This window comes from Nyctereutes procyonoides, unplaced genomic scaffold (genome assembly GCF_905146905.1).
Source record: "Nyctereutes procyonoides isolate TBG_1078 unplaced genomic scaffold, NYPRO_anot_genome, whole genome shotgun sequence".
Lineage (NCBI taxonomy): Eukaryota > Metazoa > Chordata > Mammalia > Carnivora > Canidae > Nyctereutes > Nyctereutes procyonoides.
In genome coordinates, this window is record NW_026575049.1 from 36,458,408 (window position 1) to 36,530,496 (window position 72,089).

The 72,089-nt window shown below is 38.3% G+C and overlaps 1 protein-coding gene and 1 pseudogene across 1 annotated transcript; both read right to left on the reverse strand.

Annotated features, from left to right (window-relative positions):
- Positions 1-24,624: 24,624 nt before the first annotated feature.
- LOC129511323 (sulfotransferase 1C4) lies at positions 24,625-32,872 on the reverse strand. The gene is made up of 7 exons (XM_055327884.1): positions 32,477-32,872; positions 31,413-31,538; positions 30,518-30,615; positions 29,467-29,593; positions 29,158-29,252; positions 25,748-25,928; positions 24,625-24,819 (listed from the first exon to the last, which is right to left on the reverse strand). Exons 1-7 carry the CDS (start codon positions 32,628-32,630, stop codon positions 24,704-24,706), a joined length of 897 nt encoding a protein of 298 aa, XP_055183859.1. The 5' UTR covers positions 32,631-32,872; the 3' UTR covers positions 24,625-24,703.
- On the reverse strand, positions 25,935-29,151 carry LOC129511321 (heterogeneous nuclear ribonucleoprotein A1-like; annotated as a pseudogene).
- Positions 32,873-72,089: the final 39,217 nt, after the last annotated feature.

Sequence of the window (72,089 nt, forward strand, 5' to 3'; positions counted from 1 at the left end):
TAGCAATATAGGTGGAGAGTGTTCATGCTGGTTCCTGCAAATTTCTTGCTGTTGTGGTTGTTGGAGGGGAAGAGAAATGGTACCTGCCAACACTTTTGCTTTTGGAGAAGTCTCCTGAAGAAACCTGTTTCTCCAGTGTACATTCTGAGATTAGTATATGAATTTCCTTCACATATACCCCAGGCACTTTTCAAACTACTGCTTTTATGTTGTGTTTCTGCAGAATTATTTATTATGCTGGCTCTTTAAGGGCAAGGACTGTTTCCTATCACCCTCCAACTCTCTTGGTACTAAACTGATGATACTTAAAGTGCCTGGAGTTAAGCCCCACTATTTTTAAAAGCTTTTGAAGTTAAGCTAAATGTTATGGGGACTCATCTTCTTGGTGTGGGTCCATGTATCTGGGTTGCCTGGTGTGGGGTCTGATCATCTTCCTTCTCCATGTTCATTTGTGGTTAGTCTCATTTGGGGTTTGATTCCCAACTGCCACTCTGCCTCTCCTACCCTTTTTGATGTGGCCTCCTTTCTACAATGAACTGTTGAAGGTCTGTCCTGCCAGTTTTGGGGTCATTTGCAGAGTTAGTTGCACAAATGTACCTATTATCTTGGAGTGTCTGTGGGACGAGTTGAGCTCAGCATCCTCCTACTCTCAATCTTCCTCTGAACTCTATTTAGGTGCTTGTTAAAGTGCTGTTTTTTCTTTATTTTTTTCTTTTTAAAGATTTTATTTATTTATTCATAAGAGACACACAGAGAGGCAGAGACATAGGCCGAGGGAGAAGCAGGCTCCCTGTGGACAGACCAATGCAGGACTCGATCGGGATCATGATCTGAGCCAAAGGCAGACACTCAACCACTGAGCCCCCCAAGTGCCCAAAAGTGCTGTTTTTTTCATTGGGTTTCAGGGCCAGTGAGTCTGCATGTGAGCCCTTTGAAAGAAGAATCTCCATTTCCTATAGCATGTTGGTCACTTGGACATCAGCCCCATTAGTTTTCTAACTCAGAAATTTTTGGTTACTTGGACATCAGCCCCATTAGTTTTCCAACTCAGAAATTTTTGAGGCTTTTATCTTTGGTGCAGATCCCAGAGGTTGGGGAATACCAACTCCTTGCTTTTCTGGGACAAGTTCCAGACTAGTGAGATGCCTCCCTATTGTTGTTGCTTCACTGGAGGTGGGGTTTAAGGCCAGACCATGTCTCTCTCTCTTCTACCAATCTCAGTGTGGGCTTTTTGTCCTTTGCAGTTCACCTAGTTTGCAGATTTTTTTTTTTTTTTCAGAGAGAATATGTAGCTGTAGATTTGGTAATTTGTTTGAGAAGGGGAGTTCAGGATCTTCCTACACTGCCATCTTGTGGAAGTCTCTTTCTAGTTTTTTTTTTTTTTTAATTTTATTTATTCATGAGAGACACAGAGAGAAGCAGAGACACAGGCAGAGACACAGGCAGAGGCAGAAGCAGGCTCCATGCAGGGAGCCCGACGTGGGACTCGATGCCGGGTCTCCAGGATCACCCCCTGGGCTGAAGGCGGCGCTAAACCGCTGAGCCACTGGCGCTGCCCTCTTTCTAGTTTTTAAATGTACTCATCAATGGCATTTTAAGTGGCTGTCAACCACCGTAGTAGAAAGTGTACCTGTACCTCAGGCAGCAGTCGGTCATATGGAATTAAGCACAGCTATATTTTCTCTTCCTTATCACTATCTTTGTGATTGGTATAATAATGCCAAATAAGTTGTGTGCTGAACCTCATTGATCTGGCAACATGCTCAAAATCAACAAATTACTACTATGGTTCAGTTTTTTTTGTTTTTTTAAGATTTTATTTATTTATTCATGAGACACACACACACACACACACACACACACACAGAGGCAGAGACACAGGCGGAGGGAGAAGCAGGCTCCACGCAGGGAGCCCGACATGGGACTTGATCCCCAGTCTCCAGGATCAGGCCTTGGATTGAAGACCACCAATCCTGAGCCACCTGGGCTGAGCCACCTGGGCTGCCCCTATGGTTCGGTTCTTTTTTTGCATGTATATCCACATGATACCATAAATCTCATTGAATTATATTTGTTCACCTAGACGTTTCTAAGTCTTTATCTGATGCTTCAAAGACATTCAAACATCTGAACACTGAATTAACTAATACTTTTACCTTACAAGCATAAAAAACAAATTGCTTTCTATGATGAATATATTAGGATTTAATTTATAACATCTGATATGTCTTTGTATAATTCCTCAAATAAATGTATTTCTAGATGAAGAATTTGGTGGAATTGTTCTTACTAAAAGATTTGTATTATGACGGGCAGCCCGGGTGGCTCAGCGGTTTAGCGCTGCCTTCAGCCCAGGGTGTAATCCTGGGCCCCAGGATCTAGTCCCACAACAGGCTTCTGGCATTGAGCCTGCTTCTCCCTCTGCCTCTCTCTATATGTTTCTCAAATACATAAATAAAATCTTAAAAAAATTTTTGTTTTATGGGACTAAGTATAAGATGAAAATGTGAACTGAGTGGTTTATATAGTCTCTTATAGTTGTATCCAGTCTATGATTCTAAACATAGATATATTATATGAATAATTTAAAAATTTCACGATTTTGCTAGGAATTATAAACAAGTCTTACTTATTTTGCAAAATAATTGGGCATTATATAATTTGTATTGGATGTGATTTCATATTTTGGTAGCAATATAATCTTATGCTAATCAAATGAGCTGAGTAATTGTTAATGTACCATAAATTAAAAAATTGAGAGTGCTTTTCTAAATTCTATATACTCTGAATTTTATAAGCCTTAAAATCTTAGTTAATACAGCTTACAAATTATTTCCAATATAAAATTGGGTGTTTGATGAGCACAACTCTAATATAGAAGTAGCAGGTATATTTGTGATAACTCTTTCCCAATTTTGGGACATTGTGATCTCTTTGAAACATCTCCTTTATCAGTTACTGATTCTGGGACTCATCCATTTGGGCTTTGGCCCATCTGCCCTAAGGACCCTTTGTTATGAGTAGTTACTGAATTTAGGACAATAAAAGGGGCAGTTACCACATAACAACTATTCCGAGAAGTCAGTTGAGTCAACTCTCATAGACTGCAGTACTGTTTTGTAAATGGGCTGAAGGGCAGAGTAAAAATGTTCTTAAAGAATTTGCCATTTTCATCACTTCCGGAATCCTTAAAATTTTTTTTCCCACAATCATTTTATAGAATGATTAATTCATGTGCACAGATGTGGTCGCTGACAAGGAAGATCTTCTATCCAAGACCATGGAAAACAGTACAAGAAAATGTTTCTAAAAGGGCAGAATTGAGTTTAATGGAGGAACTGTGCCCAATGTGAGAGCAGAAATCTCCTAAACCCTGCCCTGTAAGGATTTCACCAACTACTGTATCAGTGACTGCTGTGCTGTTCTTTTACCTTTCTAAATAGAAGTATCCTGTGCCTTCTACATCACTGTAAATTGTATGGATATGATGCCAAAAAAGTTATCATTTGGTTCATAAGTTGGACTATATTCAAACTTATTGGAGATGACTGCATTTCATCCAGATATTCTCATCTTAGAGTTGGAAGCTGTAACTATTTGGGATTTTTTGGCACTTACCTGTTGAGAGAGGGGAAGACTGTATTCCATGAGTGGAAAGGTAAAATAGTTATTTGGTAACAAGAAGGGTGAATTTGAATGAGACTGCTAGCTAATCACCACACTCATTTGTTCTTCCTGAGTCTACAGTGAGACATATCTCAACTTCACTTATAGTTAGATTTTTCAGTCCAAAGGAATAGGAGTCACTCTCTGGTTTGGCCTATAAAAATATCTTCAAAAAATCCTTTATTCTTTTTTCTTCCATCTTCTGGCTAGACATCACCAGGACAAACATGGGAACCACTGGGAAAAGATAGCAATCAACAGCTATAAACTAGTGGGGTCAGGATTCAAATTTAACTTTCACTGATTCCAAAGTTTGTTAGGTGGTCTTAAGTCAGTTGCAAAATTAGCACATCTACTTGAATATCTAGTAGACAACTCAAATTCGTCCAATATTTGAAACAAACTGTAAATCTCCCATCTCATTTTAAATATGTTTCTCCCTGAATCTTCTACCATCTTGATTAACAGTCTCATTATTCACAGTTACTCTGACTAAAAACCTAAGAGTCTTCCTTGATTCTTCTCTTTCCTTCATGTTCCACATGAATTCATCAAAAATTGCAAGTTATTCCTTGAAATTGGTACTATCTTCAATTTTTATCCTAAATCGCCTTCTCTATAATCACCTTCATCCATGGGACTATTATTTCTTGCCTGAACCACTATAACACCTCTGAACTTGTCCCTTTGCTTCCACTTTCCTACACACAGTCCCGATAACTATTTTAAACAAAAAGGCTAGAAGGATATCTTGAAACATAATTTGGATAAATGTCTCCTTTGGTTAAAACCATCCAGTATCTTTCTATTTCACAAAAATACCATAGTCAAAACTCCTTAACACAACCTTCAAAGCCATCATGATCTGGCCCCATCTTCTCCAACTGCATTTCTTTTTTTAAAAAAAAATATTTTATTTATTTATTCATGAGAGACACAGAGAGAGGCAGAGACATAGAGGGAGGAGAAGCAGTCTTCCATGCAGGACTCGATTCCGGAATTCCAGAGGCAAAGGCAGATGCTCAACTGTTGAGCCACTCAGGCATTCCTCCAACTGCATTTCTTATCTCCTCACTAGTTACTACTCTCCACTCATCCTGGCCATCTTGCTCTTCCTCAAACATACCAAGGTCATGTCCACCTGTAAGTAATTGTCAGGATCACAATGGGAGAATTCAAAAGGTTCTCCAGTCTAGGAATAGCTGGAAGCTAGCCCTGGAAGGGGGTGGGGGGGAGAGCTATAGCTGCTGGTGAAAAAAAAAACCAAACTGCTGTCCAATGTCCCTGATGAATATAGATTTAAAACTTCTCAACAAAATACTACCAAACTGAATTCAACAGCACATAAAAAGATAATACACCATAATCAAGTAGGGTTCATCCCTGAGATTTAACATATGCCAATCTATGACTGTGATATGTCCCATTAATAGAATGAAAGATAAAAATTTTATGATCATCTTAACAGATGCAGAAAAAAGCATTTGGTAAAATTCAACATCCTTTCATGATAAAAATTCGAATATTCGGTATAGAGGGAACATACCTCAACATAATAAGGGGCATATATTATAAACCTGTGGCTAACATACTCAGTGGTGAAAGGCTAAAGGCTTTTCCCCTAAGATTAGGAACAAGATAAGGGTGTTCACTCCTATCACTCCTGTTCAACATAGTACTGGAAGCAGTAGACAGAGTAGTCAGGCAAGAAAGAAATAAAAACTATCCAAATAGGAAAGGAAGAAGTATAGCCATGTCTGTTTGCAGATTATAAAATCTTTTATATAGAAAACACTAAAGACTACCAAAAAAACTGTTAGAGATGTACAAAATTCAGTAAAATTTCAGGATGCAAAATGTGCACATAAAGATCAATTTTGTTCCTACATACTAACAATGAACTGCCTGGAAAAGAAATAAATACAATATAAATAGAATAAATATAATAGCATTAAAAACAGTGAAATACAAATAAGCTTAACCAAAGAGGTGAAATATTTGTATAACAAAAGCATTCATGAAAGGAATTGAAGAGAAAATAAATTGAAGCATATCCCATGTCCATGAATTAGAAGAGTTAATACTGTTGAAATCTTCACTTAGTGAAAATGATATACAGATTCAGTACAATCTCTATCAAAATTTTAATGGAATTTTTCATGGAAGTAAGAAAAGCAACCCTAAAATTTGTGTGGAACCACAAAAGACCACAAATACCCAAAGCAATCTTAAGAGAACATTTCCTGATTTCAAACTGTTACAAAACTATAATAATTAAAACAGTATTATATTGGCATAAAAACAGACACATAGATAGAACAGAATGAGAGCCTGGAAATTAACTCATGTATACAGGGTTAACTAACATTTGACAAGGAAGCCAAGAATACTCAATAGGGAAAGTATATTCATTTCAGTAAATGGCTTAAGGAAAATTGGATAGCCACATGCAAAAGAATAAAGCTGGACCCGTCTTACACTATTCACAAAAATTACCTTAAAATGGAGTAAGGGCTTACACATCAGATCTGAAACCATAAAATTCCTCCTAAGAAAACATAGAGGAAAAGCTACTTAACATTGGCCTTGGCAATGGTATTTAAGATATGGCACCTAAAGCATAAGCAACAAAGGTGCAAATCAAAAAATGGGACTACATCAAATTAAAAAACTCTTTACAACAAAAGAAACAATTACCAAATGCAAAGGCAACCTATGAAATAGAAGAAAATATTTGCAAACCATGGATTTGATAAGGGGTTAATATTCAAAATATATAAGGAACCTCTTTAACTCAAAAAAAAAAAAAAACAAACAAACCACCAAACAAAACCAAACAAAAAATATAACCCAAGTAATCCACAATTGAACAATAGGAAAAGGACTTGAATAGATATTTTTCTAAAGAAGACATACAAATGCAAACAAGTACATGAAAAGGAGCTAAACTTCATTAATCATTAGGGAAATGCAAATCAAAACCACAATGATTACTTGGATGCCTGGGTGGCTCAGTGGTTGAGTGTCTGCCTTTGACTCAGGTCGTGATCCTGGGGTCCTGGGATCCAGTCCTGCATCGGGCTCCCTGCAGGGAGCCTGCTTCTCCCTCTGCCTGCGTCTCTGCCTTTCTCTCTGTCCCTCTCATGAATAAATAAATAAATTCTAAAAAAAAATATTTATTTTAGTGGGGATGAGCAGAAGGAGAAGGAAAGGGAGGGAGAGAGGAAAAGAGAATCTCTTTTACAGATTCCCCACTGAGCACAGAGCCCAGCTGGGGCTCAATCCCACATCCTGAGACCATAACCCCAGCCCAACCAAGAGTTGAATGCTCAACGGACTGAACCACTCAGATGCCCCTCAGATCTTGCTTTTAAAGACCGTATTCAGAGGTGTCACTACAAGGCTTTGGGATAGCTTGTTGACCAGGAAGGATTTAGAAGTATCAGTCCATTGCACCCATAGTTTCCAGCAGATGGATCCACGAGCCTGCAACATTTTGTCTGTGAGAACTTGGCTGGTCTGACAGGAGGAGTGGCTGAAGAGAGAGGGAAGAATGCCTTGGATTTAACTTTGTTATCATTTGGTCCCTTTATATAAGCTCTATAAAAGCCTCAGTTGTAAAAGCCTCGATGTCAAAGTTACTTAAGGGACCTCATTCTATTTCAGGAGACTATGGGAAATGTAAATGAATGACATATTTTCTTCATCTTTGTTGTATCCATTCCGAGAACAAGTACGTTTAAGATAATACAAGCTCAGGGCATTGAATTGAGATACTACTGTTTTCTAGTTTCTTCCCTATTTATGTCACCTTGGGGTCCAACAAGAGAGGGCAAGCATTTTCAAAGTTTTTCAAGATCTTTAACACCTCTCCTAGGTCACTTTTCTCATTTCTTAAAAATACAGCCATAAAGGGGATCCCTGGGTGGCGCAGCGGTTTGGCGCCTGCCTTTGGCCCAGGGCGTGATCCTGGAGACCCGGGATCGAGTCCCACGTCGGGCTCTCGGTGCATGGAGCCTGCTTCTCCCTCTGCCTGTGTCTCTGCCTCTCTCTCTCTCTCTCACTGTGTGCCTATCATAAATAAATAAAAAAAAAATTATAAAAAAAAAAAAAAAAAATACAGCCATAAATAGCTCTTTTAATACTATAAATCCTACCTCCTCCTGCTAACTTCCTGCTTTTACTCAGGAAAATAAAGCATTCTCTTCCTTACAATATAAAATCCTTAGTACTTCAATCCACTATTTCCATTTGAGATTTCCAACTAAAATACTTCCTTCTGCACTGAAAGACCTCTGAAGTATATCCATCCCTTCAATACTTTGACAATTTTACTTCCCTATTATATGTTTTCCTTTATTTCACTTTTTTCTCGAAGTAAAATTTATGTAAAATAGAACTAACCATTTTATTAATTTATTTTTTAAAAATAAATTTATTTTTTTATTGGTGTTCAATTTGCCAACATACAGAATAACACCCAGTGCTCATCCCGTTAAGTGCCACCCTCAGTGCCCGCCACCCAGTCACCCTCACCCCCCGCCCTTCTCCCCTTCCACCACCCCTAGTTCGTTTCCCAGAGTTAGGAGTCTTCATGTTCTGTCTCCCTCCCTGATATTTCCCACTCATTTTTTCTCCTTTCCCCTTTATTCCCTTTCACTATTTTTTATATTCCCCAAATGAATGAGACCATATAATGTTTGTCCTTCTCCGATTGACTTATTTCACTCAGCATAATACCCTCCGGTTCCATCCACGTTGAAGCAAATGGCGGGTATTTGTCATTTCTAATGGCTGAGGAATATTCCATTGTATACATAGACCACATCTTCTTTATCCATTCATCTTTCGATGGACACCGAGGCTCCTTCCACAGTTTGGCTATTGTGGACATTGCTGCTATAAACATCGGGGTGCAGGTGTCCCGGCATTCCATTGCCTCTGTATCTTTGGGGTAAATCCCCAGCAGTGCAATTGCTGGGTCATAGGGCAGATCTATTTTTAACCCTTTGAGGAACCTCCACACAGTTTTCCAGAGTGGCTGCACCATTTCATATTCCCACCAACAGTGCAAGAGGGTTCCCTTTTCTCTGCATCCTCTCCAACATTTGTGGTTTCCTGCCAGAACTAACCATTTTAAAGTGTACAATTCAGTGGTCTTTAGTACATTCATAATGATGTGCAACCATTACCTCTAGTTATGAAACATTTTCATTACCCCAAAAGGAAACTCTGAGCCCATTAAACAGTCACTCTCTATTCCCTGCTTCCCCACAACTCCTGGTAACCACTAATATGTTTTCTGTCTCTATAGATCCACCTATTCTGTGTATTTCATATAAATTTTTTAAATTTAATTTTTAAAAATTTTATTGTTATTTTTTAGAAAAAGTTTTTAGTCATGTGGCTTATTTTTTTGTATATTTTTTAAATTGGAGTTCTATATGCCAACATATAGCATAACACCCAGTGCTCATCCTGTCAAGTGCCCCCCTCAGTGCCTGTCACCCCGTCACCCCATCCCCCCGCCCAACTCCCGTTCCACTACCCAGAGTTAGGACTCTCTCATGTTCTGTCAGCCTCTCTGATATTTCCCACTCATTTTCTTTCCTTTCCCCAATAATCCTTTCACTATTTTTTTTATATTCCCCAAACGAATGAAGCCATATAATATTTGTCCTTTTCCAATTGACTTACTTCACTCAGCAGAATACCCTCCAGTTCCATCCACGTTGAAGCAAATGGTGGGTATTCGTCATTTCTAATGGTTAATATCCCATTGTATATATAGACCACATCTTTATCCATTCATCTTTCGATGGACACCAAGTCTTCTTCCACAGTTTAGCTATTGTGGACATTGCTGCTATAAACATTGGGGGTGCAGGTGTGCTGCATTTCACTGCATCTGTGTCTTTGGGATAAATCCCCAGCAGTGCAATTGCTGGGTCATGGGGCAGTTCTATTTTTAACTCTTTGAGGAACCTCCACACAGTTTTCCAGAGTGGCTGCACCAGTTCATAGTCCCACCAACAGTGCAAGAGGGTTCCCCTTTCTCCACATCCTTGTTTCCCGTCTTAATTTTCCCCATTCTCACTGGTGTGAGGTGGTATCTCATTGTGGTTTTGATTTGTATTTCCCTGATGGCAAGTGATGCAGAGCATTTTCTGTGAAATTTCTGTTCATGTCCTTTGCCCATTTCATGATTGGATTGTTTGTTTCTTTGCTGTTGAGTTTAATAAGTTCTTTATGGATCTTGGATACTAGCCCTTTATCTGATATGTCATTGCAAATATCTTCTCCTATTCTGTAGGTTGTCTTTTAGTTTTGTTGACTGTTTCTTTTGCTGTGCCGAAGCTTTTTTGATCCCGAGTGCCAGGATTGAGTCTTCCATCGGGCTCCCTGCAGGGAGCCCACCTCTCCCTCTGTCTGTGTCTGTGCCTCTCTCTGTCTCTCTGTGTCTCTCATGAATAAATAAATAAAATCCTTTTTAAAAAAATATTTAGCTCTTCTATTTAGGTCTTTGATGTATTTTGAGTATATTTTTATATGTGGTGTCAGGTAAGGTTTTTAAATTTATTATGTCATGATAAATTTGAAATCTTTACTGTTAACAAATAATGACAGGAAAGGATGATTATTGATATTGCAATTAATTTTTGTGAAAAGTTTAGACTTTAAAAGTAGTTTAGGAGTTTTACCAGGAGAATTTTATGTATATAAAGCAATCTTATAATACACAAATCTGGAATTTTAGCACTATAATTTTATTAATTAATTTATTTTGGAGAAAAAGAGAAAGTATGTGTGCACATGTGGGGGTGTTGGGGGAGGGACAGGGACAAGCAGACTCTAAGCATTGAACATGGAGCCTGAGATAGGGCTAGATCTCATGACCCTGAGATGACAACCCCTGAGATCAGGACCCTGAGATGACTTGAGTCAAAATCAAGAGTTGGATGTTTACCTGACTGTGCCACCCAGGCTTTCCTATTTTGATAGTTTTTTGAAGTGACTGCTTAAATACCCCCATTCACCAGGAAGAACTTTCAAAGTATATATTTAAGAACAGATAATATATAATTTTCTAAGATCTTTATGTTCAGAGGTCTTGAATATTAAATGTATTGAATGAATGATGATAATAATAATAGCTAAATTTATAGCACAGTAGACTTAAAGAACTTTTTATAATTTTAATCTCACTGTACCATTTTATAAACATATACTTAGTATGAATTATTGTCTATGTCTTATGTAAGGGGAGGTAGGTTTCAGATATTGACCAACTTGACCAAAATGTCATAATTAATAGGGGATGAAGCCAAGGACTTATACTTGAAATTTTTGGCTCTAAACTTTAAGCTATTGGAACTACCCTACCCTTTGCCATGGAATGTTAGATATCCTCAACATATTAATAGGTGTTGTTTGGGAAAAAAAATTCAAAGCTATAAACAATTTTGCTTCTAAAATTACATATATATGTATATATGAAAAACTGAGCAGCATGTATATAGTTACTTTCATGCAACAAGTTCCCATTATGTAATGGTTTGCCTCAGAGCAGCAAGATGTTGAATGAGTGATGTATGAGTGAAACAAGTTATGTCCTTTGTGTAAAACAAAGATATATTCAACAGTAAGTGTTAAACTTCCGTATGTGTTCTGTCAAGTAAGTTGGAAGAAGACTGAACCACGGGATGCCGCCTGTCACCTCCTTCACATCCTCCAAAAGGTAGAGAATGTGGTGCTGGTCTTGGGCCTCCTAACATCTGTTCATGAGAGACACAGAAGAGAAACAGGGCCATGAGTTTCATCAAGAATCACAGTGAAAGTAGAATTCACAAGGAAGTGGAAAACGTACTACCCTAATTGTTTATGTTTTTGTTTTTTTTCATTCAAGAATGTAGAATTCCTTTATAGTTTTTAGGGAAGAATTCTACATTGTTAAGATATTTGATGGCATGTGTGAGAATTGACTTACAGTAGAAGGCAGATACATTCCCTTTCTTTTCCCAGAAAAAACTTTCAAAACATTCCTCCCAGGTGATGCTTTATTCTTTTTTCTGGAATGATTAATAAGGCATTGAAATATCCTTGGAATTTCTTGCCGTATGTATTACCTGGGAATGATGAAAAGAGGGAAACCAAAACAAGATGAAAATCATATGGAAGGGAAAATGCTAGCAATTTTAGCATTTGTTTGGCAATTGTTTAGATATATAGGTGGATCAAATTTTTTTTTAAAGATTTATTTATTCATGAGAAACACACAGAAAGAGAGAGAGAGGCAGAGGGAGAAGCAGGCTCCATTCAGGGAGCCCAACGCGGGACTCAATCCCGGGACTCCAGGATCAAGCCCTGAGCCAAAGGCAGATGCTCAATCCCTGAGCCACCCAGGCGTCCCTAGGTGGATTGAATGTTATAGCTTATAATGGGCTGAAATGATTTTTAGAGATAATTTTCCTGTGATCATGGCTTTGTGAAAGGCGAAAAGGATTTAACACAGTAAGGTAGATTCAGTGTATTTGCTAGACAAACTCAAGTATAGCATTCTATGGAAAATGTCTCCAACATTATGTCCTTAGTTTGTGGATGGTAATATTTCAGAGGAAAAGATGATATAGTTTTTTCCATAAGCATTTATTTTACCAAATGGGAGTAAGATTATGATTTTCATTGAAAATCCAATATTTTCTTTATAAGTTTTACATTCTTAAAGAGTTAAAGGGGTTGAAATTGGCCTCTTTAGGGTTTGGGTGGTTGGGCAGGCCTTAAGGTGGCTGCAGTCCCTGGACTGGTCACCTCTAGTTGGGCAATTATATCAGTGCTCTGGCGGCCAGAGTGGAATTCAGGCTGACAATGTGCTCTAGAAATGGTTGAATAGTAAACCTGAGTCTCTGACAATTTTGTGGTGTATTATTACTGGCTCTGTATTGACTCCTCTACAAATGTCTTTTACATGAATGGGAAATAAACTTTTAGCATGTTTATTTCACTATTTTATTGGGGGACACTCTGATACCAGCTGAATTTAATTCTAATGAATGCAGATGATAACATTTACATTTGTTCTGTAAACATAATTAAGTCTGCTTTGTCAATGGCAGCGGTTCTCAAACTGCTGCATTGAAGAAATTTTTTATTACTGAAACGAGTAGGGAAAGTAATGATATCCTAACTTATTGATAGGATCTATTTTGAGCAATATTTAGACAGTAATAATTTTTTAAAAAGATTTTATTTATTTATTCATGAGAGACACAGAAAGAGGCAGAGACAGAGACAGAGGAAGAAGCAGGGTCCCTTCAAGGAGCCCAAAGTCCGACTCGATCCCAGATGTCGGGATCACGCTGTGAGTCGAAGGCAGAAGCTCAACTGCTGAGCCACCCAGTTGTCCCTACACAGTAATAATTTTGTAAATATTGGATCTCCTCCACCCTCCCAACCAGTGTTTAAATGTATAGACTGGTAGTTTTCAACTCTGGCTGTCCATTAGAATTAGCTGGAGAGCTTTTCATAATTTTTCATAATTTTTTCATCTTAATGCCCAGGCTGTCCCCCAGAGCATTGTCCGGATCTCCGAGGGAAGTCTTTTGACTTTTTGTTTTATCTTAAACTGATTATTTTCTAAGCTTGTTGATCTTCTTGTGTTTTCTTCTCACAAAACTTCTGAGTTAGTTTCATTATTTCTTGGATATTATGACTTTATTTTTCTTTTAACTTCTTTGTTTCTTCTTAATTTCTTTTTAAATTTTTTTAGCCTACATACTTAAATAATTTTCCACAAAGACAGTGTAGAAATAGGAATGCTTGTTCCCTCAAAAACGTCTTTAGGTTACTTTCACAAAGAATTCTAGGTTCAAAATAATTATCACTCATAATTTTATTATTATTATTATTTTTAAAAAATTTATTTATTTATTTATGATAGACATAGAGAGAGAGAGAAAGAGGCAGAGACACAGGAGGGGGGAGAAGCAGGCTCCATACTGGGAGCCCAACGCGGGACTCGATCTCGGGAACTCCAGGATCGCGCCCTGGGCCAAAGGCAGGCGCTAAACAGCTGAGCCACCCAGGGATCCCATCACTCATAATTTTAAAGGCATTGATCTGGATCCTTCTCTAACATTGTCTGATAATGAATTTTAAGGTCATTCAATTTCTATCCCTTTGTTAGTAACCTGTTCTTTTCCTTGTCCCACCACCTTGGGGAGCTTTTAGGCTATTCTTTATATTTTTAATATTCTTAAATTTCAGTAAAACATATGTAGATATTTATTTTTTCCTATTTTCCCCACTTCATAATTATAAATCCTGTCAGTCTGAATACTGATGTCTTTTTTCACCTCTTTCAATTTTTCTTCCGTTTTTGTTTATTTTCCTACTTGCATATTTTGGATTAATTTTTGGAACTGTTATTTATTTATTCATAGACACAGAGAGAGAGAGAGGCAGAGATACAGGCAGAGGGAGGAGCCCGCATCATACAGAGAGCCTGACGTGGGACTCGATCCCAGGTCTTCAGGATCACACCCCAGGCTGCAGGCGGTGCCAAACCGCTGCACCACCGGGGCTGCCCATTTTTGGAACTATTATTGCATGGACTTTGGGTATCTTTAATTTATCCTTTATATCTTTCTTTCATACTTTTTATCTCTATGACTTCTTGCCCTATATTACCTGGAAGATTTTTGTCTTCAAGCCCTTTATTACATTTTCAAATGTTGCTCATCCTATTTATTAATTTAACTTTCTTGTTCTCTGATTGTTCCATTTCAAAGCAGCCTTTTCTTATTTTCTTAATGTTCTATCTTCTCAAGTTTTGATGAGCACACTAACTCTTTCTTGTTTCTTCTGTCAGTTTGATTCATTCATCTTAGTTATTTTATGCTGTGGGATTTGCTCCAATATCTGAGATCATATGTGTTTTCTCAGATTCTTTGGTGCTCTGGTGACCAGCCCTCTTCTTCTTCTCCTTCTCGTTTTCCTTCTTCTTCTTCTTCTTCCTCTTCTTCTTCAAGGATTGTTACTTATTTATTCATGAGAGACGCAGAGAGAGGCAGAGACATAGGAAGAGGGAGGAGAAGCAGCCTCAATGCAGGGAGCTCGATGTGAGACTCGATCCAGGAACTCTAGGATCATGCCCTGAGCCAAAGGCAGATGCACTCAACCACTAAGCCACCCAGGCATCCCTTTATTTCTAATTTTTGAAGAACTGCCATACTATCTTAATAGCAGCTATATCATTTTACATTCACACCAATACTTTACAAGTTTACAATTTTTTCACATCATCACCAATATTTATTTTTTAAAATAATAACCATCCTAATGAAAATAGTGATATCTCATTTAGGTTTTGATTTGCATTTATGTATTTATTTGTGTGCTAATTGTCCATTTGTAGAAACACCTATTCAAGTCCTTTACTCATGTTAAAAATCAGGTCATTTTCTTTTTTGTTTTTGAGTTTTAGGAGTTTTCCATGAATTCCAAGTATCAATTTCTTGTGATAGATGATTTTCAAATATTTTCACCTATTCCAGAAGTTGTCTTTTCACTCTGTTGATAGTGTTCTTTGACGAGCAGAAATTTCTAAGTTTGTTGTAGTTCCATTTGCCTATTTTCCTTTTATTGCTCCAGTTTTGGTACATAATGAGGAAATCATTCCTAATTCAATTTCATGAAGCTTTTCCTCTCTGTTCTCTTCTGAGAATTTTATAGATATTTTTTGTCTCACATTTAGGTCCTTTATTCATTTTTTAAAAGCAATGTAAAGAGTGTCCTTTTTTTAAATTTTAAGATTTTATTATTTATTAGAGAGAGAGAGAGAGAAAGAGACAGTGAGAGACAGAGAGAAGGGGCAGGGAGAGGGGCAGAGGAAAGGGAGAAGCAAAGTCCCCACTAAGCAGGGAGGTAGACATGAGGCTCGATCTCATGACCCGAGGATCATGACCTGAGCCAAAGGCAGATGCTTAATGGACCGAATCACCCAGGTGGTCCAGATGCTTCAGTTTTTATTTAAGTTTTAGTTACTTAATGTATAGTATAATACTATGCTATACTATAGTACTATACTATAATACTATACTATAGTATAATACTAGTTTCAGGGACAGAATTTAGTGATTCATCACTTACATATAACACCCAGTGCTTATCACAAGTGCACTCCTTAATACTCATTACCTATTTAGTCCATCCCTCCTCTCCTCCAGCAACCCTCAGTTTCTTTTCTATAGTTAAGAGTCTCTTATGGTTTACCTCCCTCTCATTCCCCCATCTTTCCCTATGCTCATCTGTTTTATTTCTTAAATTTTACATAAGATGGAAATCATGATATTTGTCTTTCTCTGATTTATTTTGCTTAGCAAGATAAACTCTAGCTCCATCCATGTCATTGCAAATGGCAAGATTTCATTCTTCTTGATGACTGAGTAATATTCTCTCTCTTTATCTATTTATCTGTTGATGGACATTTGGGCTCCTTCCATAATTTAGCTATTGTTGATAATGCTGCTATAAACATCAGGGTACACATACCCCTTTGAGTCAGTATTTTTGTATCCTTTGGGTAAATACCTAGTAGTGCAATTGCTGGGTTGTAAGGTACCTCTATTGCTAACTTTTTGAGGAACCTCTGTACTGTTTTTCAGAGTGGCTTCATCAGTTTGCATTCCCACCAACAATGCAAGAGAATTCCTTTTTATTCACATCCTTGCCAGCATCTTTTGTTTCCTGTGTTGTTAATTTTGGCTATCCTGACTGGAGGTGATATCTCACTGTGGTTTGGTTGGTATTTCCCTGTGGATGAGTGACGTTGAGCATCTTTTCATGTGTTTGTTGGTCATTTGTATGTCTTCTTTGGAAAAATGTCTATTCATGTCTTCTGTCCATTTCTCGATTGAATTATTTGTTTTAAGGGTGTTGAGTTGGTAAGTTCTTTTTTTTTTAAAGGATTTTATTTATTTATTCATGAGAGACACAGAGAGAAGGCAGAGACACAGGCAGAGGAAGAAGCAGGCTCCTTGCAGGGAGCCCAATGTGGGACTCAATCCTGGAACTCCAGGATCACGCCGTTAGCCAAAGTCAGACGTTTAACTGCTGAACCATCTTGGCATCTACATTCAACCGCTGAACCACCCAGGCATCCCTGGTAAGTTCTTTATAGATTTTGGATATTAAACCTTTATCAGATATGTCATTTGTAAATATCTTCTCCCATTCTGTCAGTTGCCTTTTAGTTTTGTTGATTGTTTCCTTTGCTATACAGAAATTTTTTTTTTAATCTTCATGAAGTCTCAATAGTTCAGTAATGCTTTGTTTCCCTTGTCTCTGGAGACATGTATAGTGAGAAGTTTCTATGGCTGAGGTCTCCTCTGGGATTTTGATGGATTCCTGTCTGACATTTAGGTCTTTCATTCATTTTGAATTTATGTATGGTGTAAGAAAGTGGTCCAGTTTCATTCTTTTGCATATTGTTGTCCAGTTTCCCAACATCATTTATTGAAGAGGCTGTCTTTTTTACATTGGAGTCTTTCCTGCTTTGTCGAAGATTAATTGACCAAATAGTTTTGGGTCCATTTCTGGTCATTCTGTTCTGTTCCATTGATATATGTATCTGTTTTTGTTCATACAGTCTTGATGACTACAACTTCATAAGTATCTTGAAGTCCAGAATGTGATGTCTCCAGCTTTCCTTTTCTTTTTCAAGATTGCTTTGGCTATTCAGGGTCTTTCATGGTTACATACAAATTTTAGGATTGTTTGTTTAAGGTCTGTGAAAAGGGCTAGTGGTACTGTGATAGAGATTGCATTAAATGTGTAGTGTTTGGGGGCAGAATGGACATTTTAACAATATTTTTCATTCCAGTGAGCATGGAATATTTTTCCATTCTCTGTGGCCTCTTTAATTTCATTTGTAAGTGTTCTATGGTTTTCAGAGTATAGATCTTTTACTTTTTTGGTTAGGTTTATTTCTAGGTATCTTATAGTTTTTGGTGCAATTGTAAATGGGATTGATTCCTTGATTTCTCTTTCTGTTGCTTCATCATTTGGTGTATAGGAATGCAATAGATTTCTGTATGTTGACTTTGTATCCTGTGACTTTGCTAAATTTGTGTGTCAGTTCTAGCAATTTTTTGTGTGAAGTCCCTATGTAGCATGTCTACATAGAGTATCATGTGAGTAGTGAAAGTTTAATATCTTCCTTGCTGATTTGGATGCCTTTTATTTTTTTGTTCTTGTTGTCTGATTGCTGACTCTTGTCTCTATGTGTATTTTTTTTTTATTTCCTCATAAGCCCATTGGAAGTTTAGTAGCATATTGTTTAGTTTCCAGGTGTCTGCATTTTTTTCCAGTTTTTTCTTGTGATGAATTTTTAGTTTCTTATTTTTTAATTTTAATTAATTAATTAATTAATTTTTTAAATGTTTCTTTTTTTAAGATTTTATTTATGAGAGAGAGAGAGAGAGAGAGAGAGAGGCAGACACACAGGCAGAGGGAGAAGCAGGCTCCATGTAGAGAGCCTGATGTGGGACTCGATCCCAGGTCTCCAGGATCATGCCCTGGGCTGAAGGTGGCACTAAATCGCTGAGCCACCCGGGCTGCCCGAATTTTTAGTTTCATACAGTTGTAGTCAGAAAAGATGTGTGATATGATTTCAATCTCCTTAAATTTATTAGGACTCATTTTGTGGTCTAATATGCAAACTATTTCTTCATAAGACTCTGGGTTACCATCTAGTATCCTTTCATTTCACCATGCAGAACAGATCTAATGGTGACAAGCTCCCTCAGCTTTTGTTTTTCTGGGAATACCTTAACTTCTCCCTCAGTTTTGAAGGATGGTTTTCCTGGCTATAGGATTCTTGGTTGACAGGTTTTTTTTTTCCCTTTTAGCAGTTTGAATGTATTAACCCACATCATTCTGGCCTCTGAAGTTTCTCATTAGAAATCTACTTTTTTTTTTTAAATAAAAGATTCTATTTATTTATTCATGACACACACACACACACACACACACACACAGATGCAAAGACACAGGCAGAGGGAGAAGCAGGCTCTACCAGGGAGCCCAACGTGGGACTCGATCTTGGGTCTCCAGGATCAGGCCCTGGGCTGGAGGCGGCTTTAAACCACTGAGCCACCTGGGTGGCCTGAGCCTTTGTATGCTTTGTGATTGTCTGGTTAAAAACTGGACATTTGAATCAAATAATGAGATAACTTTGGCAATTAGATTCTTCCTTTTTCCAAGGGTGTGATTTTTTTTGTTACTGCCTTTATTGTTTTTTTTTTTAATTGTTGTAGGCTGTCTTTTTGCCAAAATTCTTCCTAAGATGTAAACTTTAGATATTCTCAAGTCTTTTTGGAGCCTGTGCCTTTCCCTGGACATATATGGCCACTTTAAAAATTTTCCTGTATATGTAGTCACTTTTGAATGTCCCAGTCTCTAAGATTTGAGTTTTGAAAAGAGACAAAGAGGAAAATGAAGAGAGAAAATGGGTACCAGCCCTTTATTTTTTAATTTTTAAATAAAAAAATCTTATTTATTTATTCATGACACACACACACACACACACACACACACAGAGGCAGAGACATAGGCAAAGGGAGAGGCAGGCTCCATGCAAGGAGCCTGATGTGGGACTCCATCTGGAGACTCCGGGATCATGCCCTGAGCTGGAAGGCAGATGCTCAACTGCTGAGCCACCCAGGCGTCCTGGGTACCAGCCCTTTAAATCTCATGAAAACCACTTTATCTAGAGAAGGAGGGGTTTGCAACGGTGAGGGGAGCTGCAGTAACAAAGGCTATCTGCCTCTTTTCTCCAATTTGATCATTAGTAGCAATCAATCATAACAGTCACAATCAGTCACAACAGATGCCTAATATTTGAAGGTGAGGATCTTTTTGGCTCACTTCAGCTCCCCTAACAAACTGTGTGCAGTTGTTTCAGGAACATGTGTACAGTTGCTTGTCATGGTGCTGGGGGCAGCTGCTACTGTACCAAGAGCTGAAATAGGCCAAAATTAATGCAATTTACAGTTCAACCATTTCCCTTAAGTTGCAGGTCTTTAATGGACTCCAGAATTCCAAAATGGTTATATTAGAGACATTTTGCAAGGGCAATTGTCCAGTGGGGGCAACAAATTCCTGGTGCTTTCTACTGTTCCATCTTCCCAGATGCAAGATACATTTTTTTGTTGTTGTTGTTGGCAGTTTTTTATTTTCTGACTTTCTGAAATATATCACCTGAATGTGTGTGTGTGTGTGTTTATTATCCCTGTCTTCGGACCTGCAAGCTTTCTGCTGAGAAAATCCCTGATAGTCTTATAATACTTTTTCTGGTATGTAATGAGTTACTTTTCTCTTTCTACTGTCAAAATTCTCCCTTTGTGACTTTTTATAGCTTGATCAAAATGTGTATTGGTGTAGATCTCCTTGAGTCTATTTTATTTTATTTTAAAACGTATTTATTTATTTTTTAGAAAAAGAGAGCACAAGTGGGTGGAAGGACAGAGGAAGAGAATCTTAAGCTGACTCCCCACTGAGCACAGAGTCTGATATGGGGGCTTGATCTCACAATCCATGAGATCAGGACCTGAGCTGACAGCAAGAATTGGATGCCTAACTGAGTCACCCAGGCATACCTCTTTGAGTTTATTTTAGTGAGAATTTGTTGAGATTCTTGAATTTGTCTTTTTTTTTAAAGATTTTATTTATTTATTCATGAGAGAGAGAGAGAGAGAGAGAGAGAGAGAGAGAGGGGCAGAGACACAGGCAGAGACACAGGCAGAGGGAGAAGCAGGCTCCATGCAAGGAGCCTGACGCGGGACTCAATCCCAGGTCTCCAGGATCACACCCGGGCTGCAGGTGGCACTAAACCACTGCACCACCGGGGCTGCCCTTGAATTTGTCTTTTTATTACTCTCCTAAGATTTGGGAAGTTTTCAGCTGTTCTTTTTTCAAATAACCTCTCTCCTTTTTTTTTTTTCTATTCTTCTGAGACTTCTATATTGTTTTTGAATATCTCTCATGAATCCCTTAGGCTTTTTTTGCTTTTCTTCATACTTTTGTCTTTTTGCTCTTCTGACTCATTTTTGTTAAGTTCACTGATTATTTATTTAAGTTCTTTTTAATCTTTTTTTTAAACTAATAGTTTCTATATCTTTTTTAATATTCTTATTTTATTCATGCCTTGTTTTCCTGACTTCATTTAGTTGGCTTTGTGTGTGTGTGTGTGTTTTAGCTCATTGATCATCTTTAAGATGGTTATTTTGAGTTCTTTGACCAGTAATTCATAGATATCTGTTTTTTTTAGGACTTGCTTCTGGAGATTTATTGTGTTTCTTTGATTGGCCATGTTTCTCTATTTCTTTTTATGCCTTATGATCTCATGTTGAGATTTAGGTATCTGTAAAAACTGTCACTTCTCCTAGTCAGTATAAATTTGCTCTGTATAAGGGAAGGCCTCTAACAATCAGTCTAGTTAAAAACTCTGGGGATCTCTCACGCTTTTTCTGGGAATAAGACTTCTCTGTCTTGTTTCCCAGTTAAAGTGGTTTGTCTTTTTTTTTTTTTTTAATTAAGGACTTGTAACCTCTTGCTCACCTTGGTATCTTTCATAATGTAACCTCTCTGATGCTGTGGTAAGTTGTTCTCAGCATCCTTCAATCTGGCTTTCAAAGTGTATTACCTTTATCATTAGTTCTTTGAGTCTGGAGAGATAGAAACCATTTACTTTCTAATTTACTATTTTATTGTGGTGTTTTTAATCCCAGGGTGAGTTTTTATTTCTCTAGCACAGGATTTAAGTTTGAATTGGTGTGAAATGCTTTTTTCTTTCTTTCCTTTTCTTTCATTATTATTATTATTATTATTTTAAAAGATTTGTTTATTTATGATAGACATAGAGAGAGAGAGAGAGAGAGAGAGGCAGAGACACAGGCAGAGGGAGAAGCAGGCTCCATGCTGGGAGCCTGACGTGGGACTCGATCTTGGGACTCCAGGATCGCACCCTGGGCCAAAGGCAGGCGCTAAACTGCTGAGCCACCCAGGGATCCCCTCATTATTATTATTTTTAAGAGGGTTCCCTGCTGGGCTGAGATCAAGAGTTGGAGGCTTAACTGACTGAGCCACCCAGGGTCTGCTGAAATGTACTTATTTTTAAATTGTGTTTCTATTGGTACTTTACTAATAGGAGCCAGGTAGCAATAGGATTCATTCCCACCAAATTATCTCTTAACATTGCTAAGAATATGTGTTCTTTTTAATGTTTTACATAGAATTATAATACTGATTTTTTAAAGCTGTTTTACTTCTTACATCTCTATACACGCAGTTTGATTTTCTCTAATATTTTCTTGAGTTCAAACCTAAACTTCCTCCACAGGAGTCAAAGGTTATTGCACATGTGTGATAAAATACAGAATGTGTGGAGTGCCTGGTTATGCTCAAGTCATGATTTCAGGGTTGTGAGATCAAGCCCCATGCTGGGCTCTGCATTGGGCATGGAGCCTGCCTAAGATTCTTTCTCTCGCTTTTCCTCTGTCCCTCCTGTTTCTTCTCTTAAAAAAACCACACACACACACATACACACACACACACACACAGAATGTGCACTCTGTATTGGTAGGATTACAAAACCTAGATGCATTATTGTAATTTTCTGCTGAAATGGAAATAATGTTGACTAGATCTGTAACATAATGTGCTAATCACTAGTTTTGAAAGGGGAGAAGCCAAGTTAAGGCTAGTTTGAGTTCTGTTTGGGGCTAGGTCTAGGTAACCAAAATATAGATTGATTTTGCCTGCCAAGAATATATAGGTGATTTGGAGGAAAATAAGAGGTAGCACCTTGAGTGCAATGTCAAAAGTCCAAGGGCCATGGACTGAGCACAAGCTCCCTTACCCTGAGCTGTCTGTGTGAGGCAACAGGGCAGGGCATGGATTTTGGTGTCTTGGGGGAGTGATAGTATGTGGGGGAGAACTGAACACAGCCACAGAAGGCACTGAATTCAGATAAGGGCCTGCAGAAATTATGCCCAGTTTCATGAGAAACCTAAGAGATATAAAGGTATAAGGGACAAATTTTAGACTGGACATATGCTGTGGATGTCAAGTGGGAGGCTATTGTTGGCTTAGGGCTCTGTCTACTTCAGAGCATTTAGACAGTGGGAATGCTTCAGCTATTCAGTTGACTATTGTTAAGTTTCACTTGATCATGGGGGATGACGGACAGTTTGATGCCAGTCTGGTTGTTTTTGGGTTGGAATCTGGGTTGGGTAGCCTTTAGTTAGACAGGATCATGATGCATCTATGATGAGTCTGTGGCAAGAACAGGAAGGGAGACTCTATTCAGGTTTTGGAACCATTGGAGCTGTGTTTGAACTTAAATGTTAGTATTTCTTATTTGAGTAACTTAACTAATATCTCTAAACTTTAGTTTTAGTTTTCTAATTGGGATTTAGTTTTCTAATAATGCCACATTCAAAGGATTATAAAAATAAATTGTCTTATTCAATAGAATTTTCTCTGAGGATAGAAGTGTTTTATAATGTCGAAGTGATAGCTACTAGGCATGTGTTGCTACTGAGCACTCGAACTTTACTGAATATGAGTAATTTAATTTTATTTAGTTTTAGTTAATTTAAAAGCCACATGAGGCTAGTAGCTAGTATATTGGACAAAAGCTATAGATGATAGCTATTATAGGGACTACTTAAAATATAAAAAGTTAGCTTTTAGAATTTCCTTGACTGATATATTCTTTCAGTTACTTATTTTTGTGCTTGTCATATTTTGTTTGATGTGCAATGAAATACATAGCAATGTTTCTATCATGGAGAAAAAAACAAAAATTTTAATAAATTTAAAAATTTTAATTGTCTTTTAAGAGACAATACATACATACAAGAGATACAGTATACTTTAATCTCAATGACAAATGAATTATACCAAGTGTAGAGGACTTCAGAAAAGCAAATGCTATCTTCAGGATAATGAACTACTTGAACTGGTTATTGAAGCATGTTATATGTTTTGGATAGGTAGAAAGAAAGGAAAGGAAATTTCAGATGGAGGCATGGTAAAAATAAAACTAGTAGGATAGGAACCTGCAAGATGTGATTAGGACTCAGTGAGTAGACTTATTTCCTGAAGTATGGAAGTGGTTTAGAAGGTGAAATTAAGCTAGAAAAGTGTTTTGGAAGGTGAGATCTACCATATCATATCATTATAGCTCCCTTTGAATTGATGGCTAAAAAAGCATAGGATTTAGAGCTAAAGAGAAATATAATGAAATTTTGTTTTAGGAAAGTAACCCTGGTAGATGTGTGAGAGACAGAGAAATGAGTTATGAAGCTTATACTAGTATGGGCAAGAGGTTACACGTTTCTGAGACAGAAGGGTGGCTACACGAACAAGACTCCATCGACGTAAAGAGTCAAGATGTGACTCCAAGACTCAATCAGCATTAACTGGGGTGAGAAAAAGAGTTAAGTATATTTGATGTGGTAAGAGATAGGGATAGATGTATTATAGGAGGAACACTGAAGTGAATCAGAAAATTTTATGAGGAAACAGTCACTTGATGGTTACTTGACTACCAAGAAATTTCTGGGAGAGATAGTCACTATCTACATATTTTAGTGCTGCATTGAAAAATTAGCCGGAACCAATGCTTACTTTGAAAGCTTTAGTGTTTTCTTACACAAGGAATGAGACATTTCTAATATGTCAACAAACACATGACCCGTCGAAAACATAAATATTATGATAATCAGCAATGATGCCGTGATTGTAATTAGTAATTATTGAACCTTCTTCCTCCACATGCTATCATGCTTCCACTTTCTACCTTGTGCTCAATCTCTGCTAGCTTTATTCCTATTTTTTTTAGAGTGAGCAAGAGCAAATATAATACACAGCTAGTCTGAGAATCTGAATTCAGTATCATGTGGGTAATAAAGTTTTATTGGTTATTACCAGTAAATTAGGTAACAAACTAAAAAAATGTTGGTTGTTTTCTTTTTTATGAGAATTGGAAGTGAAAAGTTAGATTGGTATCAGCCATTTTCTTCTTGTAGTCTTCATTAAATCTCTCATTCTGAGCCACGGTAAAGTGATTCTTCCAGTCTCCAACTATCCCTGAAACAGTTATGTGGGAGAGAGTCAGCTTGCATTTCTCTATTCTCCTGTTTCTGTGTGAATATTTATACTCTACCTTCCAAGGGGGCAATATTAGACAAATTATTTCTGCTGCTAACCTGTCAATTTCATTCTGAAAGTTAAGAATAATTTCTTATCTGATTTGTGGGACAAGGAGATCCCATTACCTGCTGAGTCACATTAATGGGGGAAATGAAACTACCACAATTAAAACAACAGGCCTGGGGAATTTCTTGTTTTTTAGCTCCTGCCTCTTTGCACATCAAAGTGTGGTAGGTGCTTATGCCTATAGTTTTTATCTACAGGCCCACTGAGAAAGGCTTGCATGTGGAAAAACTCAAGGTACAGTTTTGAGGAAGAAAACCAAAAAAGATCCACCAAATTCTCCAGTTGCAATCCCTGTTACCTTTCTGCAGATTGTTTTTTTCCCATAGGGCTTACCATCATATATTATTCTGAGTATTCTTGTTTATTTTGTTTGTGGCTAGAATATAATGTTCACAAGGGAAGAAATTTCTGTTTGTTTACTGTTCACTGAACATTATCTAGAATAGAGCCTGACTCATTGTAGCCACTCAATAAGTATTTTTGAATGAATAAATCCAACCAATAGCATAAAGCCCTTATAAATCTATTATAAAATGGATTCTTTGCTCCATCTGATTTAATTCTACATTTTTTCACCTTATTAGCCAGATCTCTGGAAAGGGGGCATAAGGAATTTGACCGCACCTCACTCTTCAATAGTCTAAACATTGTTTTCATTTCATTCCTGATTTCCTAAATACTTGTTTTCCCAGAATCATTTGTTATAGATCTTATTTTTCTTAGCCACAGAAAACTCACTCAAGGCTGTTAAAGACTGGATGATTCTTTAAAGATTATGACCAAAAGAAAATATAAAAACCTTTTCTCATGAATGGAGACACAGAGTGGTTCATGATTTTAGCAGGAACTGATGAATAGTTTGACATTGGATTCTGCTTCATAACATCAAATGAAGTGTGGTGGACAATTTTATCTAGGATTTCATCATCTAGGTTTTTTCCAATAAACTCTGCCACCTTCTGAATTTCATGCTTTGTATTCTATGATGAGAGTCAAAAGAAAAGTGAAGATTTGGTATAAGATAATTGGCTTAAAAAGAATATTGAAATGAATTAATAACAGTAATCAGTCACATGTCATGAGTTAAAATTAAAAAAAAAAATCTTAGGGGTGCCTGATTGGTTCATTCAGTTAAGCATTCAACTCTTGATTTAGGCTCAGGTTATGATCTCAGGGTTGTGAGACTGAGCCTTGTGTTGCGCTCCACACTCAGCGCAGTCTTGAGATTTTTATCCTTCTTCCTCCTGCTCTCATGCACTCTGTCTTTGTCTCAAATAAATAAGTAAATAAAACCTTAAAAAAATCTTATCTCACAAATACTCAGCTATCCAGAAATAACTTATTTTAACATGATGGCTCATATTGTTCTCTTTTTTAGTAGCTGGAATTACTAAGCTTTTCTTGCTCTACCATAGAAGCAAAAACTGAATAGTATTCATGAAAAATTCATCATATAATGACATGCAGTGCATGGAGAATGTTTCACTGAGAGTTATGCCCAAATGTCTCACACAAGTCAGTTATGAGAGGGGTCTCGGTCAGCCAAATGTTTAACAGAGAGAGTCCATAGACTGATGATAACAACAAAGACATTGGAGCATGGGGCAGACGATTTAAGCCTGTCTTCTATTCTGACATTGATAAAAATGTCCCAGACCATTTTAGTGGTGGCAATAAGTAGCAGCAAGAGAATGAGAAATGGCTATTTTGCACCCATGAGATATGCAAGAGGCACCCATGGCTAGTAAGTCTACTACCTAGCATGTCCAGGAACTGAGGAGCTCAGTTCCAATGTTTCCTCATCAGAGGGACACACAACCCTAGCGAGCTATCACTATGGGAAATCCCTATCTCCAGGAGGAGTGGTAGGAGAGGGAAAGTGGAAAAGTTTAGCCTGAAAACTGTGTCTTCTGCTTTAAAAGCTTGGATGTCAAAAGTAGTGCTTAATTTAATTGGCCTCACATAGACTGGGAATCAGCAAGAGTGATGAGAATATTGAGCTTTGAGTATCTAGTCAGGGGACATTCCAGAACATGATCACAGAAATATTTAAAAGGGATCTAGGGACTCTGAGGTTAGACTACCTGTGCAATAAAGTTTCTAGCATTCACAATACATTAGGATGTACTCCAGTAAAAGGGTGTCATTTCTGATGACATATCCTTACTTTGCCATATGTCTACATATGGTAGACATTTATCACCTACATGGAGTTTTCCTAGTCTGAATTTATTTATTTATTTATTTTAAAAAAGACACATTTATTCAGCGTCATGATCAGACTATTACATTTAGCAATCAACAGCATGGGTGCAAAAAAAAAAAAAAGAAAATCTACATTAAAACCCTTTGTTGGAGTGCTTTACACTTTCCACAGAACAGAAACTAAAGTAACCTGTTATACAATTAGTCACAAATACAGTCCTTGAGTTTTTTGCCCATACACATGAGTATTGTCTAAAAGATGTCTTCTTTGTAGCAGCTAGGCCCTGCCACCACTGTGCTTGGCTGAGTTCACAAATCTGTTGTAACCTGTAGCTTCCCTGTCACTTCTCTGGCTCTCCTCTCCTGCTAAGCTTTGTTTCCTGGCAGTAATTAAAACCTTCTGCCACTGCCATAGCTGCTGCTGCTGGAACCGCCATAGCCACCTTGGTTTTGTGGTTTGGCAAAGTATTGGCCTCCACCACCATAGGGGCCAGAGCTTCTGCCTCCAAAATTTCCTCCTTTCATGGGTCCAAAATTTGAGGGTTGATTGTTGTAATTGCCAAAATCATTATAGCTTCCATCACCTCCAAAGTTGCTTCCATCATTACCAAATCCGTTATAGCCATCCCCAGTGCTACCGTATCCATCACCACCTCGACTGCCACCAAAGCTACCTCAACCACTGAAGTTCCCTCCATGACCAAAGTTGTCATTCCCACCAAAACCACCTCCATGACCATCACCAAAGTTTCCAGAACCACTTCAGCTTCTTTGGCTGGATGAAGCACTAGCCATCTCTTGCTTTGATAGGGCTTTCCTTACTTCACAGTTGTGGCTATTCACAGTATGGTATTTTTGAATGACAATCTTGTCTACAGAGTCGTGGTCATCAAATGTTACAAAAGCAAAACCTCTCTTTTTTGCCACTGCCTTGGTCAGTCATGATCTCAATCACTTCAATTTTCCCATACTGTTCAAAATAATCTCTTAGATGATGTTCTTCAGTGTCTTCTTTAATGCCACCAACAAAAATCTTTTTCACAGTTAAGTGGGCACCAGGTCTTTGAGAATCTTCTCTTGAGACAGCCTTCTTTGGTTCCACAACTCTTCCATCCACCTTGTGTGGCCTTGCATTCACAGCTGCATCCACCTCCTCTACGGTGGCATACGTGACAAACCCAAAGCCTCTGGAGCACTTGATGCTTGGATGTCTCATTACCACACAGTCCGTAAGCATTCCCCATTGTTCAAAATGGCTCCTCAGACTCTCATCAGTTGTTTCAAAGTTCAAACCTCCAATGAAGAGCTTACACAGCTGCTCAGGCTCTTTGGAAGACTCTGACTTAGACATGATGGCGGTGGGAGGAGAGACTTTAACGATGCTTACTCGGCGGCGTCCAGGGGCAGAAAGGAGTAATCTAACAAACATTATCTCCTATTCTGAGTTTAATAGCACCTTTCCTTCTATGGATTCCTCAGTTTGTCATACCTACTCATGGAAGGGAAACTCCTGCCTTACAGCATACTATTCCCTGCTATAATATTTCTTTCTTTCTTTCTTTCTTTCTTTCTTTCTTTCTTTCTTTCTTTCTTTCTTTCTTTCTCTTTCTTTCTTTCTCTCTCTCTCTTTCTTTCTTCTTTTTCTTTTTTTTTTTTTAAAGATTTTACTTATTTATTAATGTGAGACACAGAGAGAGAGTCAGAGGCAGAGGGAGAAGCAGGCTCCTCGCAAGGAGTCCGATGTGGGAAAGGTAACACTCAAATTTTGCCTGTATGGAAAAGATGTACCATTCTCCAGAGCACCAGGAGGCTGGAGATGAAACTATGTGATACATAAACTCATGACATACCATGTGGGCTTTGATGCATGGACAGCAGTAACCAATGAAATGTAGCGTTTTCTATTCCTTGTTTCAAATCTGTGGGTCCCCAGTGGGGTACATGCATTATGACCTAAATGTCTTATGGTCCAATGGGAACACATTAGGTGGTATTGCCCCTCACCTTCTTCAGGTCCTCATAGAAGAGGTAGAGAATGCGGTGTTGGTCTTTGGCTTTCCACCATCCTTTCACGTGGTCATACCAAGAACCCCAGCATACTGCAAGGAGGAATGAAAAACGGGGCAATGAATCACAGAAGCCCCCAAACAGATACTCCACTTAAAGGAGAGTTCCTAAAGAGAGGGAGAGTATCACACTGATGATTTCTTCACAGTAAAGCAGGCAGAGCCCCAGCATAATAAGGAAATGACTTTCCTTTTGGAATGTTTGAGGATTTTGAGAGAGGAAGGAAATAAAGATTAATTCTCTTACCTTTCCCAGCCAGAAAATTCTCAAAATACTCTTCCCAGGTTCCTGGAGCAGGAAGAGATTTATTCATTCTTTGGAAATGGTAATAAGACACCATATTGTCCTTTGGATTTCTTGCCACATAGATTATCTAGGAATGGCAGAAAGAGGGAAAGAAGCAAAAATGGGATTAGACTTATATGTACTTATTGTCCAACAAATTATGTTCAAGTGGATACATTCCATACAGATGAGATTTTCTGATGCTGCATTCTTGTGATATTGGTTTTTGTGTGATTTGAAAAGGATTCAGATCAGTTTGCCGTGAAAGATGGATTCTCTTTTCTTTCTTTTTCTTTTAAAGATTTTATTTTTTATTCATGAGAGACAGAGAGAGAGAGAGAGAGAGAGAGAGAGAGAGAGAGGCAGAGACACAGGCAGACTCCATGCAGGAAGCCCGACGTGGGACTCGATCCTGGATCCCCAGGATCATGCCCTGGGCTGAAGGCGGTGCTAAACTGCTGAGCCACCTGGGCTGCCCGGACTCTCTTTTCTTTAACAAGCGAAGAGGTTTTTTTTTTTTTTTTTTAGGATTTTTAAATTTGTTTCTTTTAGAGAGAGAGAGAGAGAGTACAAGTGGGGCAAGAGGCAGAGGCAGAGGGAGAGGGAGAGGGAGAGAATCTCAAGGAGAATCCATGCAGAGTGTGGAGTCAGACACGGGGCTTGATCTTAACCATGCTGAGATCATGACCTGAGCTGAAACCAAGACTCAGATGCTTAACCAACTGAGCCATCTAGGTGCCCTAACAGGAGAAATGTTTTAAGAGGAAGCTGAAGACCACTCTAGGGTTGTTCTAAGGAGTAAACTGGAAATTCCTTTTTTTTTTTTTTTTTTTAAGATTTTATCTATTCATTCATGAGAGACACAGAGAGAGAGAGAGAGGCAGAGAGAGAAGCAGACTCCATGCAGGGGAGCCTGACATGGAACTCGATCCTGGGTCTCCAGGATCACGCCCTAGGCCAAAGGCGGCACTAAACTGCTGAGCCACCAGGGCTGCCCCCTTTTGTTTTTTACCTTGCAGTTTTTTTCTATGAAGGATGGTGGCAGCAAATGGATGGGAAGATGTGTTTTCAGGGTCCGTGGTGAGGGCATTTCATTAGCTCTTTCCAAACCTATAAAATCGATTTTTGATTACTTCCCATTATTTTTTTCTTTTTGCTTCAAAATCTTGTTGTTTCCATTATCACTACTTTAGGAACAATTGAACAATTCAAGTCACCTGTGAGAGAACTGTAACTGTAGTTTTTTGATCTGCAAGACTATATCTAGCCTAGAATGACTTTTCTTTTTAGCTAGAATAGTTTTTAAACATAACAAATAAGAAAATAAATAATTTAGAACCTAAAAAATTCAAACCCTTCCACTATGAAATTATCTTACTTGGGCTCATCCTTGTGGAATAAAATTAATTTCTCTTTTTAAAGATTTTATTTGTTTATTCATGAGACACACACACACACACACACACAGAGGCAGGGACACAGGCAGAGGGAGAAGGAGGTTCCCTGTGGGTAGCCCAAAGTGGGACTAAATCCCAGGACCCCGGGATCACGACCTAAGATGAAGGCAGCTGCTCAACCACTAAGCCACCCAGGTGCCCCTAAAATTAATTTCTAATAGAGAATAAAAACTTAATGTACTTTTATATAAGTAGTAATTCCACTAGAAGATGTCTGGAGTACAGCAATGGCCAAACATAGTTAAAAAAATGCAGTCACAGAATTCATTACTAATTATTTGAATGCCTAGAATTTAATTGTTTTCTAGTTTTTTTTTTGAAGTGGCTGTATCAATTCTTATATCTTTTCTATAACTTTTTTCAGCTTGAATGCCTAGGATTTTGAGAGGGCTATGTGATAGTAAAAATCCCAGGTGTGTATTTAGTCAAGCGTGGTTATTCCATACTCACCAGATCCAATGGATGGGATTATCCATTCAATGAAAGGAATTCGTTCATGAATAGGTGCTCTTTGACTTTTGTCAGCATCCCCTTCATTTTGTATTAAGTCCACTATCTCCTGAGTCCATGTTGTTCCTTATTCCACGTGTAAGATGAAGATGCGTAGACATTTAGTATACTACATTTCTTAAAATATGATCATATTTGCTAGAACATCTCTCTGAATTTTAAAGCTAGATTTATAGTGCAACTCAGAAAACATTTTTAATTTATGTATTGTGTTAATATAATACGAGTCAAGAAGTCTGACTTCTATAGCAACTTTTGTTAAACTGATTATTGAAATAAGGAAGTAGGTTCACAACATACCCCAAGGGAAGATGGAAATCAAAAAAGTAGTTTTCAAACCCTGAGGAGTCTTTGGGGGCTTCTGGAGGCTGCTGAAGTGAAATCAGCTTTGCAGGACCAAAGCTCCCCTAATTGTTCCCCAAGTTGGCCTTGGGATCCCCTTTGTAGCTTACACACACAAAGCTATTTTTTACAGGATCTGCAATAACAGCCTGCATCGGGAACAAACAAATCAACAAATCTAGCCGGTTAGTTCTTGGCTGTTTGAGTCACTCTCTCCTGGGGAAGTAAAAAAATATGTACATCACAGGAAGAATTAAATTCTTAAAATTTCACATGTCATTTTATTTTGTTTTATTTATTTTTAAAGATTTTATTTATTTATTCCTGAGAGACAGAGGGGGGTGGGCAGAGAATGGGCAGAGACAGAAGCAGGCTCCCTGCAGGGAGCCCGATGTGGGACTCAATCCTGGGTCTCCAGGATTGTGCCCTGGGCAGAAGGCAGGCACTAAACAGCTGAGCCACCCCAGCTGCCCTTCACATGTCATTTTAATATTTTTTTTCCTCTAGTTTCAGTTTCCACAAGTGATTTGTCTTAGCCATATCACTCTGTCCAGTAAACAACCTTCCAACCCAGATCAGTTTCTTCATTTCGTTAGTAGTGTATTTTCATAACTCACCTTCCTAATTCTCTTCCCCACCTTCCCCTCTCCCCTTTCACCTACCTGCTTTAGGATAGGTGGCAATAAGCAGATCATCAGACTTGGCTTGGAAATTCCAGATCTGGTCCCAGATGTCACAGGTAGGTGTGGGTTGCAAAATCCCCTCCACATAAGCGACAGGTAGGCGTGTTGTTCCATCAAATTTAAAATCCTCCATTTTGTTTAAGGCCGTTAGTGTCAGAAATCAGAGTAGTGCTCCAGATAAAATGTTACTGCTCAGTCAGCACAAAGCTGCACTTCTGTTATTGCACAGGCAATGCAAAATTCAGACTGCAAATTCTTCCTGGACAGTTGGGGATGGCTGTCAGTCAAAGGAGAAAGCAGCTACAGCTCTGCCCTCCCAAGTTCCAGGAAGCACGGAACTGCGATGTAGGCCTTTGTACTCAGGCGTTTTCTTAATGAGCTCCAGCCCTCCTCCCAGCCAGGCTGTGACGAAATACCAGAGGCCCTCCCAAATCCTGGCTGCTGTGTCATGTTCAAATCAGTCCGGTTCTTCTGTGTCAGTTTAAAAAGAGTCAATGCCAAGTTGTTTATGTTCCGTTCTTTATCTTTGTGTTCATAAAATAATTCACAAATATTCATTAATTGTTTCTTCTGTGAATTTTATGCTAATTAAAAAGTTACAGGGAGGGGCAGCCCAGGTGGCTCAGCGGTTTAGCGCCGCCTTCAGCCCAGGGTGTGATCCTGGAGACCGGGGATCGAGTCCCACGTCCGGCTCCCTGCATGGAGCCTGCTTCTCCCTCTGCTTGTATCTCTGCCTCTCCCTTGAATAGATAAATAAAATTAAAAAAAAAGAAGTTACAGGGAATTTGCTCATGGAATTAGATAGCAATATAGAATAACTTCCCTGAAAGACTGAAGGGAAATTTCTGTGGGCTCTTGGCAGGGAAGTCCTAGAATTGAATCTCCCAGCACAAACATCTGGAAGGATCAGTGCTGTTATTTTTAAGAGTAAAATAAAAACGCTATATTAGAAAAGGTTCTTTCTTTTGTAGGCTGTATTGTGTCAGTATCAAAACAAGCATGTCTCATTTAATGCACAAGAGATGCAAGCAATGCCTTGTTTTTTCCTTGGAATGATTTCTGGTTCCCTTTTAAGTTTTAAATATTTTTCTCCTATTCCATTATCTCTTCTGTGTGGGACACTTCTAAAATAAGGCCAGATTCCTTTTAGTTTTCTGGGTTTTTAAAAAGATTTATTAATTTATTTTAGAGAAAATGAGTGTGTGTGTGTGTGTGTGTGTGTGTGTGCGCGCGCACAGGAGTAGGGGGGAGGGGCAGAGGGAGAAAATCTCAAGCAGACTCCCTGCTGAGTGCAGACCCTCCCCCCCCACTTTGATCTCATGACCTTGAGACCATGACCCAAGCCAAAATCAAGAGTTGGACGCTTAACCTACTGAGCCATCCAGGTGCCCCTCCTTTTAGTTTTTAACTGCTAAATATTACCGGTCACCCACCTAGTTTTCCTGTCTCTTATTGTGGTATAATAAAGAATATATCAGGTCTTTTTCTCTGGTTCCTTGCAGAGTTTCAAAAACTCTTGTAAGTTCTTGAATGATTGGAGTATCTTTGGTTATTCAAAAAGAGTTCCTTTAGACTATACCTGAGTTTATGCTAATGAGGTGACTCCTGGTGGGCCCTTAGATAGTTTCAGAGGAGGGGCTAGCCACACCAGAAAGATCAAGCAGGTGATTAGAGGGTTGGGACTTTCAGTTCCATCTTCAACCTCTAGTGAACAGAGAGAGTCCAGAGACTGAGTCCAATCATGTGGCCAATGACACAGTAAGACCCCAATAAAACTGCTTCCTGGAGCTCAATGGAGCTTCCTGGTTGGTGAATACATTAATGTTCTTGGAAGGTGGCATACCTGGATTCCATGAGGAGAGAGCATGGCAGCTCTTTGTTTCCTCTCCATCAAGAGCTTTTCCTGTGCTCCTCTTCTATTTGGCTGATCCTGATCTGTATCTTTTATGATAAAACTAAAATTGTAGGTATAGTGCTTTTAGTGAGTTCTGAAAGTCATACTAATGAATTATTGAACTAGAGGGTCATGGAAAACTTCAAATTTATAGCTGGTTTGTCAGAAGTGCAGATGGTCTCCAAGCTTTGCAGCTGGGATCTGAAGTGGGGGCAGTCTTGTGAATGACTTTGCTCTTAACTTGTGGGGTCTGCACTAACTCTAGGTAGTTAGTGTGAAAACTGAATTGAATTGCAGAATGCCCAATTGGTGTCAGAGAATTGCTGTTGGAATATCTTTCTTGCCCTAGACTTTCTCAGAATTCATTCTGTTCTGGGCAATCAGGAATTTCACTTTTGCTTAAAGCCCTTCCCACCCAAACCTTTACAGCATCCCACGAGGGCCTTAACCTCCTATAAGGCTGCAGCCAGAAAGGCCTTAGTCCCATCCTGGCAGGCCCTGGGGCTCCTGCCTGCATTGACACTGCCTTTTTTCTTCTGATACTGTCTTTGGTTGTTGCCTGCTTGGTTCTTGTTTGATTTTTTAGGTTCCTCCAAGTCTTTTTTAATGTATTCCTTAAATGTATCCTTTCTGGGGAGCCTTTCTCTGAACTTTAGTGCCATCTGAAGTAGGTCTCTCCTATTTCCTTGCTTGTGGCACCCTCCTTTCCTTTAGAACAGCCATCAGAATTTAGTCTTGCTTATTTACTTGTTAACATTTTCTGCCTCCTATCCTACACTCTGAGATGTGTAAAACAGGGCCTGTGCTGTCTTGTCTTCTCACTCTATACCAGCTCTATGCCTAATGCCTAGCATGCTCCTATTTCTTGAGATAAAGAATGAGTAAACCTAAGTAGGAAATGGAAGACGTGAGCTCTTTGAGCCATTGTTATTTTGCGGTTTAGGTGAGCCTGGTGGCTATGACTTGGCAGTCTGCAGAAAGAAGTCTTCCTGTATCTGAATTCTGAACCAACTCCAAGTAGCTGTGGGCTTGCAGACTTGTCACACATTGGACACATTAGGACACCAAAGATGAAGTTATATCCTTCCCTTCTCCAATTCTTCCCCAAACTACTATAACAGTATACTACTACTACTTCTACTTCTTCTGACTCTGACTCTGTTACTGTTATTTTCTGGTTGTGGAAAGGAGATTCCAACTCCCAGTGCACTCATCGATGTTCCAGTTGCAAACTTTAGTAACCTGTTCAGGTCACAAATATGACCATTTGAAAAAATTATGACTGGGACTTCTAATCTGTTTTTCTTTAATATTTTATTTATTCATGAGAGACACAGAGAGAGAGGTAGAGACACAGGCAGAGGGAGAAGCAGGCTCCCTGCAGGGAGCCTGATGTGGAACTCGATCCCAGAACTCTGGTATTACAACCTGATCTGAAGGCAGACGCTCAACCACTGAGCCACCCAGGTGTCCCTCTAATCTGTTTTTCTCAGGAAAAAACAGAGTGCTGGTCACTCTCCTTAAACAGGTTCTTTTAAAATGTTTTTTACAAAAGGAATCCATCTAAAATATATTTTGGTTCAGCAAGCTGTTTTAAAAGACATATTGGAAAGTGAGCTAAGTTTGTATTGATAAAAATTTAATTGGAATTGCATTCACTCCTTGAATCAATATTTAGCTTAGGTTCATTAAAAAATGCCTCATTTTTCTGCAAACCTTCAAACCAAACCAGGTGGAAGAAACAATAAGGCCATAATCAATACAACTTGAATATCCAGACTGTGCAAGGATTGAGAAATACTTGTGGCTTACCCAGAACTTGTTTCCATTCCACCTTATTCTATTTAGATATCCTTTATATTCTTGGAAAATAATCAGTGTCAAAACACAAAACACCCAGTTATATTTGAATTTCAGATAAATAATGAATGAATTTTCAGTATAAGTATATCCAATGTGATATTTGGGACGTACTTAAACTTAAAAAATTATTTGTTGTTTATCTGAATTACAAATGTAACTGGGTGTTCTGTATTTTATATGGAAACTCAGATAGGCAAGAAGATGGTAGCTAAATCTAACTTTAAAACAGAAAAACTAAAAAGAAAAAAAAATAAAACAGAAAAACTCTGGAAGCTTAATGAGTGGGATTAGAAAAATGACTGAATCAGAAACTTTTTAGAATCTCATATAAGCTGAGTGAACTCTAGACTCTTTCCTACTGGTTTGTGGGCAAATGTGTGCTGTTTGCACTTCTCAGTTATTAGCATATTTGCAGGGTCCTCTTCTAAGCCTAGAGATTTACTCAGCTTGTTTTGTGGAGATGGCGCTACTCCATTGTGACTATGGGTAAGGAAATGACACATAAAAATTTCAGTATGAAATGCAATGAATAAACAGAATTGGTATAAGTTGAGTGTCTTAGGCAAGACTTTTATGTATGATTTTCCCTGACCTATCCTTATTAGTGTCGAGGGATTTAGGGGCAGGGAGAGATAGTGGGCACATGTGGGCCTCTTCATACTGCTGTTTCAGGAGAAGCTTACTTCATTGTGCTACAGCATATCCCAATACAGCATATTCTCCAATACCCACTTTACTCAAATGAAAAAAGAGAGAAAAATATTTTGGTGCCAAAAGAGGAGTTTTGAGTTCCCAATATCAGTGAAGAAAGGCAGGAATGGCAGATAAGCAGCCATAGCTAACATGTTAGGAATTCTGATAGACTGGTAAAGTCCCTAAAGGGGAAGGGGCACTGTTGTCTCTGAAACAGTGTGAGAACCACAAGAAGACCTTCTCTGAACTGGGGGCTGTTTTTGCTTTGTCAGTGTTCCTAGGTCCTCAGTAGTTTCTTTTTTTCTGTGAAGCAGCTACCACCTACCTCTGTCCCCAGGAAGTGGAGAGTGAGTGGGGTATACTCTCCCTACCTTTCCTTCCTTGCTCACTTGAAAACAAGCACACAGGCTCTTTCTCTTTTTCAAGCTTTGATGTTTATTGCTGCAAGGAAACAGAAGGTTAACAAAAGATAGTCAGTGGGGTATGTATAGAATTTGGAATTTTACTGGTCTCTCTTTCCTGACTTCCCTGCTGTGTCTTTCCAAATCTTCATGTGTCTGCTGGGCCAGGATTTAGCTGTTTTCAGAAATTAGATCAGAGGAAGTAGTAGTCAGCATTGACAATGGGAAGAAAGGGTGGAGACCCAGAGCAGGAGACTTTGGCCATTGATTAAGAGATCCTCAGAGATGAAGAGGGGTAAAGGAATTTCCAGTTTCTAAGTGCCTTCCATGTGTAGGATCTTGTGTCTACCTCAGTGGAAAGACAAGTCTCTGCTCGCAGGGAATTTGCAGTCTGGTGTAGAGGTAGATTTGCAATCAAGCAATTAGAATATAGTATGATATTTGCTTTAATGAGGGGTATGGAAACAGTGTTCTAGAGCATTGGAGAAGGAGTACTGAAGTCAGACTGGACTTGGGAGAGATCTTCTGGAATAGAGAAGACAATTAAACTGAGGTCTAAAGGATGTTGGCCAAGTGACTGAGATAGCAAGGGATTCTAGGTAGAAGAGCTTGCATATGCAAAAGCACAGAAAGGTGAAATGTTTTCAGGGGAAGGTGGGCAGCACTGCTGGGGGGTAAAGAGAGTGCAAGGAGTGCTGTAGGAAGAGGAGGATAAGGGCCCAGTCTTGCAAAACCTTAGATGTCGCAGATGGAGCTTTATAAGTTAGATACTATGTAGGTAAGGGACAGCTATGAAGAGTTTTCAGGGTGGCAGCAAGTGTCACATTTAATCTTTGCACTAGTTCTTTGAATTGGGAAGTTGTGTCTCAAATTTAGGTGGAAACTTGGAGAGGTTAAAAAAAGGGCCTCTAAAAAAAAAGGGCCTCTACTTCAGAGGCTAGTGGTAAAGTGAGGACTCCATTCTATTCATTTGACTGCAGAGTGTGCAGGCACCTTCCATTTCACAGAGCTCTATAGTCTGGAGAGGAAGAATATAAGATGAAGTGATTTTTAAGCATCTGTGCCCTGCTATAAGCATGTAAGATTAGTGTTGGGTCTGGCTGTAACTGCCTCTAGGAAGACAAGTGAAGTCATTCAGCCCTCGGTCCATGCTGTCAGCCTCCAATACTCTAGCATGGCAGCTTACAGTTATGACAGTGAAGTCAACTGCACATTTTAGAGAGCTTTAAAATGCAACTCGGTATTTACATGTTAACTTCCAACTCTCTGGAGTGTTTGCTTAGAATGAATGACTTATTTGAGGAAGGGGTTGTGTAACCTGTATATTGGTGGAGGCACTATCTAGAAATAAACGAAAGCCTTTGCAAAACGTGGCCACGAAAAGTCCTTAAAGGTTGGGATCGTTAATGGAAGTCACACTTGCTATATGATTGTTACAGGTTGGAGTCACCAAAAGTAGCATTTTAATCCTTGGGAAGGTATTGTGAATATTTTGCCATTGATACGACTAGGCCATGTGAAGTGTGCCAAAACTAAAGACTTCTCTGGAATTCATTCTTCCTTTGGGAAGTTTGAAACTTCATTAATTAGGGAAATGCAAATCAAAACCACAATGATTACTTGGGTGCCTGGGTGGCTCAGCAATTGAGTGGTTGAAGAATCTGCCTTTGGCTCAGAGTGTGATCCCAGGGTCCTGGGATTGAGTCCCTCATTGGGCTCCCTGCAGGGAGCCTGCTTCTCCCTCTGCTTGTGTCTCTGCCTCTCTCACGAATACATAAATAAATCTTAAAAAAAAAAAAAAACTAAGTAGCAGAATCAATGAAAATTTCTACTATTTTTTATTTTCACATCATTTACAAGTACTTCATTTATCATGACACAATTCTATCAAGAGGCACTGAACACAAGTAATTTGAAATGTTTTAGTACTTACTGAAATACCAAAAACAAAGACTTTATTCTTTCCTTTTCCTTTCTCTTCTCTCCTCTCTCCCCTTTTCTTCCAGTTCCCTCTTTCAGTACCTCTTATCTCTGAAATGGATGAATCACCTCTTGGGTGATTCATATACATTGACTATGTTGGGATGTTTACTTGTCTGGATGTCTCCTGTTGCTGGTCTCACAGCAACGGAGTGAGGTAAAAATTAGTAGGGTGTTTTGGAGACTGTTTGATTCCCAGGTATATCTCATTATCTCCTCACTTATTTCTTATTACTTAAGAGAATATCTAGGGAATTGGAAGAGCAATAAATGATGGCTAAATCAAGTGGTAGTGTGGAGAGACCTGGTTATAATGCTTCACATTCGTGTAGTGCTTTGCAACATCTCTGTGTTCCCACATATCCACACGAGGATATGCTAGTGTGGATCCTGGGCGGAGGCAGCAGAAGATGGTGAACTAAGGAGAATTCTAAATGGCAGATGTCCTTGATGGGAGATATAGGCAAGGAAAAATTCCTTCACCTTACTACTTCCCACTGGTTATGATAACACTGATGGATATCAGATTCAGATCACCTGATGAGCATCTCAGTGTCCATGCCTACCATCCATGCATTTTCTGTAATAAGACTCTTTTCAATAGTCCCATGAATGATGGAAAGTGATAGAAGTGGATTATCCACACAGAGGGTAGAAAGAATTGAGATAATGGTTCATGGCATGCTATTATCACTGGTTTATGAAAGGCCTCTCTCTCTTATTTTTATTTATTTATTTATTTATTTATTTATTTATTTATTTATTTATTTATTTATATTTTTTCTTATTTTTATCCTTATACCTCACCCCCATTGCCCTCCTCCCATAGAATCCATGATATTTAACACATATCTTGTGGTTTGTAAATGTTCTTACAATATGAATATTTTCAGTTAGAGTGTGTATTTCTAAATTTATATAAACTATATTGGGATTATCTATCTATCTATCTATCATCTATCATCTATCTATCTGTCTCATTTGGTTACTTACTTTTTTTCCTCTAAGCACAATATTTTAGAGATATCTTCTTGCTGCTATGTGTAAATCTGTTGCTTGTAATTAATGGTTTTCTGATATCCCAGAATGTGCATCACCACATTTCACCCAATTTACTTTCCTGACACTGAGCACAGGTCACCTTCAACTCCTAGCCAGCAAAACATAAGGGCACAAGGAACATGAACATGAATATCCATATACACATTCCTTTATGGAATTGCCTAAGCATTTATTTGGGATATATATTAACAGGTAGAATTTCTGGGTTAAACAATATTTGTTTACTTATTTTGCATAGGTATTACCAAATTGTTCTTCTGGGTAGCTCTACTTCTGTACATTTTATCAGAAATATGTTATTTGACTTTCTAATTTTTACTTGTTTAATAGATATGAAGGTGTAGCTCACTGTTTTCATTTGTATTGTTTTTTTTAAAAAAAGATGTATTTATTTATTTTAGAGAGAGAGCACACACAAGCAGGGGGAGGGGCACACGGAGAGGGGCGCAGGGAGAGGGAGAGAAAATCCTGAAGCAGACTCCCCTCTGAGTGCGGACTCCAACTCAGGGCTTGATCCCATGACCCTGAGATCATGACCTGAGCCAAAACCGAGTCAGACACTCAGTGACTGAGACACCCAGGAGCCCCACATCTTTGGTTTTTAAAAACTTTCTCAGAATGCTTTAATTTTATTTTCTTTATGATAAAAGGGTAACTATTTATTTTCCTTATTTCAAAAATAAATTACATCGGTTAAGAAAAATGTAGAAAAATACACCCATACAGACAGATGAGAAAGAAAAGTTGAAAATCAGGGTTTTTCTTTGAAGCCCTTACAGTGAAGTAGCTGCTGGAGGAAGCGGTCTCCTTCTGATCACCCAGCAGCTCTGGGGGTTTGAAGGGGTAGGGGAATGACACTTGACCAATACTGCTTTGTCTGTAGATATTATCATCAATAGCTCACTGCAGCATGGCTTGTTGGTTGCCCTGTGACTTGAGGCTACTGACATGGGTGGTCTGGATTGCTGTCACTTTCTTTAGGAGTAGGCAGTGATGGTTCCTAGGCAAAATATGAGAAAGACCAATGCAAAAAGATTAGCAGCTTTCCTCTACCAGTTCTCCTCTGTCTTTGCTTCCTCCAGTCACCCTTCTGTCCCAGGCTGCTGCCCATCCCCAACCCTTACTCCAACTAAAGTCAGTGAAGGGTCTCCTCAGGGCTTCTCAGGATTATAGGGTTTGTCCCTATTATCCACAAGCCCTTTTACTTCAGTTTTCTGCAGAGTTGGTTTTGAGGAAAAACCAGTCTAGCAGGGATCAGATACCTTTGGGGATAATTCCTAAACTAATGTCCTAAGGGATTCATGGAAAAACAATACTGTAACTGCTATTAGCTTAATAATATACAACATTTGGCAAGTCTGCAAACATGTTCTTAATAAATGGTGTTGGGTCTACATTTTTTTAATGAGGGCTTTAAGATGTGGGTTTAAATTCCAGTTTAGATACTTTCTGTCTGTGAGGCCTCAGAAAAATTATTTAATTTTCTGAGTCTCAGTTTCCTTGTCTGTAAAATGTGAATAATATTACCTATCTCATGTGTTGCTGGAGATTCAAAATGAATTTGAACTTGGACATAAACACCACAGTGTCTGACACATAGATTCCTTATACAAAAATTCCTTTTATCTTTGGTCTAGAGCACATCCCTCTTCCTTCTTTTTGTGAGGGAGCAATCACCCTGGGTGCTGCCTTCAGTAGATCCCTTGATTTTCACAATAAGTTTGGCTACTCAGCTTCCTGGCGTGTCTGACTTTTACAAGGCAGTATCCATATTCCAGCTTTTATTACCAGGACTTTCCTTTCTAAGACTAATATGAGATAAGCCCTTTAGTTGGCGTTCTGGTATATTCTTGAACTCATCCTCAAGTTGAAGTGAATGTTCAGTTGTTATTAATTTATGTCATCAAACCTGGCTTATGTCCAAGGCTAGAAGAAGGAACATTTAACCTGGTAGGGACAAAGTCTCTGGGGTAAATTTTCTCTCCTTGAATCATCTGCTGCTGTCATATCCCTAACTCTGGGGAAGGGACCGGGCAAGATTGGGAAGCCAGATCCTACCATATAAGCAGAAAATAGCCAGTGTGTATCCTTTTTAGATTATTATTTCCTAAGCATAACAAAACACTATATGAATTAATTGCACTGAAAAACTGTTTTTCAACTGTATTGTAGTTGGTCAATATAAATAATGAGGTTGTCTTTATGACCAGTCTTGATATCTAGCTTTACTTTTGTGAGCTCTATGCAGAAAGACAGAGAAGAATCAGCCACTTTTCTCTCACAGTTTTCATTACATTGTTCATTCTGAACCACTAAGTAGTGACTTTTTTTTCCAGCCTCCAATGGTCCCCGAAACATGCCAGAAATGATAACTTAACATGAAAATACATGTATAGAAAAACCTGAAGAGTGTGTTTCAAAATGTTAAAGTTAAAAAAAAAAACAAAACAAAAAAACAAAATGTTAAAGTTATCTCTGAGAGGTGGATGATATATAATTTAATAGACTTCTGGAATTTTCTAAAATAATTATGCATTATTTTATAATAAGAAAGTTATTTAAAAGTTAAAACAGTTTATAGTTAATTATAATATAGAACTATTTTGGAGATTTAAAGTGTCTCAAAAGTTGTTTTCCTCCTAACACCTTAGTGAGAAAGGGAAAGAATTATTATTGGACAATTTGAAAGATTGTCTTTCAAGAGAAAGACAGTCAGACAGCATATATATATATAATATATATATATATAATATATATATAACATATATATAAATATTATGATGATGATGATGAACATCAAGGAACCTTGGATCAGAGCTGTTCTATAACTTTGACCTTGATCACATGAAAGATCAGAAGAGCCTGCATTCTGACTCCTACCTCTGTGTTAATTGTATTTATTTATGGAGGGCACAGTTTTAAACTCTCTACATGGAATAACTAATTTATTCTCTACAACACCTGCATGAAATAGATAACTGATATTCTCCCCATTTTACAGATGACACAACACTCTGGAGCAGAGAATTTGAGGAACTTGTCCAAGGTTATACACCCTGTCAGTGGCAGAGCTGGGATTTGAATACAAAAGTTTGGCTTCAAAGACAAAAGACTGCAAAATAGAAAAAGATATATGCAAAATGGCATTATTTTTAGTGTCCTTTATATGTGTTTTTTGAGAGCAACAGCAAAAGGTATGGCTTGTCCCTGTATTTACACTTTAATTTACACTATATTTACACTTAAAATTATGAAATATTTATTATATGTGAAGTATGTTTTATGTGAGGAAACAAGAAGTATGGTCAGTACTGCTGCTGCCTCATAATGTAGTGGAGGGAGGTAGCAGTGGAAACAAATAATTGAACATCATGTAATAAACACTGAATATTAAATGATATATTAAATATGTGATCTTATCCAATGACGTTGAATTACCCCAAAGCAAAGAGTTTTTGGTGTTGTCAACTTAAATTTCTTGGTAGATATGCAATTAACTAAAAATAAAAGTTACGTATAGTTTAGGAAAGTACTTTATAAATTCAGAAATGATAAAGTATATAGTGCTAATTGTTATGCTAAAAAGAATATGACAAAAAAAATAATGGTAAGTAAGCCCACTGTGAGTTTGTTCCTAGATAGGGGAAATTTAGTTTTCTGTGTATTGGGGAGGTTTTGAAACTATCAATTTTACATTGCTTCAGAAAAAGTAAAATTCGGATCCACTTTTTTGGCAGTGGGCAATGCATGAGTGTTTTAGGTCAAAAAGATAGAATGTTAATGTGATCTTTCGGGTGGTACTAAACGCTCAAGGGACTCTGCTGGGTTATTGGAACTGGTACACCAGATCAACATCCTTGGAAGAGGCAATGCATTAAATTACATCAGCTATGAGCACTGTGATATTTGCCCACATTTTTTTTCTTTCCTTGTGCTAATTCCACATCCACACAGAAAGACATGTCAAGGATAGCACAGTAACTACTGTAGCAGCTGATCTTGTCTTTGCTTGTGGATTCTAGCTGACAGAGTTGATTCAGTCTTGTGCTATTTGGAGTATGGTGAACTATTACTCTTATAAATGGAGAACAACCATATTGAATGTACCTGATAACTCTCAGGGAAGATTGATGATGTAAGTTGGCCTCACTCATGTTATTTGTAGGTTCCCTGGAGTATGTCAGATCACATGTCTATTAAAGGTACTTAATGACTCCCTTGGATTTCACAGTTAATATAGTTTCCTAATTAAATAGAAAGTGAGTACAAAAAGCAGAAACCCATTCTGGGAAGAAAAATGGCCTATAAGATTTTGAAACATTAGGTTATATTTTTATTATTTATAAAATAATGAAGCATAAACATGGGGTAAGCTAAAATTTACTCCTAGAATCTTAGAATTCAATGATAAATCTGCATCTTTAAAAGTTTGGAATTGGTAGTTTTGGGCAATGAAATAGAAGTGAAGAGATTGAAGAAAATGATCCCTAGGGTAATTTCTGCTTTAAAATTTTGTTCTTGTGTGATAAAGTTCTGAAACAAATTAACTGAAGGATTGATTAAGATGATGATTTGTTTTAGGAAACATTTAGATACCATGAATGTGAAGTTGCTGTTGGATTTCAGCTTACTGAGAAAAGCTACGGATGCTAAGTTATGTGGAGATCATTCTTGGTTCTATAGCCATTTTTGGTTAATTCACACCCTGAATATAGTGCTGGAGAGACAATGGGTCTGACACTTTAGAAGCATTCTGAAATTCTCTCCAGAGAGAATCTGAGTACTAGATATATTGTTCTTCCCCAAACTTACTCTACAGTTGTTCTCCCACAATGATGGAGATAATAGTCACATGGGAAATGCATTTTCAGAGTCCTTGGGGAAGGTAATGCATTCATTTGAAAGCTGCAAAAATGGTTTTGGGCTTTATCTGCTTGCAGAATGTGAACATTTTAGAATTTAATTGAATGATTCCCAGCCATTCTGGCATCCCTTGGGTCATTCTTCTTATATGTATTATAAGATAGTTTATTTGTGGGCCTTCAAATTCAAAATTGTATAAAGAAGACCTTGGGATTTGCATATAAAATACCTAATAAGTTCACTTAGAAATCTAAAAAGTCTACTGGTTTTTAGTTATTTCCATTCTAGTCAAGTAAAATATATTTATATATTTTTTATAAAGTTTTTATCTATCTATTTATCTATAATTTATCTCTCTGAGCATCATCTCTATTTTTTTTGTTCGAATAAAGCTCACAAATTGGCAGCGTATTGCCGGATCAGGTCATCAGGTATATTTTTGGACTTTATTTAAAATTACTAATTAAAATTTTTGACATTTTCACATGAAACCCTGGATTTTCATGTCCTCCAGAAAAATATATCCCATTTTCAACAACAACAAAAATGAAAAGTATGCAGAAAAATAATAAAGTATGACTTATACACTTGAAAAAAAACCAACCAATGCCAACTATCACTGTAAACCCAGATGTTGGACTTACTAGACAAAGATTTGAGATGAGCTATTTTAAAAATGTTTGAAGAGCTAAAGGAAATCATGTCTAAATAGATAAAGGTAAGAGAATGGTGCCCTACCAAATAAGGAATATTGATAAAGGGAGGGAGATTTTAAAAAGACAACAAATAGAAATTCTGGAGTTTAAAAGCACAATAATTGAAATGAAAATGGTTTAAGGGCACCTAGGTGGCTCATTTGGTTAAGCATTTGCCTTTGCTCAGGTTATGATCCCATGGTCCTGAGATCCAGCCCTGCATCAGACTCTTTGCTCAACAGGGGGCCTTCTTCTCCATCTCACTCTGCCTGCTGCTCCCCCCTACTTGAGCTCTCTCTCTGTTAAATAAACAAATAAATAAATAAATAAATAAAATCTTAAAAAAAATTTTACTAGAGGGTCCTAACACCAGATCTGAACAAGCAGAATATAAAAAACAATGAACTTAAATTATTATTTTTTAAAGAAGATTTTATTTATTTATTCATGAGAGACACACACAGAGAGAGGCAGAGACATAGGCAAAGAGAGGCAGGCTCCATGCAGGGAGCCTGATGTGGGACTCGATCCTGGGACTCCAGGATCACGCGCTGGAAGAAAGGTGCTCAACAGCTGAGCCACCCAGGTGTCCCAAATGAACTTAAATTAAAGATAGATTTCTATAAATTAAGGTGTTGATTATAATCCTCAGGACAACCACTAAGAAAATAACTACAAAACATAGAGTTAAATAAATGATAAGGTAATCAAAATATTTGCTTAAAAAAATAGAAGGCAGTACAGAAGGAAATGAGGAACAAAAAAGATAATTCATGCTAACAGTGGCCAAAAGAGAGCTGGAGTGGCTATATTCAGTTGAAAAAGGCTTTAAAAAAAAGTTGCTATGAGAGACAAAGGAAGACATTCATTAATGACTGAAAATCAAGAATATAAGTATAAACATATTACCACCGAGCAACAGAGCCCCAAAACCTGCCAGAATTGAAGTAAAATTGATGGAATTGAAGGGAGAAATAGTTCAATAATAATAGTTGGCAACTTCAATATCCCACTTTCAATAATGGCTAGAAAAATTAGATCAGCAAAGAAATGTAAGACTTGAAGAATACTAAAAACCAAGTAGACTTAATGTATCTGTAGACACTGTAGCTAACAGTGCACTTTGTGCTCAGGGCACATGGAGTATTCTCAATGATAGACCATATAGTGGACCACCCACACATAGACTCACATACTCACACACAAACACATACACAACACCTCAGTAAATTTAAGAGAATAGGGGCACCTGGCTGGCTTAGTGGTTGAGCCTTTGCCTTTGGCTCAAATCATAATCCCAGGGTGCTGGGATTGAGTCCCATATCAAGCTCCCTGCAAGGAGCATCTTTCTCCCTCTGCCTATGTCTCTGCCCCTTTCTCTGCATCTCTCATGAATAAATAAATAAAATCTTTTAAAAAAGAGAGAGAATTGAAATAATGCAAGATGTATTCTCCAGTCGCAATGAAATTATATTAGAAATCAATAAAATTCACAAATACATGGAAATTAAGCAACATTTGTCTAAATAACCAATGGCTCAATGAAAACAATCACAAGGGAAATTAGAAAAATTATTTGAAATACATTAAAATAAAAACATACCAAAACGTATGAGTTGTAGTGAAAGTAGTGATCAGAGGGATATTTAAAGCTATAAATTCCTATATTTAAAAAGAATATCTCAAATCAATAATCTAACTTTCCACCTTAAGTAGCTAGAAAAAAAAAAAAGAGCAAACTAAACCTAAATCAAGAAGAAGGAAGGAAATAATAAACATTAGAGATAAAGAAGCAGGACAAAGGAAATAGAATCAATGAAATAAAAACTTGGTTCTTTGAAAATATCAACAAAATTGACAATCTTCAGCTATCTTGACCAAGACAAAAGGAAGACTCAAATTACTAATACCAGAGATAAAAGAGGACTCCATTTTTCATTACTATTGACCTCACAGAAATGAAAGTATGATAAGGGAATACCATTAACAATTGTATATCAGTAAGTTAGATAACCTAGTTGAAAAGGACAATCCAAAAAAAAAAAAAAAAAGAAAAAAAAAGGACAAATTCATTTAAAAACATACTATTGAAATGGCCTCACAAAGAAATAAAAACTGTGAACAAGCCTGTAAAAAGTGAAAAGAATGAGTCAGTAATCAAAAAACTTCCAGCAAAGAAAAGCACAGGGTAATATGGCCTCACTAGTGAATTTTACCGAGTGTTTATTATTTTTTTTTAAGATTTTATTTATTTATTCACAAGAGACACACAGAGAGAGAGAGAGAGGCAGAGACACAGGCAGAGGGAGAAGCAGGCTCCATGCAGGGAGCCCGATGTGGGACTCGATGCCGGGTCTCCAGGATCACACCCTGGGCTGAAGGTGGCGCTAAACCGCTGAGCGACCCGTGCTGCCCTTTACCAAGTGTTTAAAGAATGAACACCAGTCCTTCTCAAACTCTTCCAAAAATTAGAATAGGAGGGAAGACTTCCCAGTTCATTCTCTGAGGCTGGCAGGATTCCTAATATCCAAAGCCAGAGAAAGACATCATAAACAAATATCCTTATTAATATATAATATAGATGTAAAAATCCTCAACGAAACACTCGTAAAACAATCAATGTGATTCATCATATCAGCAAGAGAAAAACCAAGAACCATATGATCCTCTCATTAGATGCAGAGAAAGCATTTGACAAAATACAGCATCCATTCCTGATCAAAACTCTTCAGAGTGTAGGGATAGAGGGAACTTTCCTCGACATCTTAAAAGCCATCTACGAAAAGCCCACAGCAAATATCATTCTCAATGGGGAAGCACTGGGAGCCTTTCCCCTAAGATCAGGAACAAGACAGGGATGTCCACTCTCACCAAGGCTATTCAACATAGTATTGAAAGTCCTAGACTCAGCAATCAGACAACAAAAAGACATTAAAGGCATTCAAATTGGCAAAGAGGAAGTCAAACTCTCCCTCTTCACCGATGACATGATACTCTACATAGAAAACCCAAAAGCCTCCACCCCAAGATTGCTAGAACTCATACAGCAATTTGGTAGCGTGGCAGGATACAAAATCAATGCCCAGAAATCAATGGCATTTCTATACACTAACAATGAGACTGAAGAAAGAGAAATTAAGGAGTCAATCCCATTTACAATTGCACCCAAAAGCATAAGATACCTAGGAATAAACCTAACCAAAGAGGTAAAGGATCTATACCCTAAAAACTATAGAACACTTCTGAAAGAAATTGAGGAAGACACAAAGAGATGGAAAAATATTCCATGCTCATGGATTGGCAGAATTAATATTGTGAAAATATCAATGTTACCCAGGGCAATTTACACGTTTAATGCAATCCCTATCAAAATACCATGGACTTTCTTCAGAGACTTAGAACAAATTATTTTAAGATGTGTGTGGAATCAGAAAAGACCCCAAATAGCCAGGGGAATTTTAAAAAAGAAAACCATAGCTGGGGGCATCACAATGCCAGATTTCAGGTTGTACTACAAAGCTGTGTTCATCAAGACAGTGTGGTACTGGCACAAAAACAGACACATAGATCAATGGAACAGAATAGAGAACCCAGAAGTGGACCCTGAACTTTATGGTCAACTAATATTCGATAAAGGAGTAAAGACTATCCATTGGAAGAAAGACAGTCTCTTCAATAAATGGTGCTGGGAAAATTGGACATCCACATGCAGAAGAATGAAACTAGACCACTCTCTTGCACCATACACAAAGATAAACTCGAAATGGATGAAAGATCGAAATGTGAGACCAGATTCCATGAAAATCCTAGAGGAGAACACAGGCAACACCCTTTTTGAACTTGGCCACAGTAACTTCTTGCAAGATACATCCACGAAAGCAAAAGAAACAAAAGCAAAAATGAACTATTGGGACTTCATCAAGATAAGAAGCTTTTGCACAGCAACGGATACAGTCAACAAAACTAAAAGACAACCTACAGAAATGGGAGAAGATATTTGCAAATAACATATCAGATAAAGGGCTAGTTTCCAAGATCTATAAAGAACTTCTTAAACTCAACACCAAAGAAACAAACAATCCAATCATGAAATGGGCAAAAGACATGAAGAGAAATCTCACAGAGGAAGACATAGACATGGCCAACATGCACATGAGAAAATGCTCTGCATCACTTGCCATCAGGGAAATACAAATCAAAACCACAATGAGATACCACCTCACATCAGTGAGAATGGGGAAAATTAACAAGGCAAGAAACCACAAATGTTGGAGAGGATGCGGAGAAAAGGGAAGCCTCTTGCACTGTTGGTGGGAATGTGAACTGGTGCAGCCACTCTGGAAAACTGTGTGGAGGTTCCTCAAAGAGTTAAAAATAGACCTGCCCTATGACCCAGCAATTGCACTGTTAGGGATTTACCCCAAAGATTCAGATGCAATGAAACGCCGGGACACCTGCACCCTGATGTTTCTAGCAGCCATGTCCACAATAGCCAAACTGTGGAAGGAGCCTCGGTGCCCATCGAAAGATGAATGGATAAAGAAGATGTGGTTTATGTATACAATGGAATATTACTCAGCCATTAGAAACGACAAATACCCACCATTTGCTTCAACGTGGATGGAACTGGAGGGTATTATGCTGAGTGAAGTAAGTCAATCGGAGAAGGACAAACAGTGTATGTTCTCATTCATTTGGGGAATATGAATAATAGTGAAAGGGAATATAAGGGAAGGGAGAAGAAATGTGTGGGAAATATCAGAAAGGGAGACAGAACATAAAGACTCCTAACTCTGGGAAACGAACTAGGGGTGGTGGAAGGGGAGGAGGGCGGGGGGTGGGGGTGAATGGGTGACGGGCACTGAGGGGGACACTTGACGGGATGAGCACTGGGTGTTATTCTGTATGTTGGTAAATTGAACACCAATAAAAATTAATTTATTAAAAAATAAATAAAGAAAGAAAGAAAAAAAAAGAAAAAAAATCCTCAACGAAATAGTAGTAAACTGAATCTGATAGCATATCAAAATAATTATGCATCATGACCAAGTGGGACTTACCCTAGGAATACAAGATTGGTTCAAATATGAAAAATAATCAATGTAATATACAATATTTATAATAAAGCACATCTCAATAGATGCAGAAAGTGCATTTGACAAAATCCAACACTTTCATGATAAAAAAAATATACAACAAGCAAAGAATAGAAAGTATATTAGGCTGAATAATAGTGCCCCCAAAAGTTATCCATGTCCTAATCCTTGGAGCCTGTAAATGTCATGTTGTATGAAGAAAAAGGAGTTTGAAGATGTTGTAATTGAGTATGTTAAAATGGGAAGATTATCCTGGATTCTGAATGGGCTCTAAATGCTGTCATTTTTACCTCTACAAAGGAAAGGAAGAGGGAGATTTGTTTACAGACAAGAAAGCAATATATCCCCATGGTGCAGAGATAGGAGTGATATGGCTACAAGCTAAGGAGTGTCAGCCCCTACAAGAGTTTGGAAGACACAAGGTAAAGATTTACCCCTACAGCCTCTGGAGAGAGTGTAGCCATATTGAAATCTTTATCTCAGTCCACTGAAACTGATTTCAGCCTTTTGGCCTCCAAAACTGTAAGAGAGTAAATGTGTGTTGTTTTAAGCCACAAATATGTAGTAATTTCTTTCTTTCTTTATTTATTTATGATAGTCACAGAGAGAGAGAGAGAGAGAGAGAGAGAGGCAGAGACACAGGCAGAGGGAGAAGCAGGCTCCATGCACCGGGAGCCCGACGTGGGATTCGATCCCGGGTCTCCAGGATCGCGCCCTGGGCCAAAGGCAGGCGCCAAACCGCTGCGCCACCCAGGGATCCCTATGTAGTAATTTCTTAAAGCTGCTATAGGAAACTAAGCATGTCACACAATGCAACACCCTTTCATGATGAAAACATACTCCACACTCAAGGAATAGCAAGTAACTTGCTAAACCTGATAAAGGGCCTTTATGAAAATCCTACAGCTACTAATTTATTGGTAAAAGATTGAAATGTTTGCCTTTAAAATCAGGAGCTAGGCAAGAGTGTCTGCTCTTGTTATGTTCATTCAACATTGTATTTGAGGTTCAAGCTATAGAAGTTAGGCAAGAAAAAAGTATAAAATGTATCTAGGTTAGAAAAGAAGAAGTAAGACTATTTCTATTTTCAGATGACACGATTTTACATACACAAAACCTTAAAGAATTCACAAAAAATTAGAGCTAATAAGTGAATTCAGTGAAGTCACAGATGTGAAGATCAATATGCAGAAAACAGTTGCATTTCTTTTCTTTTTTTTTTTAAGATTTTATTCATTTATTCATGAGGGACACACCCAGAGAGAGAGAGAGGGAGAGAGAGAGAGGCAGAGACACAGGCAGACGGAGAAGCAGGCTCCACGCAGGGAGCCTGATGTGAGACTTGATCACTCCCTGGGCTGAAGGCAGGCACTAAACTGCTGAGTCACCCAGGCTGCCTAACAGTTGTATTTCTATATACTAGTAATGAACAAACCAAAAATTATATTAAGAAAATAATTCCATTTACAATAGCATCAAAAAGAATAAATAGACTATATATAAATATATTATAAAAATATATATTTATAAATATATATATTTATATATAATATAATATAATATATATTATATATATTTATATATATTATAATATATAATATATATTTATATATTTATATATATAAATATATAAATAAATAAACTATAAAATTTTGAAATAAATTAAAACCTAAATATGGAAAGACATTTCATGTTCATGGATTGGAAGACTGAATGTTGTTAAAATGCCATTACTCCATGAATTGATCTGTGGATTCAATATAATCCCTATCAAAATTCCAACTGCCTTTTGTTGCAGGAATTGATGAGCTGGTCCTAAAATTAATGTGGTAGTGCAGGGGAACCAGAATAGTCAAAATAGCCATGGAAAAGAACAAAATTGGAGGGCATACATTTTTTACTTCAAAACATTTTGAAGCTGCAGTAGTCAAGACAGTGTGATAGTGACATACGGATAAAATATAGATCAATAGAATGGAATTGAGAGTGCAGATGTAAACTCATCTAAATATGGTTAATTTTTCTTTGACAAGAATATCAAGACTGTTCAATGGGTAAAGTCTTTTCAACAAATGCTGCTGAGACAACTAGATATTCACATGCAAAAGAACTAAATTAGACCCTTACCTCACGGCATATAAAAAATTCACTCAAAATGGGTCAATGGCCTAAATGTAGGAGCTAAAATTGTAAAACTCTTAGAAGGAAACAGGTGTAGAATAATTGTGGCCTTAGATTAGGTAACAGTTTTTAAAAAGATTTTATTGATTTATTAGAGAGAGAGAAAGAGCATGAGTGGGTAGGGGGAGAGAGAGGGAGAGGCAGATTCCCCACTGAGCAGGGAGGCTCAATCCCAGGACCCTGAGATCACAACCTAAGCCAAAGGCAGACACTTAACCGACTGAGCCATCCAGTTGCTCCTAGACAATTTTTTTGGTATTTTTTTAATTGGAGTTTGATTTGCCAACATATAGCATAATACCCAGTGCTCATCCCATCCAGTGGCCCCGTCAGTGTCCATCACCCAGTCACCCATGCCCCCTGCCCACCTCCCGTTCCACTACCCAGAGTTAGGAGTCTCTCATGTTCTGTCTCCCTCACTAATATTTCCTACTCATTTTCTCCTTTCCCCTTTATTCCCTTTCACTAATTTTATATTCCCCAAATGAATGAGACCATATAATGTTTGCCCTTCTCCAACTGACTTATTTCACTCAGCAGAATACCCTCCAGTTCTATCTACATTAAAGCAAATGGTGGGTATTTGTTGTTTCTAATGGCTGAGTAATATTCCATTGTATACATAGACCACATCTTCTTTATCCATTCATCTTTCAATGGACACCGAAGCTCCTTCCATAGTTTGGCTATTGTGGACATTGCTGCTATAAACATTGGGGTGCAGGTGTCCTGCATTTCCCTGCATCTGTGTGTTTGGTATAAATCTCCAGCAGTGCAATTGCTAGGTCGTAGGGCAGGTCTATTTTTAACTCCTTGAGGAACCTCCACACAGTTTTCCAGAATGGCTGCACCAGTTCACATTCCCACCAACAGTGCAAGAGGGTCCCCCTTTCTCCACATCCTCTCCAACATTTGTTGTTTCCTGCCTTGTTAATTTTCCCCATTCTCACTGGTGTGAGGTGGTATCTCATTGTGGTTTTGATTTATATTTCCCTGATGGCCAGTGATGCGGAGCATTTTCTCATGTGCTTGTTGGCCATGTCTGTGTCTTCCTCTGTGAAATTTCTGTTCATCTCTTTTGCCCATTTCATGATTGGATTGTTTGTTTCTTTGCTGTTGAGTTTAATAAGTTCTTTATAGATCTTGGATACTAGCCCTTTATCTGATAGGTCATTTACAAATATCCTCTCCCATTCTGTAGGTTGTCTTTTAGTTTTGTTGACTGTTTCTTTTGCTGTGCAGAAGCTTTTTATCTTGATAAATTCCCAATACTTCATTTTTGCTTTTGTTTCCCTTGCCTTTATAGATGTATCTTGCAAGAAGTTGCTGTGGCCAAGTTCAAAAAGGGTGTTGCCTGTGTTCTCCTCTAGGATTTTGATGGAATCTTGTCTCACATTTCGATCTTTCATCCATTTTGAGTTTATCTTTGTGTATGGTGTAAGAGAATGGTCTAGTTTCATTCTTCTGCATGTGGATGTCCAATTTTCCCAGTACCATTTATTGAAGAGGCTGTCCTTTCTCCAGTGGATAGTCTTTCCTGATTGTCGAATATTAGCTGACCATACAGTTGAGGGCCCATTTCTGGGTTCTCTATTCTGTCCCATTAATCTATATGTCTGTTTTTGTGCCAGTACCACACTGTCTTGATGACCACAGCTTTGTAGTACAACCTGAAATCCGGCATTGTGATGCCCCTGGCTCTGGTTTTCTATTTCAATATTCCCCTGACTATTCGAGGTCTTTTCTGATTCCACACAAATCTTAAGATGATTTGTTTCCACTCTGAGAAGAGGGTCCATGGTATTTTGATAGGGATTGCATTGAATGTGTACTTTGCCCTGGGTAGCATTTTTTTTTTTTTTATTTTTTTATTTTTTTATTTTTTTTTATAAATTAATTTTTATTGGTGTTCAATTTACCAACATACAGAATAACACCCAGTGCTCATCCCGTCAAGTGTCCCCCTCCGTGCCCGTCACCCATTCACCCCCACCCCCCGCCCTCCTCCCCTTCCACCACCCCTAGTTCATTTCCCAGAGTTAGAAGTCTTTATGTTCTGTGTCCCTTTCTGATATCTCCCACACATTTATTCTCCCTGCCCTGGGTAGCATTGACAGTTTCACAATATTAATTCTGCCAATCCATGAGCATGGAATATTTTTCCATCTCTTTGTGTCTTCCTCAATTTCTTTCAGAAGTGTCTGTAGTTTTGAGGGTATAGATCCTTTACCTCTTTGGTTAGGTTTATTCCTAGGTATCTTATGCTTTTGGGTGCAATTGTAAATGGAATTGACTGCTTAATTCTTCTTTCTTCAGTTTCATTGTTAGTGTAGAGAAATGTCACTGATTTTTGGGCATTGATTTTGTATCCTAGGTTATTAATTGGTGGATTTACTTGGCTGCTCCCACATTAGGGGCATAATTATTCATAATTGTTAGGTCCTCTTGTTGGATAGATCCTTTAAGTATGAAATAGTGTCCCTCTTCATCCCTTCTTACAGTCTTTGGGATAAACTTTAATTCATCTGATATGAGGATTCCTACCCCAGGTTTCTTTTGAGGACCATTTGAATGGTAAATGGTTCTCCAACCTTTCATTTTCAGGCTGGAGGTGTTCTTAGGTCTCAAATGAGTCTCTTGTAGACAGCAAATAGATGGGTCTTGCTTTTTTATCCAGTCTGAAACCCTGCGTCTTTTGATGGGATCATTTAGCCCATTTCATGTTCAGAGTTACTATTGAAAGACATGAATTTAGTGTCATCGTAATACCTATTCAGTCCCTGTTTTTGTGGATTTTTTTCTTTGGGCTTCCTCTTTATTTTACAGAGGTCCCCCTTAATACTTCTTGCAGAGCTGGTTTGGTGGTCACATATTCTTTCAGTTTCTGTGTATCTTGGAAGCTCTTTATCTCTCCTTCTATTCTGAATGAGAGCCTTGATGGATATAAATAGTATTCTTGGCTGCATGTTCTTCTCATTTAGGACCCTGAATATATCCTGCCAGCCCTTTCTGGCCTGCCAGGTCTCTGTGGAGAGGTCTGCTGTTAATCTAATATTTCTCCCCATATAAGTTAGAGATCTCCTGTCTCTTGTTGCTTTAAGGATTTTCTCTTTATCTTTGGAATTTTCAAGTTTCACTATTAAATGTCGAGGTGTTGAATGGTTTTTATTGATTTTAGGGGGAGACCTCTCTATCTCCTAGATCTGAATGCCTGTTTTCCTCCCCAAATTAGAGAAGTTCTCAGCCATGATTTGTTCAAATATGCTTTCCTGATCTTTGTCCCTCTTGGCGTCCTCTGGAACCCCAATTATACATAGATTTTTCCTTCTGATCCTATCATTTATTTCTCTTAACCTTTTCTCATGGTCTTTTAATTGTTTTTTGCTTTTTTCCTCAGTTTCCCCCCCTTGCCATCAACTTGTCTTCTATGTCACTCACTCTTTCTTCTACCTCTTTAAGCCTCATCATTAGGACCTCCAGTTTGGATTGCATCTCATTTAATTGATTTTTAATTTTGGCCTGATTAGATCTAAATTCTGCAGTCATGAAGTCTCTTGGTTCCTTTATGCTTTTTTCCTGAGCCACCAGTAGCTTTATAATTGTGCTTCTGAATTGGCTTTCTGACATCGAATTGTAATCCAAATTCTGTAACTCTGTGGCAGAGAGTACTGTTTCTGATTCTTTCTTTTGTGGTGAGTTCTTCCTTTTTTCTAGTCATTTTGCTCAGTGCAGAGTGGCTGTATGAGTGGGCTGTGTCAGGAATATCAACCATGACCTAAGTAAATTTAACCCTAGCTGATTCTGCCAAGGTCAGAGACCAGAAATTGAAAACAGTGATAAGAAAGAAATAAAAAAAAAAAAGGACCACCAAAGTGAAAAACAAATTTTAAAACAAAGTAGTAAAAAATAAAGGGCCAGGGATCCTAAAGAAGAAGAGAGAGAAAAACAAAGAAAAGAAAAGAAAAGGAAAAAAGAAAGGAAAAGAGGAAAAAAACGGGGGGAGGGGTACTGGGAGATGGTGGCGCTGAAGAAATTGTAGTGGAGGAAGAATGTAGTCTACCTGAGCTCTGCCTCATACTTGACGTGGAAGTCGTCAGCAGGAATCTGGGCATTGTCAATCTGCAGAATGATGCGGGCATTGTCCACAGCACTTGCAAAGATCTGAGCCTCAGGTCCTTGATTGTCTTGAAGTAATGCCCCCAGTCTCCGACCTGGGGGCCTTTCTTCTCCAGGTTTTCCCGGATTTTCATCTTCAGTCTCTGATTATCAGCCTCCAGGCTCCTCACCCTCTCTAGGTAGGAGGCCAGGCAGTCATTCAGGTCTTGCATGGTCTCCTTCTCTCCCTGGATGCCCCCTATGCCCGCCAGACCCCCGGCCATTCCCGCGGCCGGGCCCCCAGACCCCCCAGCCTCCCGGAAGCTGTTGGAGCAGGATACCAAGATCCGGGAGCCCCGGCCCCCAGTGCCTTCATAGATGCTGGCCGCCCTGTTGATAGGCCGGACCCAGTGGCCCAGGGACCAGTAGTTGGAAGAGAAGGTGGAGAGGGTGGTGAAGCTCATGCTGCTTGAGAGCCAGAGGGCGACGCGGGAGGCCAGGGCTCAGGCTCAGGCCAGGGACCCTCAGGCTCTGGCCAGGGACCCTCTGGTTCTATATACTATAAATCCCTTGACTTCCCCTGGAGCTTTTCAGCACTGCTAGGTCTATAACTTGCTCTTCCCCTGTCCTTCCAGTTGGTCGTCTGTGGGAGGTGCTGCTGTGCTGGTTCTCAGGTGTGTGCACCCCGGGGAGCTGTCCCGCCCCCTGCCAGGTGCACGGCTCAATGGGAGCTGTTGCACCTGTGAGACCTCTCTCCCCTGGGAGCCCCACCCCTCCCAGGCACAGGGTGACACCAGGAGGAACAACAACACAGGTGGCGGCCAGCTCTCCAGTTCTGGATTACCACAGTCTCCCAGTCCACACTGGCCTGGATGCTCCTGGGGTGCGGGGTGCTGATCTGTACAGCTTGTGGGTGCCCGGCGGCAGGAGAGTCCTTGCTGTCCTGTGCCATCCCCACCTCTGCCTGTCCTGGGGGGAGTGCAGTATCCTGGGCTGTGTCCCCTGGAGCCCTGGGATCCAGGGCCTGTGCTGCTGGAATCTCGCTCCTGGGGCCGGGGCGCCTGAAGGCAGCAGGGTGCAGCCCCCTCCACCCAGAGGCCCTGCCTAACCAACCAGCCTCTCCCCGAGGCCCCGCTGGGTGGGCGCTCCAGCCCTTTACTGAGACGGGCTGTGGTGTGCAGCGTGTGCCCTCCCCGGGCGCGCTTCCTCTATTAGTGACCCTGGGAGGCTGGAGGCTCCACTGCCCCTCCTGCGGTTCTCCCCGAGTTCCCTGCTAAGTGCCTTTCCATCTGGGAAGAATCCGGTGTGGGTTTTTAAAGTTCCTGCTTCTCCGGGACTGGGCTTTCTTGTCCCGGGAGGCTTTGGTCACAGGCCTTAGCCCGGATCCTTATGGGGGCCCCTCCCCCCCTGTATTCTTTTTAATTTTTTTAAACTTTTTTTCTGCCTTCCGACCTTGTTAGAAGTGAAAACTCTTGTCTCTGTAGCGTTCTAGCTCTTCTCTCTTTAAATTTCAGGTCGAATTCGTAGGTTTTCGGGATGATTTGAAAGTTATCTAGGTAAGTTGGTGGGGACAAGTGACTTGGGGACCCTACTTCTCTGCCATCTTGCCCCGCCCTTCCTAGGCAATTTCTTAAATATGACACTAAAAAACACAGCACAAAAATAAAAAATAGATAAATTTTACTTTATCAAAACTAAAATATTTTGTACCTCAAAGGATTCTATCAAGAAAGTGGACAGACAACCCACAAATAGGAAAAAATGTTTGAAAATCCTTTGTCTGAAAATGAAATTGTCTTCAGAATATATAAATGATTCTTATAATTCAAAATAAAAAGATAACTTAATTAAAAACCAGAAACATATTCATTATCCATTCATCTGTCCTGGACATTTGGGATCTTTTCATAATTTTGCTTTTGGCTATTGTGGACATTGCTTCTGTAAACATTGGGGTGCATGTGCCCCCTTGAATCATTATTTCTGTATCCTTTGGATAAATACCTAGTAGTAGTGAAACAGCTGGTCATAGGGTAGTTCCATTTTTAACTTTACTTTTCTTTTTCTGTGCTGTAGACTCTTTAGGTTTAAAGACTTCCAGTCACATCACCTAGGGATCATTTTACCCACTGCTCTGTTGGCCAGCAGTCTCTTGTCTCTTTGCTCAGCAATGGTGAGGTGGATACCCTTTCCACAAGGAAGAGAAATCCATGGTTTGTTGCCTCTGCCAATAACAAATATGTTGGAGAGTTGGTAGTGAAGCTGTTGCCATTGGCATCTTTCACATGAACTACATTAAAAGAAACAAGGTGTCTCTCTCAGTTGGTGATCACACCAATTCTTCCTAGGTTGGCACCTCCAGTCACCATACACAGATTACCAGTATTAAACTTGATGAAATCAATAATCTTTCCAGTTTCCAAATCAATCTGAATTGTGTCATTCACCTTGATGTGGGGATCAGGATAGCGGATGGTGTGAGCATCACGAGTCACCAGATGAGGGATTCCTTTTGTCCCCATAAAGACATAATCACTGATCAATCTGTGAGCTGGACCCAGGTGATCTGATGTTCCTTATCCCTTACCCTGTCCTTGGAATATGGGTTCTTCTTGCCTTTCCCACTTCTAGAGGCTGTGCCAAGGACACAGCATTGAGTTAGTGATGTGGTGTTGAGAATACCTGTACAGTAACTAAACCCAGTTAGGGCCTCTATATAAATTTTTAAGATTTGGTAGTTGGGGGTGGGAGTTCATTCATCTTGCTCCTGCCCAAGACAAGTCTCATATGTAAATCCTATTTGCTTATTAAAACTGACACCTACCAACCTGGAATGACCTGCTTCTTTCTTTGGTCTTCTCTCCTTGCCTTCTGCTTTTGGAGACTAATATCAGATTATACGTCAGAAGCTCCTGAGAGGGTTGCAAACCAACAGGTATATAAATAGCCAATAAACATTAGTCATTAGAGAAATGCGTCCCCTGGGGGGACGCCCAGGATAGTGGCTCAGGGATTGAGCATCTGCCCTTGGCTCAGAGCCTGATCCTGGATTCCCCGGGACTCAGTCCCTCATTGGGCTCCTTGCATAATAAAATCTTAAAAAACCCCAAAAAACCTATCCTGGGATACCATTTTTCTATCATAAATGGTCTTTCTGTGACCTGTAGGATTAAGTCCCTCTTTTGATATTGGAGAACCACAGAAATGTGGTAACTCAATGTCATGTTACCTCCTTTAAGTGTCAATAAGCTAATTTCACTGTTGCTCAAGGAACCATAGCCTTTAGGATATGTCATTATTTACTTTCTCTCTGATTTGGTTGTCTGTTATCTTAGGTGACCAGCATTGCCCCCAAGATTGTAGTTGTCCTAAAAGTATTCCACGTATCAACCAATCTTAACTGTGAAAACTGACATTCTACAATTAGAGAAACATCCTTCATGTTATTTTTTAGTATTTTGTTATTTTTAGTGTTTCCTCCAACTACTTTATGAAGAATTTCCACGGCTCTATTTACCTTTATATGGAATTCATTTATGTTTTGTAATATATTGCTAATTTTATCCGCCTCTGTGTCCAGTCATGAGAAAGCTGCCTTTGCAACTTGCCTTTGCATGTGTATAAAATTGAGATTGTTTGATTTTAAAATTCTAAAAATTTAATGTGATTTCATCAATTTATAATTGAGAAAAAGCACTTGCGATTGCTTCTCCAATTAAGCCTCTTACTGGTCCAAGAAGGAACTGTAAAGGTTACCTTCATTTTAGTGAATCTGTTTTTGGTAGAGGTTGTAAGTTGGGAATAAATTAAGATGTATAAAACTAGGCACAATTTGGGAACCTATATCTGGATTGAAAGTTCTGTATATTAAATTTCAAGGTATAGGTTAGTACTGTAGGTTCCAATATGACCATGAAGGTTTTATTAGCACAGGTTCCTATATTCTTGTGGTAGAAATCTGATGATAGAAACCTAGTGTAGGGATCCCTGGGTGGCGCAGCGGTTTGGCGCCTGCCTTTGGCCCGGGGCGCGATCCTGGAGACCCGGGATCGAATCTCACGTCGGGCTCCCGGTGCATGGAGCCTGCTTCTCTCTCTGCCTGTGTCTCCGCCTCTCTCTCTCTCTCTCTCTCTCTGTGACTATCATAAATAAATAAAAAAAAATTAAAAAAAAAAAGAAACCTAGTGTATACTACCAAAGATAATGATATGTGTTATATGTTGTTTCTTATATGTTCTCTATATACCTTAAGAAATGTCCCTATTCTTTTAAAATCTGGACATAGTGCCCATGGGTCTACAGTTAATTTTCTAGTAGCTAAGTATGAATTACAAGCTGTAAGTTGGGAGTATAATAAATGATCAAGTTTGGGCTTATTTATATTTAAAGATATAGTTGCTCAACTGTATTCATGTGGATATGCTGTGACAATGTCTACTCCTAAAGGATCATCATTACCTATGGCTGAAACTATATATTTAGTATTCTGTATGGTAAAGTCATCTCTATAATTTTAAAATATTTTTTCTATGTTTTCCCAAATTTTTGAATTTAATATTTTGCTTCTCACTCTTGGTTTTCACCAGTCATCTATTGATTCTTTATGTGTTTTCTTCCACAAATAGAGCACAATTTTATTCCAATTGGCAATTTTTTATATATTATTATTATTTTTAAATATTTTAATTTATTTATTCAGAGAGAGAGAGAGGTGAGGCACAGGCAGAGAGAGAAGCAGGCTCCACGCAGGGAGCCCAACGCGGGACTTGATCCTGTGTCTCCAGGATCACACCTTGGGCTGCAGGCGGCGCTAAACCGCTGTGCTAAACCGGGGCTGCCCAATTTTTTATATATTATTAATGTAACAAATAGTTTTAAACTGATATGACCATGCTCTTGCTCCCATTTGGTGGTGTTTATATCTACATTATTCTTCATTCAGCCCAATGCATATATTAGTTTAGAGATTCCTGTCTCATCACCAGAAGAGCAATCTGCCTGTGATTCACACTTACAATATTTGTATGTTGTGTCATATGTTCTACTCAAGAACATGTTGTTTGCATGGAAGTGGAGATAGTTTGTAGTTTATTTCAGATATTTTTTTTGTAGAATCAATAAGTGTCTTATTAAATATACAGTTGGTATGCTGGGTGTTTAATCTGAGTATTGTCCCTATCATGTTCAACATTGCCATAATAAAAATCATCATCATCATCATGGTTCTTCATATTATCCAATCCAGGACCTCGAGAGGGCTAGCTATTTCTGGGAAAATGTCATATCACTGTCTAATAAAACCTGAGTCATGAGACTCTTCAGATGTGTATCAGTGGGCCATGTGTTTGGAAGATGATTGCCTACATATATTTTGGGGGTTTAGAGATAAAGGAAATTTCTAAAGGAATTTTTGTATGTTAAAATAGACTTACAGGCTCCTGGGGGTTGGGCTAAGATTGCCTTCTGCCTTTAGCAAAGTATGAACATTGAGGCAATTGAGTCTGTAGAGTAATGTTCATTTGCCTGTATCCAGGACTTGCCAATGTGCTGCCCAAAGCTTGTGCCTTGTCCTCAGCTAGCCCTGTGTTTCCCCCATCACCTTGACACAAATCATTTCCACTAAAGTGGCACTTTTAATGGACAGGAGTTTTTTTTTTTTTATCACAAATCCAACAACTTAATGGGCTAGGATTACTCCCTTTAGAAGTGGCCTGGGAGATATGAATAATGGAGTTTTCATTCCAGGCTATTGTCAGAATAAAGGAAAGAAAGGGAAGAAGAAAAGATTTTGTGCTTAAAATATGAAATATTAATCCAGTATCTCCAATGGAGGCAATCTACCTTGATATCAGTCACTTCTCTTACTAGTCAATCTGACTGGGAAATCTCCAACACTTGTATGGGACTAAATGTCAGGTGGAGCCTTTTTCAACTGTGAGATACACATCCAAAATTTAAGTTGCTGAAGTTTGACTGATATCTGGGTAGTGAGGGGAACCTACTCTAGTCCTTTCCAAGGAGATTCTAAAGTAGTCTTTTCTGAGATTCCAAATTCTGGAAAGAACAGGTAGAAAGACAGAAATTAATGTTTTGATTTATTCACAAAGGTATGTTTTATCAAGTTGCTTTAAATCATTTAGCTTAAGAGAAAAGGTTTTCTTAAATCTAGAAAAATAAGACATTAAAAAGTCAACAATGTTTCAAACAAAAAAATCAAAAAATTAAAATTATTGTCTGTAGTGCATTTAGTACCATGTTATTAATTCTTGTTCTTTTCCTAAGATTTTATTTATTCATGAGAGACACACAGAGAGGCAGAGACAGAGGTAGAGGAAGAAGCAGGCTCCTTGCAGGGAGTCTGATGCGGGACTCAATCCCAGGACCCTAGGATCACGACCTGAGCCAAACACAGGCAGACGCTCAACCACTGAATCATCCAGGTACCCAATTATTGTTCTAATTGAATCCAGCCTTTTCACTAGTTTCAGAAATTCTTACCCAGTTCAGTTTTAGATCATAAGATGATCAGAAACCTATATCTTTAAAAGTCCTTTCTATGAATCTCTCTGAAGATAAAACACATTTGCAAAAGCATTGGAGTAAACCAGTAACTATAAACTGTAAATGACAAAAGACAAATATAGCATGGCTAAGGATCTGCTTAGAGTTAATTACAATGCAACTGACAAGGAAATTTTTTTATTTCTGCAATACACAGTACTTCAAGATAATAACATAATGGGACATATCAGATTTCTAGGAGTTTCTTAAAATTTGTAAAACATTTATTGTAATAACACATATCTAAAAGAATATAATCAAATAAGGTTTAGTATCACTTATTTGACAATATTTCCCATGTAATTTAATATACCAAATAACCCTAACTGTTGAATATTTCTCTTTTATGAGGGGAACAAAACTTTTGAAATGTTCAAGGGACCCTCTAGAAAAATTTAAAGTTAGAATTTGACTTAGGGAGGTTTATAAAAAAAAATCGGAAGATTTAGAGAGAAAAGGAAGATGGCAGTGGAGTAGGAGGACGGTTGGCTCCCCTTGTCCCATGAACACAACTAGATGACTATCAAGTCATCTTAAATACCCCAGAAATAGATCTGGAGACTGATAGAACAACCTCCACCATGAAAGGGAGAGAAGAGGCTACATCAGAGAAGGTAGGAAGTACAGAGACAAGGTTTAGGGAAGAAACAGATCACAGTGCTGTGGAGAGGAGAGAACTCTGGTCACAGAGAAAGGTGAGAAAGACTGAGGAACACACAGGAGAACACACTGGAGAACACTTCCCCAAAGCCATTGGCTTGGAAAATGAGAGGGGCTGAATCTCATGAATTCTTGCAACCAGAAGGGCTTAAAGCCTGGTGTTTTAAAGGTCAGGGGAATTGGCTGGGATAGAGCCTGGAGGGCACTGTGCTGCTCCTGGAGAGAGGGCAGGCAAACAACCCAGGGTCAGAGAGCATGGAGACAGTGACCTGACGAACACCTGGAGCACACAGAGTGGAGATTCGCTCTTCTCAGAGCATGTCACCAAGAGACAGCATTCATGGACTCACCTCTTTGGGAACAAAGGAGCTGGCAGGCACCATTTCCCTCCCCCACCTCTCAGTATAAACACAAAGCCACCTGCAGGAAGATGCACAGCACAGACACTGGCTGCCTAACTTGTTTACACAAAACCCCACCTCTCTGTGCTCCCACTCCCATAGAACTGCCCTTCTCAGTCAGATTTGCTTCAGCCCCAGTGCAGCAGGCCCTTCTCCAGAAAGTCCAGCACAAACCCCTGCCCACACCTTGTCTCCTGACCAGAGAGTTCCGCAGTTCTAATGGAGGTACTGGCAGGTCTCATTTTACAAGCAGACCAGAGCACACCTAGTAAAAATGCCATACTCAGGCCAGGGACCAAACACTGCCCTAGCAGACAAGGAGAGCATCTTCAATAGACTGGCCTGAAAGATAGAGCAGCCAAAACACAGCAGCAGAATGTATGTAGCACACACCAGAGACACTACCTGAAGCACCACACCCTGGGCACTACATGACCTTTTTCATAAAGCCATTACTTTCAGGAGCAGGAGATATAACTGGCATTTCTAACACAGAGAAGAAGACAGAAACTTAGACAAAATGCAAAGATAGAGGAATTTATCCCAAATGAAAGAACAAGATAAGTCCATGGCCAGATATCTAAACAAAACAGATATAAATAACAAGCCTCATGGAGAATTTAAAGGAACAATCATAAGAATACTCACTTGGCTTAAGAAAAGAATAGAAGGGATCCCTGGGTGGCGCAGCGGTTTAGCGCCTGCCTTTGGCCCAGGGCGCGATCCTGGAGACCCGGGATCGAATCCCACGTCGGGCTCCCGGTGCATGGAGCCTGCTTCTCCCTCTGCCTGTGTCTCTGCCTCTCTCTCTCTCTGTGTGTGTGTGACTATCATAAATAAATAAAAATTTAAAAAAAATTAAAAAAAGAAAAGAATAGAAAATATCAGTAAGACTCTTAGCAAAGAGATAAAAGAGTTAAAAAAGAATCAATCAGAGATGAAGATTGCAATAATTAGAAACAGGCTTAATGCAAGAAGAATAGGCTGGAAGAAGCAGAGGAATGAACTAGTGACCTAGAATGACTAGTAATAGAAAGTAATCAAGTTGAACAAAAGAAAGAAGAATTATTTAACACAAGAATAAAAAGAAGAATTATGTAACTTAAGAATAGACTTAGGGAATTTAATGACTTCATCAAATGTAATAACATAGATAATAGAAGAGTCCCAGAAAAATCAGAGAGACAGAAAAAAGGGGAAAAAATTTATTTGAGGAAATAATACTGAAAACTTCCCTATCTGGGGAAGGAAACAGACATCCAGATCTAGAAGTCAGAGAGAACTTCCATCAAAAACAACAAAACAGGCCAACACCAAGACATAAGCAGCAGGACAAAAGAAGTCCTTAGCTTATAAGTGTAATCCCATAAGTGTAGCTGAACATTTTTTAACAGAAGCATGGCAAGTCAGAAGGGAGTAGCATGATATATTCAAAGTGCTGAATAAAAAAAAATTCTGTAGCCAAGAATATTCTATCCAGCAAGACTATCATTCAGAATAGAAAGAGAGATAAAGAGTTTCTTAGACATACAAAACCTAAAGGAGTTCATGACCACTAAACAGGTCCTACAAGAAATATTAAAGGAGACTTTGAGTGGACAGGAGACACCCAAAGCGAGAAAGACAAGTCATGATCAGAATAATTCTTCAGAAACAACCACAAAACAAGTAATAAAATGGTAATAAATATATATCTATCAATAATTATTTTGAGGACACCTGGGTGGCACAGCGGTGGAGCACCCTCAGGGTGTCATGATCCCAGGGTCTTAGGATGGAGTTCCACATCGGGCTCGTGACAAAAAGAGCCTGCTTCTCCCTATGCCTAGGTCTCTGCTTCTCTCTCTCCGTGTCTCTAATGAATAAATGAATACAATCTTAAAAAAATAATTACTTTGAATGTAAATGGACTGAACACCCCAATCAAAAGACATAGGGTGTCAGAATGGATAAAAGAAGACTCATGTATATGCTGACTACAAAAGACTCATTTTAGAAATAAAGACACCTGGAGATTGAAATTGAGAGGCTGGAGTAACATCAAGCATGCAAATGGATGTCAAAATAAAGCCAGAGTAACAATATTTACATCAGACAAAATAGACTTTAAAACAAAGATGGTAATAAGAGACAAAGAATGGCACTATATCATAATAAAAGGGACAATCCAACAAGAAGATCTATGAATTATAAATGTTTATGCACCCAACATAGAAGCACCCAAATATATAAAACAATAGCAAACATAAAGAAACTCTTCAATAATAATACAGTAATATAGGGAACTTTAACACCCCCTTATATCAATGGACAGATCACCTAAATAGAAAACCAATAAGGAAACACTGGTTTTGAATGACACACTGGAGCACATGGACTTAACAGATATATACAGAATATTCTATCCCAAAGAGCAGAATACACATTCTTTTCAAGTGCACATGGAACATTCTCCAAAATGGATCACATATTAGATCACAGAATAGGCCTCAACAAATATAAAAAGACTGAAGTTGTACCATACATATTTTCTGATCATAATGCTATGAAACTTAAAGTCAACCACAAGGAAAAGTCTGGAAAGACCAAATACATGGAGGTTAAATAACATGATACTAAAAAATGAATGGGTCAAGCAAGAAATGAAGGTAGAAATTTAAAAATACATGGAAATAAATGAAAATGAAAACTCAATGGCCCCAAACATTTGAGATGTAGCAAAAGTTCTAAGAGGGAAGTATATAGCAATACAAGTCTACTTCAAGAAGCAAGAAAAATCTCAAACAATGTAAACCTATGCCTGAAGGAGCTAAAAAAGAACAACAAATGAAGCCTAAAGGCAGATGAAGGAAGGAAATAATAAAAATTGAGCAGAAATAAATGATATAGAAACTAAAAATAAAAGACAAAAAACAAAAACAAACCAAGAAACCCAAAACAAACCATAATAGAATCAATGAAGCCAGGAGCTGGTTCTTTGAAAAAATTAATAAAATTGACAAAACTCTGGAGTGCCTGGGTGGCTCAGTCAGTTAAGTGTTTGCCTTCAGCTTGGGTCATTATTAAGGGGTCTGAGCTGAGCCCTGCATGGCTTTGGGCTCCTCACAGGGAGTCTGTTTCTCCCTTTCCCCCTACCCCTCCGCCTGCCCCTCCCCCCCCATGCCCGCGTGCTTTCTCTCTCTCTAGCTTGCTCTCTCTCAAGTAAATAAAGTCTAAATAAGTAAATAAAATTGAAAAACCTCTAGCCAGCCTTATAAAAAGAAAAGGGAAAGGACATAAATAAAGAAAATCACAAATAAGAGCAGGGAAATAACAACCAATACCACAAAAGTACAATAATAAGAAAATAATATGAGAAACCATATGCCAACAAAATGGGCAACCTGAAAGAAATGGATAAATTCCTAGAAGCATTTAACTACCAAAACTGAAGCAAGAAGAAATAGAAAACTTGAGCCGATCAAAACAAGCAAATAAATTGAATCAGTAATCAAAAAACTCCCAACACACAGAAGTCCAGGACCAGATGACTTCACAGGTGAATTCTACCAAACATTTAAGGAAGAATTAATACTTATTCTCAAACTATTCTAAAAAATAGAAAAGGAAAGAAATGTCCAAATTCATTCTATGAGGCCAACATTACCCTGATACCAAAACCTGATAAAGATATCACTGAAAAAGAGAACTATAGGCCAATATCCCTGATGAACATAGATGCAAAAATTCTCAATACAAGCATAGTAAACCAAATTCAAGAATACATTAACCATTCGCCACTATCAAGTGGCTGCAAATGTAGTTCAATATTCACAAATCAATCAACGTGTTACATCACATTAGTAAAAGAAAGGTTAAGAATCACTTGATCCTTTCAATGGATGCAGAAAAAGCATTTGACGAAGTTCAGCAGCCATTCATGATAAAAACTCTCAACAAAGTAGAGATAGAGGGAATACACCTCAACATGATAAAGGCCATATACTAAAGACCCACAGCTAATATCATCCTCAATGGGAGAAAAAACTGAGAGCTTTTCCCCTAAGGTCAGGAACAAGATGGGGTTTCACTCTCACCATTTTTATTAACATAGTACTGGATGTCCTAGCTTTAGCAATCAAGACTATAAAAAAAAATAAAAGGCATCCAAATCAGCAAGTAAGAAGTCAGACTTCCACTATTTGCAGTTGACATAATACTTTATGTAGAAAATCCAAAAGACTCCAACAAAAAACTACTAGAACTGATACACGAATTCAGTGAAGTCTCAGGATATGAAATCAACATACAGAAATCTGTTGCATTCTATACACCAATAATGAAGCAGCAGAAAGAGAAATTAAGGAATTAATCCCATTTACAACTGCACTAAAAGCATGGGATACCTAGGGATGCACCTAACCGAAGAGGTGAAAGACCTGTACTCTGAAAACTATAAAACACTGTTGAAAGAAATTAAAGATGACACAAAGAAATGGAAAGATGTTCCATGTTCATGGACTAGAAAAACAAATATTGTTAAAATGTCTATACTGCCCAAAGCTTTCTACACATTTAATGTAATCCCCATCAAAATACCAACAGCATTTTTCACAGAGCTAGAACGAACAATCTTAAAATTTGTATGGAACCAGAAAAGACCCCAAATAGCCAAAGCAGTCTTGAAAAAGAACAGCAAAGCTGGAGGCATCACCTTTCTGAACTTCAAGTTATATCACAAAGCTGTGATCATCAAGACAACATGGTACTGACACAAAAACAGACACACACATCAGTAGAATAGAATAGAGAACCCAGACATGAACCCACTACTATATGGTCAGTTAGTTAGTCTTTGATAAGACAGGAAAGAATATCCAATGGAAAAAGCCTCTTCAACAGTGTTGGGAAGACTAGACAGCAATGTGCAAAAGAATAAAACTGGACTGTTTTCTTATGTCGTGTACAAAAATAAACTCAAAATAAGTTAAAGACCTAAATCTGAGACCTGAAACCATAAAAATCCTAGAAGAGAACCCAGGCAGTAGCTTTTTTGACATGGGCCATAGTGACTTCTTTCTACACATATCTCTTGAGGCAAGAGAAAAAAAAAAAAAAAAGCAAAAATAAACCACTGGGATTTCACCATAATAAAAACTTCCTACACAGTGAAGGGAACAATCAACAGAACTAAAAGGGAACCTACCAAATGGGAGAAGATATTTGCAAATGACATATCTGATAAAGGTTAGTATTCAAAATATATAAAGAACTTGTAAAACTCAACAATGTCAAAATGAATAATTCTACTAAAAAATGGGCAGAATACATGAAAAGACGTTTCCCCAAAGAAGACATCCAGATGGCCAGCAGACACATGAAATGATGCTCAATATTCCTAGTCACCAGGGAAATGCAAATCAAAACTACAATGAGATACCATCTCACACTTGTCAGAATGGCTAAAATCACCAACATAAGAAGCAACAAGTGTTGGTGAGGATGTGGAAAAAGGGGAACACTCATGTACTGATGGTGGGCATGCAAACTGGTGTAGCCACTGTAAAAACAGTATGCAGAGTCCTCAAAAAGTTAAAAATAGAGCTACCCAGCAATCCAGCAATTGCACTACTACATTTTTATAAAATAATACAAATACTAATTCAAAGGGATTGAATTGAAACCAATATTTTTAGTTGCATTATCTACAATAGACAAATTATTGGGAAACAGCCCAAGTGTCCATCAATTGGTGAATGGTTAAAAAAGATGTGGTATATATATAATGGAATATTACTGAGCCATCAAAGAGAATGAGATTTTTTGATGTGAAATAAGCCAGTCAGAGAAAAATACCATATGATTTCACAAAACAAACAAGCAAAGAAAAAGAAAGAGAGAGAGGCAAACTGAGAAACAGATCCTTAACTATAGAGAACTAATGGTTACCAGAGGGGAGGTGGGTGGGGGATGGGTTAAATAGGTGATGGTGATTAAAGAATGCACTGTGATGAGCAGAGGGTAGTAGATGGAAGTGCTAAATCTCTCTATATTGTACACCTGAAGCTAATATTACATTGCATGTTAACTAACTGGAATTTAGATAAAAACTTTTAAAAAATCAAAAGATTCAAACATTTGAATAGGATAGGATCACACTTCATTTTGACACCTAATTATCTATTTAACCTAAGTAACAGTAAAAGATTCTAAAGGAAAATACAGAAGATAACATAGTTGTGAGAAAAACTTAGATCTTTTAATGTTATGGAAATACATAGTTTTTTCCAAGTACTAGTAATCCTGATGAAGAAGAAAACACAGAATCTTTGTTTTATTTTATTAAAGGTAAAAAGAAATAAAATCCTTTTATTTACAAATTTTTATTAAAGTAGACCAATAGTCTAAGAGAACTTTGTTCTTTCAACAGAGAGAAAACACAGTTCTAATTTTGCACCAGTATACATTTGATATTAAATCTTATTTACTTAATGAAATGTATCCAATCATAACCGGGTCTAACCATACATTAAATTTCCTTTTAAAAGTTCCTTTTCTATAAACATTTAATACCATCTCCTCCTTTTTTTTTTAAATTAAGATTTTGTCCTATATTCTACTTCTTCAAATAAGTAGCCTTACTTTAGTTAAAAATTACTTTCTCTTTTTTCCAACCAAAAAGAGTATCTCCATTCCTCATATCTACTTTCACTGAAAGCACATATCATATTTTTCTGGTACATGGAGTTGTTTCTCTTATGATTTTTAGTAGCTTTAGCCACATATGTAATTAGAATTGTTAACCCTGAGGAACTTTAATTTCTAGTAAAAACTAAGTAGTAAGCGATTGTAAACTGTGTTATACAGCATTCTTTAGACTGGCAAATTGATCAATATATTTCATAATTTCTAGATATGTTTTTAATACTACAATATTTTAATGAAACACAAAAAAATGTTCACTAATGGACCCAAATTTATCTTTATTTTCTTTTTAATAAGGAAGCCAAAATGTATAAATCTTTATTTTATTTTTTATTTTTATTTATTTATGATAGTCACACAGAGAGAGAGAGGCGCAGAGACATAGGCAGAGGGAGAAGCAGGCACCATGCACGATGTGGGATTCGATCCTGGGTCTCCAGGATCGCGCCCTGGGCCAAAGGCA

Excerpts from the sequence above, each read along its gene's own strand:
- LOC129511323 (XM_055327884.1), bottom strand. The coding sequence starts at position 32,630 with ATGGAGGATTTTAAATTTGATGGAACAACACGCCTACCTGTCGCTTAT. Across the intron at positions 29,594-30,517 it reads TCATAGAAAAAAACTGCAAG|ATAATCTATGTGGCAAGAAA; the intron begins GTAAAAAACAAA and ends TGCCATTCCTAG. Across the intron at positions 29,253-29,466 it reads GAATTTTCTGGCTGGGAAAG|TATGCTGGGGTTCTTGGTAT; the intron begins GTAAGAGAATTA and ends TCCTCCTTGCAG.